General features: G+C 35.6%; 8 protein-coding genes and 1 pseudogene across 12 annotated transcripts; 4 read left to right on the top strand and 5 right to left on the bottom strand.

Moving 5' to 3' along the window:
* The first annotated feature begins 4,767 nt into the window (after positions 1–4,767).
* LOC125196595 (GTP-binding protein) lies at positions 4,768–11,062 on the top strand. Of its 4 annotated transcripts, none has more exons than XM_048095180.2 (10): positions 4,768–4,923; positions 6,011–6,276; positions 6,401–6,755; positions 6,904–7,128; positions 7,381–7,640; positions 8,525–8,745; positions 9,143–9,268; positions 10,041–10,214; positions 10,452–10,589; positions 10,664–11,062. In XM_048095180.2, the coding sequence occupies exons 2-10, from the start codon at positions 6,102–6,104 to the stop codon at positions 10,943–10,945; spliced, it is 1,956 nt and encodes a 651-aa protein (XP_047951137.1). In that variant the 5' UTR covers positions 4,768–4,923; positions 6,011–6,101; the 3' UTR covers positions 10,946–11,062. The 4 variants fall into 4 exon arrangements, with proteins under 4 accessions (XP_047951137.1, XP_047951138.1, XP_047951136.1 ...); XM_048095181.2 differs by having other exon boundaries at positions 6,003–6,276; positions 6,527–6,755; XM_048095179.2 differs by having other exon boundaries at positions 6,003–6,276.
* A 2,852-nt stretch (positions 11,063–13,914) lies between these two features.
* LOV1 (NAC domain containing protein 35) lies at positions 13,915–15,562 on the bottom strand. Its single transcript, XM_048091035.2, has 3 exons — positions 15,115–15,562; positions 14,725–14,993; positions 13,915–14,597 (listed from the first exon to the last, which is right to left on the bottom strand). The coding sequence occupies exons 1-3, from the start codon at positions 15,326–15,328 to the stop codon at positions 14,040–14,042; spliced, it is 1,041 nt and encodes a 346-aa protein (XP_047946992.2). The 5' UTR covers positions 15,329–15,562; the 3' UTR covers positions 13,915–14,039.
* An 11,586-nt stretch (positions 15,563–27,148) lies between these two features.
* LOC125196306 (yacP-like NYN domain protein) lies at positions 27,149–31,690 on the bottom strand. Of its 2 annotated transcripts, XM_048094762.2 has the most exons (10): positions 31,316–31,688; positions 31,129–31,200; positions 30,922–31,046; positions 30,672–30,832; positions 29,829–29,898; positions 29,478–29,532; positions 28,972–29,055; positions 28,333–28,371; positions 28,168–28,214; positions 27,149–27,422 (listed from the first exon to the last, which is right to left on the bottom strand). In XM_048094762.2, the coding sequence occupies exons 1-10, from the start codon at positions 31,433–31,435 to the stop codon at positions 27,314–27,316; spliced, it is 882 nt and encodes a 293-aa protein (XP_047950719.1). In that variant the 5' UTR covers positions 31,436–31,688; the 3' UTR covers positions 27,149–27,313. The 2 variants fall into 2 exon arrangements, with proteins under 2 accessions (XP_047950719.1, XP_047950720.1); XM_048094763.2 differs by lacking the exon at positions 28,972–29,055 and having other exon boundaries at positions 31,316–31,690.
* Positions 31,691–34,054: 2,364 nt separating this feature from the next.
* Positions 34,055–35,646, bottom strand: LOC125196580 (Polyketide cyclase/dehydrase and lipid transport superfamily protein). The gene is made up of 5 exons (XM_089069562.1): positions 35,217–35,646; positions 34,888–35,131; positions 34,652–34,810; positions 34,420–34,566; positions 34,055–34,302 (listed from the first exon to the last, which is right to left on the bottom strand). The coding sequence occupies exons 1-5, from the start codon at positions 35,258–35,260 to the stop codon at positions 34,177–34,179; spliced, it is 720 nt and encodes a 239-aa protein (XP_088925688.1). The 5' UTR covers positions 35,261–35,646; the 3' UTR covers positions 34,055–34,176.
* A 146-nt stretch (positions 35,647–35,792) lies between these two features.
* Positions 35,793–39,290, bottom strand: LOC125196579 (NAD(P)-binding Rossmann-fold superfamily protein). The gene is made up of 3 exons (XM_048095151.2): positions 38,626–39,290; positions 37,330–37,679; positions 35,793–36,071 (listed from the first exon to the last, which is right to left on the bottom strand). Exons 1-3 carry the CDS (start codon positions 39,103–39,105, stop codon positions 35,909–35,911), a joined length of 993 nt encoding a protein of 330 aa, XP_047951108.1. The 5' UTR covers positions 39,106–39,290; the 3' UTR covers positions 35,793–35,908.
* Positions 39,291–39,401: 111 nt separating this feature from the next.
* On the bottom strand, positions 39,402–42,977 carry GH9A1 (glycosyl hydrolase 9A1). The gene is made up of 6 exons (XM_048095150.2): positions 42,404–42,977; positions 41,650–41,960; positions 40,971–41,423; positions 40,507–40,642; positions 40,237–40,409; positions 39,402–40,146 (listed from the first exon to the last, which is right to left on the bottom strand). Exons 1-6 carry the CDS (start codon positions 42,771–42,773, stop codon positions 39,745–39,747), a joined length of 1,845 nt encoding a protein of 614 aa, XP_047951107.1. The 5' UTR covers positions 42,774–42,977; the 3' UTR covers positions 39,402–39,744.
* Positions 42,978–51,181: 8,204 nt separating this feature from the next.
* Positions 51,182–55,351, top strand: LOC125197146 (SNARE associated Golgi protein family). The gene is made up of 5 exons (XM_048095856.2): positions 51,182–51,388; positions 52,949–53,194; positions 54,042–54,278; positions 54,376–54,593; positions 54,874–55,351. Exons 2-5 carry the CDS (start codon positions 52,955–52,957, stop codon positions 55,139–55,141), a joined length of 963 nt encoding a protein of 320 aa, XP_047951813.1. The 5' UTR covers positions 51,182–51,388; positions 52,949–52,954; the 3' UTR covers positions 55,142–55,351.
* Positions 55,352–55,425: 74 nt separating this feature from the next.
* On the top strand, positions 55,426–57,237 carry LOC125197147 (nudix hydrolase 1-like). The gene is made up of 3 exons (XM_048095857.2): positions 55,426–55,548; positions 56,627–56,778; positions 56,843–57,237. The coding sequence occupies exons 2-3, from the start codon at positions 56,667–56,669 to the stop codon at positions 57,097–57,099; spliced, it is 369 nt and encodes a 122-aa protein (XP_047951814.1). The 5' UTR covers positions 55,426–55,548; positions 56,627–56,666; the 3' UTR covers positions 57,100–57,237.
* A 2,586-nt stretch (positions 57,238–59,823) lies between these two features.
* On the top strand, positions 59,824–60,951 carry LOC125192861 (protein MIZU-KUSSEI 1 pseudogene; annotated as a pseudogene).
* Positions 60,952–61,830: the final 879 nt, after the last annotated feature.

Below are 61,830 nucleotides of genomic sequence, written 5' to 3'. Positions count from 1 at the left end.
CGGAGTGGATTTAGCGTCTGAAGTTGGTTTTGGCGTGTGAAAGAAACAGTAGTGGATAGACTTGTTTTATTTCCTTTGTTTTCTATTTCCCTTCGTCTAGGTATGCAGATCTGTTAAGTTCTTCGTTATTTATGCATAGATTTGATTCCAAGTTAGTAGCCCTGTTTTTTATTTGCGTATGTGTTTTCTCCAGAAGTTTTTATGCGAATTTGGTTGTAGAAGACGATGTCACTGTCAGTTAGTACGAGAGTTAGTTATTCTGCCACTTTCCAGTCGTACTCTGTTTTGTTTCTTAGATGTGGTCCCACCGTAGATTTATCTCCTAGGTCTAGCTGTTAGGTTAAGTTTCTCTCTAATATTCCCAAGTCAAGTTAATTTTAATTTTCCTCAACTCAAGAAAATGCGTGGCAGCAGCCAACACCAAAAAATACTCCCAAATCCTTGATTACGAGTCTTACGCATCCTTCTCTGTGGGATCGATCCCTACTTCCCTATACTAGGTTTAGTAAAGTGGTTGAGGGTTTTTGAAGCGGGGAAGTACTTGTGTGTCCGACGACCGGGATTCCGCACAACCTACGAGTTCCTAGACCAAGTGATCTAGTGGACTTGCTGGATCTGGGGAACCTGCCTTATTTGAATATCGCAACACTGCACACACACCACACTTGTACTGTCACATCCCGACGTAGCTTCACTTTCCAAAAGCATGCATACATGGGAATTACGGTTCACTTTATGGACAATAGTTGGTCTTTGAACAAACGTTTAATTGCTTTTAGAGATTTTCCTACACCACACACTGCAAATTTAATTGCTTTTTTAATTATTCAAGTTTTGAATGAATATCAATTATGCAATAAGGTGTTTTCTATTGCTTTTGATAATGCAACTGCTAATACTGCAAGTATTAGCGACTTGATTGATGCGTGCTCTCCGATTATCGATGGTAAGTACTTTCATCAAAGATGTGTATGTCATATTTTGAACTTATGTGTACAAGATGCACTTTCTTTATGGCAAAAGCATGTTGATCCTATTAGAAATGCAGTTAGAGCGATCCATTTCAAGCTTGGCAAGGCTTGGAAAAAATATTGCCGTAACAGGAACATCAGGTATACAACTTTTATAATGGATGTGTCTACTAGATGGAACTCTACATATGATTGCCTCAATTCTACTTTGGAGCATAAAGATGCTTTGTGCGATTTTTTTAGAACTAATCCATATGGTGATATAGTTCTTACGCCTAATTGTTGGGACCAAAGCATGAGTTTATGTCAATTGTTCAAAGCTTTCAAATGTGCGACCGTTGAATTATCGAGTGTTTACTATTGCACATCTGTTCGTGTGTTAGAGCATTGCATGTATATAGCACTTGGTTTTAAAACATGCATGAAAAATGCTAGATCTCGTGAGTTAATGTGTGTTTTATTTTATATGATTGAAAAATGGTTGAAGTATTTTAGTGAAATTCCAACTGTGTTTTTAATTGCTAAGTGCTTGGATCCGAAATGGAAATTAGCTGGCACAACTAAGATCTTAGATTTCTATTATCAAAATTTGCGTTCTATTGATCTTAGTCCACTTCAAAATTTGCCTTATGATGACGATGAAACCTCGAGAGTTTTTGAACTAACCATTCCCGATAGATCACTTGTTCAAGCTCAATTTGAAAGTAGTTTGCGTACTCTCTTTGCCGAATATGAAGAAAAGTATAACCGTACCCACCAAATTCGTCCACGTACACAACTTGCTCCTCAACCGCAGCAATACGGCGGTTTTGGTTTTGCTTATGATGACCCCGATGCTCAATCACAATTAGCCGACTTATACGGCTACGGCACCGGCTCAAGTTCAAGGTCCACCTCAATGAGATCGGTAAGCGAGTTAGATTTTTATTTGGAAGCACGCCACCATACTTTTAGTGATGCAGGTCCTACACCCGCCCAAATCGATGTCCTAGAGTGGTGGGGAACACACGAGAAAGATTATCCAATACCTGCGTCAATGGCTAAGGAGATCTTTGCAGTCCCGGCTTCCACCGTAGCCGTCGAGTCCGCTTTCAGTGTTGGAGCATGTGTCTTGGACGTGAGAAGAAACAAACTCTCCGCGAGAAATATGGAAGCTGTGATGTTACTTGATGATTGGGGAAAAGCTGCAAAGAGAGCGCAAGAACCAGATTGGGATGCTCGTGAAGAGAGTGAGGAAACCTTCACCGACACCGAGGATGAAGGTGGAGAATGAAGGCCAACCGTCGTCAACCGCCAACCAACAAGGTAAGCAAGGTAAGAGAACTACGTGGACTTTGATTCCTCAATGCAATTGAGCATTAAGGATACGTAGGCACCTCAACTTAAATTTTAAATTTAAGTTGAGCTCAAGTCCTTTTCCTTTTTTTTTTTTTTTTTTCTAATTGTTTCAACTTTACTTTTAATATGTTTTTTGTAAATTGTAATTTTGTATTTAAATTTTAAATTCAAGTGTATAGTTGTATTGTTGTATTTTGTAACTTGTAATTGTAATATTGTATTGTAGAAATTTACATTCAAAGTTTGAAATCAATAAAATTGCAATTCTTTATCGTTTTCAATTCTCTTTGGATTTTACTATAGAATTGCAATAAAAGTTATAACTCTAAGATTTAAATAACTCTAAGATTTTTTTAAAAAAAGAGCCGGAACCAGCCTGGAATCGGTGAAAAACCGGCGGTTAGTAACCGGAACCGGATAACCGGTATCCGGGCCGGTTACGGTTCAAGATATCGACGAACCGGAACCGGCGATTTTCGAACCGTGGCCACCTCTACCCACAACACTAACATGTCTACTCGCTGCATCACAAATTTCATCTTGCCCAGATTATTGTTCAATATTCATCGAACAACTTTTTTTCCAGTTGCACCGATCACTGCGAAGGGAGTTTTTGTATGGAGTAATTTTTTCCTTCGTTTATGGCTCATCGCGGAGGCAATTCTCCACGAATCTCTTTTGATTCGTCTCCGATACTCCCAAAACTTCATCCCTGTGGGGTTTATAACTCCCGCGCCAAATTTTCTTTTCGATTTCAAGCTTTAGCGTCAGATCAACAAAAATTAAAACCCCCGATGCCGATGCCCAAAATCGAAAAAGGGGTCAATAGAAAAAAGAAATTTGTTTAAAATTTTTTGTATCACGCTCTGCAATTTTTTTCTGAAATTTGAGAAGGAAGAGAGTGGAAGGGGTTTTACATCTCACCCCCGCAATTTTGTGAAGAAATCAAGATGTGCTGTGAAATTTCAGTTTCGAGAAAAAATCATGAAGATGAAACTATTGGGTTATGCGTAATGTTGATGGAGAATTAGATTTGGAGAAAAAAATAGAAGAATCGAACGAAATTGTAAAGACAAGAAGAATTAGATCGGCAGAATGCAGATAGATGGTTTGTTGACCAGCGTGTATTTGGTAGAGATGAAAGTGCATCATATATTCATATTAGAGAGAATATTAGGTGCAATAAATTATAATAATAGAAAATTCATTATTCCACACTAGTGCCCCGTAATTAGTTGCTCACATATCGCCCACATAATGACGCCCAGGCAGGGGTGGGTCGATACGATATATCGTATCGAAAACGTTGTATCGTGTATCGTATCGAAAATATCGATATGAGAGAATTTCATATCGTTATCGTATCGAAAGTTTCGATATATCGAACTTTCGATATAAAAAAATTTCATATCGTTATCATATCGATATTTCGATATATCGTACCGAAATTCGATATATCGTTAAATATCGATATATATCGAAAATAAAATATCGATATATATCGAAAATATCGATATATCGAAAATTTTCGATATATATATATATCGTATTTTCGATATAAAACGATATATCGCGATATAAGGAAATTCATATCATTATCGTATCGAAAACTTACGATACGATATCGTATCGTATCAAAAATTACGATATATCGAAAATTCGATAATTTTTCGATATTTTTCAATACGATACAAGCGATATATCATTTTTTCGGTATTTTTCCCCAGCCCTACGCCCAGCCCAGGAGATCAAATCTCATGCACATATATTCAATACTACTCCTTCCGTCCATGAAAATTCGTCCCGGTTTGACCGGGCACGGGTTTTAAGAAATGTAATGGAAAGTGAGTTGAAAAAGTTAGTGGATTGTAGGTCCTACTTTTAAAGTATTAGTTTTATAATAAAATGTGAGTAGTAATGAGTTAGTGGAATATGAGGTCCACTACCAAAAATGGTAAAAGTGAAATCGGACAAATTTTGGAGGACGGACGGAAATGACAAAAACTGGGACAAATTTTTGTGGACGGATATTTTACACAAATTATACTAAATTCATAATTTTGTACTCCAAATTATTCATAATTTTTTTGCACAAATCACACTGTGCGAGTATATCACAACCTTATTTAATAAATTAATTATATTTATCAAATGTAGTATATATATGTTTATTAGTAGGAGTATTAAATATCACTGAAACTATTTAAAAATCTTATTATGTGTATGAGGTTATTTGTTGTAGTATATCTTATCATTACTACTACATTTACTATTTTAGATCTATACAATAATATTATTTTTTTTTAATTCAAAAAAATATTTCATAATTTAAAGGAAATAAACTCAGCAATGTATTGTTGAAATGATAGTAGAGATTGTGGGCCATTCACATTTCATATGGCTGGGCTTTTATAAGGAGGCCCATTTAAGCCATAATAATAGTACGGTACAAATCATTTTATTCTTCTCTCTCAGCACTCTTTTTTTCTTCTCCGTCCGTTCACGCCGCCGTTCGGACGTCTACGCTGCCCTCCTTCTTCCTCTCCCAATCCACCATAGTGTGGAATTTCAAGCTTGGTGCTTCAAAGGCTATGCTCAGAAATTTGTGAAATTGGTACACATTTTTTTTGTTCTTTAACCTTTAACGTTGTGGAGTTGAAATGGTAGTGAAAATGGGAGATCAGTGAAAGGGTCCCTTATATTGGCCTTTGTTGCTGAGAAGAAAAAATTAAGCATGTTTTTTCATGATAGATGCTTGTTAATTGGCCTTTGTTGTTGAGAAGAAAAACTTAAGCACGTATGATTAATAAAAATTGAAGCTTGAATGAGAATTTGTGGAAGTGTTCTTGGTATAAGCTAAACTGGTGAAATGGCTTTGAGATTAGTTGAACTCATATGTTTGAATTAGTTTGAGAAATGATGCGATGTAGTAGAATTTAGAGTTGAGAGAAATTAGAAGAGTTCTTGTTAATTCAGGAGTTGTGAGAGTTTATAGATATGTGAAATAATGATTGGAGTGTGTGATTTGAGAAATGTGGGAGTTCTTAATAGATGAAATTATGGTGAAAAAAGAAAAAATATTGGCAGATGTAAACCGATTTCTGCAGAAAACCTCGTGCATTAGCGATTAACTGTCAGCACTTTGGAACTGGTGGTTAACTGTCAATTTTTGGTTCCAAATATCTGGAACCGAAGCCAAAACCCAATAGGTAGAATGAGAATTATGTTTCCGATTCAGTCCTTGTGTCTCGTTTTCAGTTTGAAAACCAAAATTGTCAGTCCAATTTCAGGCTGAACCGGCGGTCTCTACTTAACCACACACTATTCGAACTTTGTCTATTTTGACCTTCTTATATTTACACAGTTATTAATGTGTGTTTAAGCTTGATTGGTGATTGGTGATTAAATATTTATAGAACTTGAATTATAGTATATATATATAAAGTGTTCGATGAACCACATTTTACATATGTTTACTGATGCTAGAATTTGAATCACAGGACATGTTACTAACTTTGTTGGAGTTATTAATAATCTTTTCGTGATTCATTAATTTTTATGAAACATAATATGTATTTGATTTTATTATATTTTTATTAAAACCATAATCTGAAATAACTGCAAAAGCTTCCATTTCCATTTCCATTTCCATTTCCATTTCCACATGCACCACCACTCACCAACAACGTGTAGGGGCAAAGCTGTGGAGCATGGAGCATCATAAAATGCCTGAGGTTATCTAGGTGCAGTGAGAGCATTGCTGCTAATATACACGGTGGTTTACCACTCGGAATGAGGGGATCATGGTTTCATGCCGTCTTGGGCCGAAAAAGCCGTCGAGCCTTTGACGGTCTATCCTCCAGAAACACCACCTTGCAGTATCTTGCGCGTAACCCAATTCCAACATTCTTGAGTAATGGAGAAAGGAAGCTCTTCAATGCTACCACTCAAGTAAAAATAAAGCGTGGTATATATTTTCCATACTAGTATGCTCAGTTATCTGCTTTGATATTATATTTTTTTGCTGTTGCTCTATGTTTGCTTTGATACTGGTTATTTTTATTTTGTTTTGACGTAATTATATTGCTTAGGGGGTTCTGTCATACACGGCATAGGAGTGTCACCTTGCAGATTTGTCAATGGGCTGTCTCTCTCTGCGCTTTCTTCTTTTTTAACTCACAATGCAGCAAATTTTTGTTCTTTGCCTGAAAATGAAGCCAGGATTGAGCCGATGGGTTCTGTTGTATTACCTTGCCCGGGTGATTTAAGCAGTGAAGTGAAAGAGGTTCGAGTTGCTGCTGATGATAGTGATTGTGATGAGCCAAGATCACAACCTAAAGCTATAACTCGAGAATCTATTGACTTCACAAAAATTCCAATTGAGAAGCTTCCGTCTGTCCTTATTATAGGACGTCCAAATGTTGGGAAGTCAGCATTGTTTAACCGGTCAGTTTTAATCATGCAGTCTTTGATGGCTTAGAGTTGATATGTATGGAATTTGGTATTCATATACAGTTTATATTTCGAAGCTATGATATCATTCATTCTTCCATTTATTGGCCTGCATATTTAAGTTAGCTTGTTGGAACTGTAGTTTGATTCGGAGGAGGGAGGCACTTGTTTACAACACCCCTAATGACCATGTTACACGTGATATAAGAGATGGAATTGCTAAACTGGGGGATTTACGTTTTCGCGTTCTAGATTCAGCTGGCTTGGAGGCAGAGGCTTCTTCAGGTTCTGTTCTTGGTAGAACTGCTGCTATGACCAGATATGTGTTGGCAAAAGCCCATTTGGCACTTTTCTTGATTGATGCAAGGTTAGACTTGTTTTCACTTCAAATGCCTGTGAAGTTTTCTATGCTTGTGACGTGTGTATGTTTAGGACTCCACTTTGTGGCATATGCCTTTCTTTATGATATGCATTATGCAATCAAAAAACCAAAAAGAGAAAGTGAGAGACCTGTGGCAATGTATTACATTTGCAATTGCCACTGTACTGGGTATTGCTATGTTATTCTCATTTGATGCTCAAATCATATTCTAATTTGGGTTGCATGTATCAAGTCCAGAGATGGATTGCAGCCGTTGGATTTGGATGTTGGAAAGTGGTTAAGAAAGCATGCCCCTGGTATGAAGACAATAGTGGTAATGAATAAAGCTGAGCTGCTTGATAACGTTTCTGGCTCTCTTGGTGCTGCTGCTGGTGAAGCTTATACATTAGGATTTGGTGATCCTATTGCTTTATCTGCGGAGACTGGATTTGGGTTGGCAGAGCTTTCTGAAGCTTTGAGGCCACTGCTTGAGGATTTTGTGCTACAGAATATTGACGGTAAATTCTCAAGGTTCTGAATGAGAAATCATCTTTCCTTTCCCCTTTTTGGTTCCATTTTCCAGCTTGGTTGGCTTTATCAATGTTGGTCTAAAGTTGTAGTGGTTTTCATCGAAATTCCTGGTTAGATGCATATGATTTCTCGTAAATTAATTTGTTAAGTTGATTTATTAACCGATGGTTGTCAATAATCACTTGGTTTGCACATGGTTTTAAGATGCATTCTTGACCATCATCTCTACATGAATTGCCTAGAAATGCGTCTGAGGTGCACACATTGCATTTAGAGCTTCCAAGTCCAAAAAATTATTGGGCTTTTAATGCTTTGAAATTGATGGGCTTAAATTTTTTAAGCTTTAATTTGAAGTGGCCTGTTTCTACACAACCCTATCTATGAAATTAAAAGGCAAAAGGTTATGTTTGGACTTCTTGGGCATCTGTTAAAGCTATTTGATCATTAGACTTCTATTCTTGTCACGACTGCACTTGCTAGGGATAGCAAGCTCGGTTGACCATGACCAGGGGATGATTAAAGAAATGAGGAAGAAGGGGAAAACAACAATTTGTGAACTCGGACATGTCTCAATAAAGAAATAACTTGAATAAAATCAAAGTATCACTTGGAAGCACGATAACTCGAAGTAGTAATATTCAAGAAAACATGAAGAAACATTGTTTCAGCAGAAGCATTCGAGCGAAGAACGATGCCATGTGTGAAGAAATGATTATTTGCTATGTTTTCATCATATTATTTTTGTATTATATTTGTTATGATTTTCACATGATTTATGCCTCAGACCGCCTTGAGGCTAACGCATTTTAAAACCTTGGGTCTGCACTGATAATTTTCGAAGTTCCTAATGGAATATGCTTTCTGTTTCCAGTTCTAGAAGAAGATACTTGCGATGATAGCTCCTACTTGGATGAGAATATTGACTCTAAGCTTCCATTGCAGTTGGCAATTGTTGGAAGACCAAACGTAGGGAAGTCTACTTTGCTGAATGCTCTCATACAAGAGGACCGAGTTTTAGTAGGACCAGAAGCTGGTTTAACTCGAGATTCAATCCGAGTTGAATTTCAGTACGAGGGGAGAGACGTTTATCTTGTAAGTAAGAGATTATCTTAGTGTGCTGGAGATGTTTGTGTTGAATCGATTGCATAAGATGATCAGTGAACAAGTGTGACTTTCTGTTTTAATGCACTGAGTTAAATAGTTTTATAGCAGTGTTTCTGACTCATATGAATTAGGCTATGAGTTTCTAAAATTGATGCTACCTTGTACTTCAAAGACATTGAGTTTTGGTGTAGAGTAATGCAGTAGCTTCACTATGTTGTCAAGCGATAGAATATTGCTTATTGATCTTAGTCTAAAGATTTCAACAAATTCATTCCCCATGGATAGTCCGTTCACCAATATAAATTTTCCCAAGAATAATATCTTGGACTGCATAACAAAACTACACCTAACATTGTTCACATTTTGATATTTTATTTTTTTCCAGGTTGATACCGCAGGTTGGTTGGAGAGAACAAAACAGGACAAAGGCCCATCATCCTTGAGCATTGTGCAATCAAGGAAAAACCTAATGAGGGCCCATGTGGTTGCACTAGTTCTGGATGCAGATGAGGTCTGCTTTGTTTTCCGTAAATGACATTTGCATTAATTGGTCTCTGAAGTGCTCTTCTTATTTCTCTATAATTCTATATATTTTTGTACTTGCTTTTAGTTTTACTAGTATTTTACTAATAGTCACAAGCTTGGTTACGTTTCCAGCATGACATCATTATTGGTAATTATAATTGAACCTTTTTTTCCCAACGATTCCAACTGAACATGCCTGTGGATGCTTATCAATCTTCTTTACTGCACTGAGGATAACTGAAGATTTCATGCAGGTGTGCCACTACTGTGTTCATTTCTCGAAGAAGCTTATGCTTTTTTGGGAATAAGATGATGCATATGCTCCATTATCTATTTTGGTTTTGAATCTTAAGTGTTTAATTGCTTATTCCCTGAAACCCTTACATCAACCTCTCATTCTTCTACACTTAATCCTAATCCATAGATACTACTGCCATTTTCATTTTTTAGATATTTATACTTTTGCATAATATTAAGCTTGTGTTTCTTTGCCAATATGCTGGGTTTAGAACATCCCAATAAAGATATTTACTCCTTTTACCCTTTGCCAATAAATGTGCAGTACAATGGCGTGCCCTTTATTGATGAGCTATGTAATACATTCACCGTTTGTTTCATTATCTGTGGTTCCGTTTCATATTTTGGGTGGGATACCTGTGAGGATTGATATAAATAGACCTACTCTTGGTTACATTTGGAATGTTCTAGTATCTATCCTGTTCTCAATATAACATGCTGTATTTAATTCCTTTATATAGATTGCAAAAGCTAAAAGGAGTATGAAACATGCTGAAGTAGTTATAGCAAGGCGAGCAGTAGAAGAAGGTCGAAGTTTGGTTATTGTGGTGAACAAGATGGATCTTTTGTCGGGTAAACAACATGAAAGGGTTGTCAATATCGTACCTGAAGAAATTCAGAGTGTAATTCCTCAGGTCAGTAATGAGAATCTAGTACTATTTCATCAATGATATATTCTGTATGGCTGTTTCCAACTTGATATTTGATGTAAAATTTACCAAAATCTTGTTGTATTGCTATTTTTTCCATATACGATCGGGAGGAGTTCTGTTTGTAAGTGGTCATGCTGAAATATTTATGCCTGTCTCCAAAGTGCGCCTATTAATACAATGTCTCATTTTATCTTGCATTTGATGAAAGTTTGTCACCAGGTGACAGGATTACCTGTGGTATTTGTTTCTGCACTTGAGGGCAAAGGAAGGATGGCTGTGATGCGCCAGGTTGTTGATACTTATGAAAAATGGTGCTGTAGACTGCCAACATCTCGTTTAAACCGCTGGCTACGCAAGGTTTGCTGAAATTGTCCGATCCCCCCAACACTCCTTGTGTAAACTAGTCGTTGATGGCTGTCGTATTTATACAGGTTATGAGCAGACATTCTTGGAAAGATCAGTCCGCCCAACCCAAGATCAAATACTTCACCCAGGTGAAGGCCCGGCCACCTACGTTTGTTGCGTTTGTGAGCGGGAAGGTTCAGCTATCGGACACAGACCTCAGGTTCTTAACGAAGTCACTCAAGGAAGACTTTGATCTGGGGGGGATTCCTCTGCGTATTATGCAGCGGACCGTTCCTAGACGTGGCGAGGGTGAACCCAAAAAGAACACACGACCTGCCGGAAAAACAACACAACGCATGGTTAACTAGCTCGAACCGAATAATGGTGCACTATAATTAGCTAGTGGAGTTTAAACATTAGTATAATTTCATAACTAAAGGTACACTTCAAAATTATGATAGTATAATTATAATTTCATGACTAAATTATGATCATTCAAACATTAGCATAATGTTTTGTATACAGTTTTGAAAACCACACAGTTTTGTATGTCATGACTAAATTATGATCATTCAAACATTAGTATAATTTCATAATTGAAGGCACACTTCAAACATGGTTAACTATTTCGAACCGAATAATGATGCACAATAATTAGCTAGTGGAGTTTAAACATAACAGCTTTAAACATCACCGATCAACTGAATTTAGTACGGGATGCTAAACAAATTCTCGTTTTCCATGGTAACATTTGAAGGAATTAATGAAGCTGATATGCTTATATACACTGTTTACAATTAATATATTTATAATATATCATGCTGGACAATTCTACAAGATTCAAATAAATTTAATTGCAACCAAATAAATACTACTATATAAAATAATGTTATTATGGAAAAAATATTTACGTAAATTACTGAATAAAGGATATCGACGAAATGAAATGTAAATATTACAACTCAATATATTTAGATTTAAAAGGATTAGTTAGGAAGGTTATGAATGAGTTTTATACAATACATTGGTAGATATAGGTATTAATCAAATCCTTCGTCCATCATTAAATATTTTATATTGCATTTTAGGACACCCACAATTAAATGTTCTGTTTCATCTGGACTATTTTTGATAAATGGACTTTATACTAAGACATTTAAATCCACATTTTATTAGTATAATATATTAAATTAATATAGTAAAAAATAGGTTTCACAATTATTTTCACTATTCTTTTTCATTCACTTTTTCTTTTACCTAATCCATGTCTAATCAAAGTGAGATAGTTATTTATAGATGAAAAAAGTGCAAATTTATAATAGTGATATAATCAGATTGCTTGAGATCCTGCAAACCAAACTTGTTATTGTGCGCATCTTCGCATCTCACTCTCATTTTGCTCTCTTTATTTTTCAGGCCATTTTATTATTTTAATAATGTATGCTCTAGTTATGCGTAGTTATGAACAATGTTAAGAAACAAGTAGGATATATAACAATTTTCTGTCATTTAATTTCACTTTAATTAATTAATAAAATGTGGTATTAGGGTCAATAAATTTAAAGGAAATAGAACTGAATTTGAAGCTCAAAAACCATTTGGTCAAATTCTGGTTTATCCCATGACTTTAAAAAATGGTCAATTAAATCATAACTTTGACAATTTTCTGAATTGTCCCATAGAACTGAATTTGGGGAGAAATGAGCATGGCGTGGAAGCTGGAATTGAGCATGCCTTTTGAGCTTTTGGAATAATATTGATGTATTATGTTCATGTCATGCTCAATTACGGTGTCCATGTCATACTCAATTCTCCCCAAATTTAATTCCATGAGACAATAATCATTGGCAATTTTGAAAGTTACGTCTAGACCATAATTTGACCAAATTTTGTGAATTTTTTTTCGCGGTTTGCCCTAAATTTAAAGTTAAGGTATAAATAAATTTAGCTTTAGGACTATGATTCATAATATTATAATGAAATATATTTTTATGAAAAAGATTATTATAGCAGTAAAACTGTAACACAATAAATCGTGTGCATGGAGCCCAACCCTAATCTGATAGTTGTTATTGATGTTTGGCGAGAATTAACGAGCTACACTATATCAAAATCACGTTTATGAAGTTTAATATAACGAAATTTAGTCGAATTTTACTAGCTATCCATCATTATTTTCCATTTAAGGATACATTTATTACACCTATGGGCTATGGTTCTTTATAAACCAATAGTCCAAAAATATTATACAGAGTTGTGTGGTTTTGCATGCACACTGTTACTCATTTATTAATGCATACTACTATTTGATTACAAAAATATGAAGAATTAGTTGTGTATAATTGGTGAGGAAAAATTTGGCATAGGCTTGTTTTTACTGGAGGAGATAATGGGTATAGTTAAGTCAGATTTTATGGGGATTAAATACAGTCTCAAAATTAATGAAGTTTCATCGCAAAAATAATTATTTATACCTGATATATTTGGATCTCAAAAATGCGGGGCTATGAAACAGCGGGGAATTCCGACAAGCAAACTTTGTCTTGTGAAGAAAATGGGGTCCAACAACACTTGTAAATATTGTCTCTGATCAGTCGTCTGCAAGTCATGATTTGGCTGTAACTAATCAATCATCACATTATTATTCTCCCCTCTCGTGCCTAACAGCTGCGCACCAGACACATTTTCATTCTCAACATTTTTACCTATCTCTATATGTTTCATTATTCAATTACTTATAGTAGTGTTTATTTACCCTTTATTTGAACATATACACACAACCGTGACAATGAATTGCAACTCAGTTGGTAAACCATTTTATGTCGTCACAAAAGTATATAAGATTTTTAATTAACAATCACCATAAATTATTAGCCACAAGAATAACACTTGGTGTTAAAACTTGGAGTCATGCCGGATGATTCCAAATCTAAATTACATACCATATAAGCTCGTTAGACATATAGTTCATAAATCATGATTTCACCCTATTTTGAAGATTTGACTTTACTTTTTAAAACAATAGCTATATTATGGGTAAGCACAATGATAAAATCCAGGTTTGTACAGTAATTTTTCAGTTTTATTGAAACTAGAAAATGGTAATTAATGTACTACTTATAACTTTAATTCAAAATTTGAAAAATGAGACAAAACACAGTGTGGTTATAGGAATTAAGAAACCTAAATCCACATAGAAAATTCTTTAGACAATACACATTATGTGTTTATAATGGGAGAAGATATATTAACCAGTAGTGGAAAGCCTATATATATAATTGGATTTCCAATAACTAAATACAAAAGCTGAAAACCCTAACTTAGAACAAAAACGAAATCATAAATATATATATTACCACTGCAAATAAGTAAGTAGGTTTCATGGAAACGAAGAACTCAATCCACATAAAATCAGCATCAGCAGTCATATTTATATGTGCATACTAATCATAACAGTTAAAGTTACTTGAACAGATTGCTCAAGTCCTTCCCCGCCTCCGATTCTGATTCCGATATCGCACCCCACTCCCACAACCGATCCGAATACGCCGCCGCCGCCGGAACCACGCCATGCGCCGCCGCCTGCGGCTGCAGAGCCGTGAAATCCGCGACCAGATTCGGCGCACTAGCCGGATTGTAGTGGCCGATCGACGATGAGTAATTATGAACGAGTTTGTGGAGATCGTCGATCGAGTTGGAGTTGGACGCCGCGGCGAAGATCTCCGTCGGGCAAGGCTGCTTCGATCGGCCGTCGACGGCGATCGGAGGCAACGGATGATTGATTGTGTAGTGCGAGAGCGCGAGCGAGGTGCCGATGTCCGTGCTGCTCGTAGGGCTCGTTTCCCCCAATTTTCCATCCGCGTTCGCTTGGAAGATGTACCTCGACGTCTCCGGCTGCTGCTTCCGCGATCCTCTCGACGACGAAGACGACGCCGCCGCCTTCGTAGGGAGGCATCGCGGCAGGGATGGGTGGTCTTCCACTCCCGCCCTTTTGTACACGCGGCAAAGCGAAATCTCCGCCTGCAAATATTTGAAATTAATTAATGAAATTGAAAAAACCGCGTCATGAAGATCTTGTGAGCATATTAATTGAGATGTGTCAGTTTTGGAGAGATGAATTGCATAAAATAGAATTGAAAATTCAAACCTTCTGTAGACGCTCGGTGTCGTGATGGGGAAGGCGGTATTCGTTCATGATCCAGCTTGTACGGATGCCTTTTGGGGCTTTCCCGGAGTAGAAAACGAGGGTTTTCTTGAGGCCGATGGATCGGAGATTCTCGCTTCGGATCATGCGATCTGCGCCGGTGGCCTTCCAGTAGCCAGATGTCGTCACGCGATTGGGCCGGTCTCCGTTCCTATACTTCCTATCCCTCGGCACATAGAAGTACCACTCTTTCTCCCCTATAGCCGCCAGCGCTGTCATTCCACACAATTTAATAGTTATTTCAAAGTCAAATTAAATAAATGGCCATAGCCAAATCTTGAATTACTGTACCTAAAAGAAATGAAATTTAGGAAAAAATGTGTATATACATACCGGGAAGTTCCCAAGGGTCGTAGCGGTAGAGGTCAAGAAAAGTGATGAGTTCGACGTTGAAGCGCTTGCCCTCCACCTTACGGCGGAGGTAGAACTCCACGAGCTCTTCCTCGGTCGGGTGGAAGCGGAAGCCCGGCATCACGACGTCGTTTTCGTGCTCATCTTGCTTGCTTCTATTGTCTTCTTGATTGTTCATGACTGCGCCAATGGCCATAAAACTATGCCCAAACCCTATGCATCTTTGCTCAATGATTATGATGTTTTTCTTGTTTTTGAGTGTATAATACAATCTTTACACACACAATTTGGATTGTGCAAAGTTGTCTTATTTAAGGTGTAGGTCTTTGAAAGGATTAAGAGAGTGAAAAATTGTAGGATTTCAAGAATAGGTATAATATCTTTCTTTTCTCTTTCTCTCTCTCTAAGGAAATGGAAATGGTGAAGAAGAAAATGGGGAGAGAGGAATGAATTAATAGAAAGATCTACATAACTATTGAGGGCCTACTTGGGAGAGATGATGAAATTAAGATGAGAAAGGGACATCACAAATAAGGACAGGGAGGCCAAGTGCGGTGAGTTTGGACCTCCCTTTATTCCACAATTAATTTTGTTACTTTTCCAAAATCATGCATTATATTTCAATATTTTAGCTCTTTGGTGAAATAATAAGTGATCCATGCTAGCTGCAACTACAACTAGCTAGTACTGCACCCCTTTCCGATTATTCTTTTCACTACAGGTTTTATTATTTTTAATTCCCTAGAATAAATGACATCACGCATTCGTGCCATTAATTTCAAACCATTTAAATAAATTTAAATGTTACATTTATTTTGTCCACTGTAGCTCTTAAAGTTGCTACGAGGCATGAATATTTTTGCAACTTCTACAATATTAATGAATTCGCGCTACTTACATGAAATGAATTCAAAATGTATAATTAAGTCATGATAGAAACCAATTCTAATTAATTAGAAATTTTACTAGTCAATTTGTTATAATTATTTTGATATACCTATAATTAATGTCATAATTACTAGCTTATCTTTTCCATGATAGTCGATAGAATAGTATTTCAATTGATTATATACATATACATTAAGGATTTTTGTGTGATAAGGAGTAAGATAAAATAGAAATGCATGCTACAAGCAAAAGATTATTATATTCCCAGAGAAGAATATCTCACAAGGGGATTGGCTACTCAACAAACCTAGGAATGATGCTCTTCACAACCTAATTATTAAGGTTTGATTTGTTTACTTCTTCAGAAATTTTTAAGTAAATGAGGGTGGGAAATGTACATCTTCTCCTTATCCACATACACTAGAAATACCCTTCTCAACTTTTTTGAAGATACTAAGTATGTTTTTGCTAATAATTTAATTTTCAATTATGTGCAATCAACTGTAGAGTCTAATTATACACTAGCTAGGTACTTAAGAGTTTATGCGTAATTGTGTTGTATAGGATGCTATATCTATGTATTTTGTTAGTTATGCAAAACGCCTTACAAAAATCACCGAACCGATAATATTTTAAGAAACCCTAGTCTCTTGAGAACAAAATTTATTACGTATAAAAATCATAAACTGATTGCAAAATAGTTTTTTGTACTCCTAATATGAGATCTAGAAACCCCAACAATTGAAAAGGAAATTATGAAAATTAAAATAAATTTTGAAAAATAGTAAAATGCCAATTTTACCCTTTAACCGATCTCCGATGGCCAAAATCCATCATGCATAAGCACTCCTCCAATGTAGTTCTGAGTTTGATTCATTAGCCCGTTTTACAAGTCATGCGCAAATTCTAAATCATTCTGAGATCGTGATTTTTTCAGCTTCGTCGGCTATAATTATATGTGAGTGAAAATGTTAATCACGTTACAATTATTTTCAAAATTAATTCTAACAGATGATGTATTTATATATGTATTAATATATCGGATTAATCCATATATGGCTTCAGTGTTAATTACTCTTACTCCGGGGAAGGGGGTTGTATGGTTGTGGAATTAGCTAACGATAAATTATGTGATAGTTTTGGAGAGAAATTATTGGGATTACTGTAATTTTGAATAATTACAGAGCTAATTGAGATAAATAATGTGGGATTAATGAGCATACATATAGGTATAGATTGTGCATTTACTGGCTAAGAATAGGGTTGGGGGTGGTGGAAAAAGGTAAACGAATTTCTCTAGCCCAAAAGCATGCATATAAATATATACATATATTGGGGGGTAGACTTTGGGGTCTACTGTATGAGTGGGGGTGGGGTTGGGGTAGGATGGGGTGGGGGTGGGGGGGAACTGCCTGGTCAAGAGAACCCCGTGAGTACTATCTCTCTCTCCCTCTCTATATATATATGATGACAAAAAACAACAGCATCTTCCACTTTTATTTTTATTGCATATGGAAATGATTTTAATTTAATTTGCACTAAAATTTAAACACCTTTTTATTACCATATGATATGACAATTGGACTATACTACTACTTTATTTACAACTTTTATTCACCGAGCAGTATGGACCGGCATACAGCGTTTGTAAAATGATGTGCGATTTTTTGTCACCTTATTCGCCGCCTCATTTATGGAATGCTTCATATAGTCAATGGCAAAATTCCGATTTTGATATTGGGACCTAAATTTATAATAATTTTCGATGTTGGCGAATGGCGTCATCTAAAATAAATGATGATAAAAACGAATTAGATAATGGATGAAAAAAACAAGAGATTTGTACAGGGATTGTTGTTAACAGTAATGTCGATATGAATATCGCCACTGATCGTAACTAAATAAACTACTTCTACTTAGTAGTAGTAATATTTTTTTTTCTATCTATAATTGCTACTAATGATTCGAACTCTTATAATATTATTTTGATAGATATCAAGGAAGTTTTAATATGAGAACTTCATAATAAAAGTCAATGCAAATGATGAAAAAATAAATACTCATTTTGTCCCTAAAAATTTCTCACTTATTTTTACGTTGGTTCGTCCCTAAAAATTTGTCACCTTTCACTCTTCCAATTTGTGGTAGTGGACCCCACATTCCACTAATTCATTCTCACTCACATTTTATTATAAAACTAATATATAAAAGTATGACTCGCATACATCCATTTTCTATTACATTTTTTAAAACTCATATTGAAAGAAATGGTAACAAATTATTAAAGACGGAGGGAATACATTTTTAATCATAGATAATACTTTCTAGAGTGAAATAAACAAAATATTCAGTAGCAAAATTTCAAGCATTTTTCGGTATTTTTGTTGTAATCGATCGAATATTTCAATCTGTCAAGAGCTTGCCTCATATCCTAGCAGGTACTCCCCTAATTAGCAAGATTGACTAGCAAATTTGAATTTCTTTATTCTACGTTATTTTATGGTCAATATGAGATATCTGCAATAAGATCATTGTTCAAGATTTCAAGCCCAATTGGAATTTTCAGAAAAAAATAATTTTTTGGTGCCTTGGAATTTGGATAAGAGGATGGTGCCTAAAGTTTCCATTCTCACCGGGACCGGGACATATAATGAAATATTTCAATGCTATCAGAATGTGGGCGGCGAGGGCAACGAACTCACGCAGAAGATGACCACATTATTGAGGGAATGTTTGCTTCTTCTCTTCATTCTTGCTTGATGTCATCTGCCTTAGTCTTGGGTGGCTCTTGGTTGATGTTCGTATTGTTAGCTGTGTGTTTTCTCTTGATTATTTTTTTTTTCTGCGATTTTTCTAGTTTGCTTTACGTTTGATGTGCTAGCATTTTTTTACCTTTTGCTTGAGATTTTTGGACCACTACCTCCACCCTTAAAAAAAATTATTTTTATTTTGGTCTGTCTCTTAAAAATATTAAAATTTTATTTTAAAAACTCCGATCACTCTAATAAGGTGTGACTATTTCTGCACTAATAATATTTTAATCATTTTTTTTCTATTTCTTTTTTACTTACTAATTGTGCATTAAAACTCACGTCGTTTCAAATATTTCTATTTTAAAAGACAAATATTGTATTAATTTTTTACAATTGTTACTTAGATGATAATCCTATATAATACCTTATTTACCATATACCTAAGTTTATATTACACATACTAAACATTTATTGAATATAATTTTGTCAATAATAAAAAAACTATTTCACGAAATACAGGAAATGTAACAAACTAACAATAGAACAAAAGTACATAAGACACACACAAAACATAAAAGAAATTAACTAAATCGTTTCACCAAACAAAAAATATATTGAAACACAAAAATTGAACTAACAAACCAGAGACCATAAATATTTGATCTCGAGACCAATTCACTCATCAACAAAACTTGCTAGAGCTTTCATCATATTTTTTTTCTATTTTAGTCCGTCCCACAAAAATAATCTTCTACATTTTTTTTAATAATTTTTTTCTTTTATGAGGCGTGGGTTTTACTACTTCTCTCCACTAACAATTCTCCAATCATTTCTTTTTTTTCCTTCTACAAAGTCCATATTTCTAAGAAACATAGGGAGTCTTTTTATTTTTGCTTTTTTGCTGTGTTTTTATCTTCTTATATGTGTACGTACCACGCCCATTTTTTTTATCCAGTAATAAGAGGTCGCGGTAAAATAAAAGAAAGAGAAAATAATACTTAAATAAAATTGGCACACTCATCATATGTATATGCATGTTGTTTTTTCATCAAACGACCCTGCAGTTGGTGTCCTACTTTCACCTGCGATTATCAAAGGCGTCTCGAATATTTCCTACAGAATGAGTAAATAAATGGATTAATGTCTCGGACTCTCGGTCAAGTTCAAAAATCAAAATTAATTAATTAATTAAAGTAAATCAAATATTTTTGACTATCCGTTTATGTGCACACTAAGTAGAATATGCCAGTGATTTTGAGATAGGTATAAATTCGTTTCCTTATTCACTAAAGCTATTTTCGAGTTCCCTCTATTTTGGGTGTGACATCAAGATTTTGTCACCATATTTTCAACATTATTGTGGTTGAATTTTATGCAAGACATTCGAGAATCATAGTAAATATATGAATTTTCAACTCGAAACACAAAAACACACGACGCTACTTTCAACTGATTCAGTTAAGGATTTCACTAGAAATGTTAATGTAATTATAAAGTCATTTTCAATTCTAAAATATATTTCTATAAAAAGTAAAAGTATTTTTATTTTGTTATGTCCCTTAAAATTATGCAATTCTAATTTAGGAATTTTGTGAATAACATATTACTCCTACATGAGTATTATTTTATTGATAACTTATATAATTGTAATTAATAATTTATGAATCTCACTGTCGACTAACAGTACCACTTAGATAAATACCACTAATAATATGGAACCTATAATTCAATTAGGGGTGTGCATTCGGGTTTCGGTTCCGTTTTTTGTCCAAACCGAACCGAACCGAAAAACCGAAAACTGAAAAACCGAAAACCGAACTTAAAAAACCGAACCAAACCGAAAAAACCGAAAAACCGAAAAAAATAGTATATTTTAATATATCTAATTTATTTTATTTTATATATACTAATAGAATATAAATATATATAATATAAAATTAATATAATATATATAATATTTATTATATAAAAATATATTAGAAGAATATATATTATATATATGATATAATATACTAAATTAATAAGATAAAAATATATAATAATATATTTAAAATATAATTCGGTTTTTCGGTTTTTTTTTCGCCCAAACCGAACCGAACCGAAAAACCGAAATTTTTGTATTTTTAAAACCGAACCGAACCGAAAAACCGAAAAAACCGAACCGAATTTCAAAATTTCGGTTTGGTTCGGTTCGGATATTCGGTTTTCGGTTATTTTGCTCACCCCTAAATTCAATAGTACTCCCTCCGTCGTAATTAAGTTGAGGCAAAACTTTTAGACATGAAAATTAAGAAATTGTGCTGAAAAGTAGAAAAGAGGAATAAAGTTGAAAAGATAAAGATGGGGTAAAATAGGTGATCATGTAATAAAGTAAGAGTAATTGGATGTTTTATTTTTTTAAAAAAAATAAAATGACTTAACTTAATTGTGACATCTCAAAAAGAATATAACTGGACTTAGTTGACATAAAGAGAGTACTATTATTTCTTTATATTATTAATTTTATTTATTAATTGTATCAAAATTTGTGCTGTTATAAAACTTGTTATTAATTTTTATGAGACGAGGATAGTAGAATATGAACGAAGTTTGTTGCGGAAGAATTGAGAAAACTACACAAGGATGAATGAGTGTAATGAATGCAAGACATCTTCAGACAAGCCGACCTTAACCAGACTTAACCGACTCTGCGTCATAACTAGACCGACCAATTCCCTTGTTAAGTTGTCATTATTACTTAGATATTTATTACGTCACATCAATCTATCTATATACATTAATTAAATATATTTAATTACATTAACATGGAATGTTAGCAACCATAGAAAGTAATAACGACGCATTTTTTTGTCTCCACACGAATTGTTGGCACTTTCATCATGCCTAGAGTAGTTGTACGTTTATGTATAAGCTAAATAGGAGGGATTTAATTTCGGATCATGTATTTGAAAAATGTCACTTTTCAAGAGTAGTTGTATTTAGGTTATACATCTTTATTCCAATTTAATTTTAGCCTCATATATGTTACAACTTACAAATACAAAATAATCAACTTGCAACTTTTGCTATTAATTAGACGGCAACCCCTAAATTGACCCTTACTTATTTTCCTATTTTAAAGATATTTCCGAAGCAAATTAATTGTTGGTTTTGGCCTCCTTTCTATTTGTCTGCGAACATTGTAAATTACTACGTGTTATAATTTCGACGCCAGAGGAAACAATGGTTGGAACGAAACATTTAATTTCACTTTCACTCTATAAGTTGTTTCTTCTTTATTTTATAATGGCATATACTTCACGAAATTGATCGTCTAATCCTTGTTGAAATGGCTCAAAATGTTTAGTCCATTTTTGAAATTTGAATGGTTTTAAAACTACTTTTACAATAAGTGTTTTTAATGTTCACGATGTATTTATGTGTGGAAATAGAAGTGAAGCAAGTAGAAATTTGAATTGCTAATTAATTTATACAGTATGTTGGAAACATGAACGGAACGGTATATATATTTTCGAACTGGATGATTCAACAATTCTAATATTATTGGAGTTAGAAAAGGACTACATTAAACCTTTATATTAATAGCATATATTTTTGTAAAGAGTCACTTTTCAATAATTGTCAAGAAATTAATGGATATAAAACCGACTATAGTTGTGGTTGTAAATTTGGAGCCTCACAATTGTAATACCAAACAAATTGCAACTTTTGATATTGATGAGTCGGCAAACCCTTGCATTGGATCCCCTTTATACCTAATCCATCGATATTTTCACCCGATAATTATTTTATAAGTGAACTGTAAAATTAGTATCTGAAAAATCTAAATTGCATATTTACAGTACGTATCTCATGAAAATAAATAATACTACCGGAAATATTTGGATAATACTTTATTTCGTTTGAAGTATTGTTTTCACTTTTTAACATATTTCTTCTCAAATATACAGTTTCAGCCTTAATTAAGAGAAAATCTGTCAATAAATATTAGTAAAGCAATTACTACTATAAAATTTGTACTCCAATTGTTAGTACGAGTAATCAACCCACAACTCTAGGTAATCATTTCGTCTTGAACTCCAAATATCTCATGTATCTCCTCTATACCAATGTTCCTTGTACTACTCGAGGTACAACTTCATATATTCCTTGTATTTTATTGATCTGAACCAAATATGTAAAACATTAATTTGTCACATAATTGCATAACATGTACTCCATGTAATTACATATAAATAGATACTCCCTCCGTCCGCCATTAGGAGTCACGATCACTTTTGCGCACTGATTTTATAAAAATGATAATAAATATGTAGTTAAAGTGGAGAAATAGTAAAGTCTTCTCAACATTATTTTGTCTCTTACTTTACTATTTATCCGCTTTAACTATTTATGGTCATTTTTATAAACGAGTACGCAATAGTAACCGGAACTCCTAATGGCGGACGGAGGGAATATTAAGCAGTTACATAAATTGTAATACAAAACTATGAAAATATGAGAGTGAAAAGAAAATGGTTCAAATATTGTTAATGAAAATTTAACAATCTCATTAGAAAGATAAACCTACTATAAATAGATAGGAACTAAATTTGTTTGATGGACCAAAATTGAAAAACGTGCTCCCTTTTCCCAAATATGTTGAGTTTCTTTTCTGGGATATCCTGACTAAGTTGAATCATTTCCTTTTTAGTACTAAAAAATAAAACATCTAATCATTCTTACTTTATTCGTTCTCATATTTTTCTCTCTTTTATCTCTTCTACTTAATTTGAAGTCCATATTTTACTCTCTTTTATCTCTTCTACTTAATTTGAAGTCCAAGAATAAGTACCTTGAGGTTATTACTTTCATAAGCTATTTACAAAATTAAATCTTTGTTTAGAGACCTCTGATGCTATTTACTTTCATAAGCTACAACAAATATGCATTCACTAGATACTAATTTTGTACTTTTAACTCATCATTTACTAGTACTGATGATCAGAGAGTATTATAAGTATCGAATTTGAGGACAAATTTGTTAATGTCATCTTAATCTTTTGCTTTTCTAAGACACTTTCGTTTATGTCCCTAAATTTTACTACAACTTCTTAAGCAAAAGTGTGTCCATAGAAACACAAATTAGCATTGTTAATTGAATAAAAAGTGCCCTTAAGTCGTTCTTTTTTTTGTAATGTATCTTTAATCGATCAACATACCCTATATTTCTTTGTATTTATTGAGCTATGCGATTTCTCGGACTCAATGAACACTCTCGACCCATATCATTCAAAATTCAAGTACTCCACAGTCAGTGGACAAATCAATGCTCATTTGAGTTATTAAGGATGAACCCTATCTTTTGAAACAAAATAGTGATAAATTGGTTATAGTAAAAGTTCACTCGATCTTTTGTTAAAGTGTACTCCTTTACACAAATCTCACTTCTTGAGAATAGTAGGAATGTAAATAGTAGTACTAATTTTCAAGTAGATGGTGCACTGTTATAGCTCAGAAGCAAGTAATAGTTAATTAGGGAGGTCCAAGCCTTGGCAAAATCCTAGGATAGGCTGCTCAATGTGGTTCATACACACTGGCTAGTGTCCTCGGCACCCTACTAGTACCACAAGCAGTGACGGATTCAGAACCCGAAAATGGGGTAGAAAAATCATTATTGGGTTTAAGTTTGTATCAGAACCAGCAGGAACTATATTATGAGAAGATCTTCTAGATAGGCTGATTATGACCCTCTCCTCTTCAAAACAAAATCAAAACGAGTTTTGTTTTTGCGCAGCTCTAATCAATTAGGGTTTTCTCTAATGAATATCGATCACCGATTGAGGCAAAATAATATCTTTGCAAACAATTGCAATCTTGATCTTGCATATGCTTAATTTGTATCTCTTTCATGATATTTCAACATGTTTTATCTTTGATAAATATATTCATTTCTAAACCACCAGAGCGAGTATGAACAGTGTGGCAATTCTGTGTTTATTTTGAAGCTAGGAAATGTTTTATACATGTGTATTACACCCATACAACTATTATTAACTATAGGAGATTATATTTTTCCAAAACAAAAATTCATTATGTTGAAAAATTGTATTGATTCGTGAATGGACATTAAATTACTATAAAATAAGTCATGTGAGTGGGAATCACTACTACATTCTCGATCATCCCATTTTTGTATATCAAAAATAGTTTAGAAACCTTCAAATATGTATAAAAAATGGAGGAATTCTGGTGAATTCAGTTCACACTGCTCACTGGTGTGATTTGTAAGCTTGCCAGTCTCATTCTTTCTTCGTATATCCGAATTTATTGCGACTTCAAATTACTTTCCAATAAGGGCACCTTATCCAAGTAACCAATCAATTAATTTTAGAGGTTTGATATTTTGGTGCATTTAATTTTTGGTCAAAGTTTGGTCAAAGTTATATTTTTTCATAAATTGCGTGGAGCCCGAATTATTTTTTATACATTCGATTTGATTGGTCTCAGTAGCTTATATCTTGACTGATTGTTAGATATCTAAATCACAAACAAATAAGTAACAGTAAAAACACGGCAGTTGCATTTAATTTCATTATGATTTATGAATGTCATACTTATGTATCGTTTAATGTAAGCATTTTAGTTCACATAAAAATAGTTACGATAACACAATCCTTCCAAATTCGGGTATAACTATTGTTATTTTGACATATTGCTATTTATATCCCACGTATAATTTTATTTGAATTAATGCTAATATTATTTGAACAATAATAACTAAAAGAGTTAAGACATCATGGATTCATGGGTAACAATTAATAGTAGGAGTAGCTAGTAATGGAAGGATGGGCACTAAGGTAAATGTCAATTCTGTGTACTATTTCTACAATGAACTCGAAAAAAGAAGGGCGTGCTCTAGAAATAGTTTTGATTGATCAATATATATGATTTTACAATAAAAGAAAGAACAAAAAAAGATAAAGAGAAAAAGAGTACTATTACTTATGTATGGGCCAATTTTACATGGTAACCCACCACATTTATTTGTACCAACACCACCGTTGATTTATTATTGTATTTATGCTAATTATTGGTGTATATATGTATGTCTTTTCTCATTAAAAGTAGTCAACATTAATGTCTTGACTCTTTGTCTTTGCGTTGAACCAAAAAACCGAATGGGGAAGAAAATGTTACAACTGAATTTATCATGTTTCATGATTTAAAAGAAGTATGCGATGGTGTGTCTATAAAATGAAATTACTAAGGTTAGACAGAAAAAGAAAAGAAGCCCGTTATTGGTATGGATGACAAGATACAGAATGAAAGTGAACTCAATTCTGAAGAATTAGGCCGAGGTTACTGTACTGTGCCATTGCTGCAAAAACTGAATTTAATGAAGTTTTTAAAAACAAGGAGTCAAGAAAAAGGTTCACGATGCCCATTATTTCACTGTATGCTACAATTACAAAATTCCATGTTATAGTGCATATGCTGCCATTGATGGTGCTAGTGGACAACTTCATGGGACAAGTAGTAGATTGGATAAAGAGGTTTGTGAAAGGGAATAAACGCTACCAATTCCACCGTTATGAGTTATTAAGCGTGTGGTAGTTAGTTTACATTAAACATCATTCATTCAATATCAACGTTGACCCTCTGACTGTCAGACATGAATTTAATCTGATTGTTCCTCAGCTTGTTACATATACTCCATATAGTCACGTCATGGCCACTACTATAAATTAACAATTATAATTAATATTCAAATATTATGTAATTGTTTTATTTAAAATTGGGCTAATTATTAAAAATTTATATCTTGAAATCTATAAAATAATATAAAAAGCCTGGGCAGCCATGCATGCTATGATTGTTGTTCGGATCACTGATATTAATATACAAATAAAAACGACGAACTTTCCAACCCCTTCTAGTCTAGAGTCGTCCCAATCTTGACTAGACAACAACTTCTCTGACTAATTAAGCAACAATATTTGTAATCTCAAATGAAATTGACAACAAAGTCTGTAAAATTATGAAATTAATTAAAAAAAAAAAAAAACGGGTGCAAAATAACGTCAACGTTTCATCTACAAAATTCGCAATTACTATAAGCACATTTCTAGGAATAGAGGCAAATCAGATTAATTCAACTATTTTTTCTCTTTCTTTTAAGGTTTTTTTATTTTTTTCATCAAACATTATACCACTAATGATATGAGTTCTATTATTTACTAACATTAATTTAACTACTTTTTTTTCTTTATTTTATACTCTGCAAATTTTGCATTAAAACTTTTTCATTCCCAAAATCTCTAATTTTTGTTAGGGTATGGGGAGTAGTAATATTCACCCATGAAACTAACATTTGGACAAATTCAACTGCACAGTTTAATGAGAGCAAAAAACAAGTCCATTTACAAATGCACCCATAACAATACTCAATGTTTGAAGAGATTAAAAAAATATAAAATGTTGGATGACCTAAGTAAGAGCTGCCTCTTAAGATTAGACAAATAGAAAAATTCATCCTTAAAGCACTATGAGAAATGAACTCAGCGAGACGATGCATTTTCAGACAGCTTATCTCTGAGATCTTTGAGAGCATCCACCACTTCTGAATCAAGATTGTGCTTCAACAATTTACCCTGCATCGATGTCGATCTGCACAAACAGAAACTGCATAACTGGCTTCCCACAAACATGACGGACCGAGAGCTTATAACATGTTTCAAAGACTTATAAATTGTCCAAGTATTTAAATCATTAAGCTTATAAATCTAGACAGATACATGTGAGTGAGAGATAATATCTTAGTTAGAGATGAAATTGGAAGAGTAAGAGTTTAGATACTCTGTATAACAAACCATAGTAGGGATATATTTGTAAACTGGTTGTTGCTTATAAGTGGTTTAGGAGCACTTCAAAAATAAAGTTTCTCAACATCTACCAAGATTATTGATGGTTTCTTTAATTTGTGCAAATTTGTTTGATTTTCATCCAATTGAAAGGGGAAGGTTGAAGGGATCCTTGTAATGAGGATAAAAATACTAAATACTATTATCAATCATGAAAACTGAACTCTTCATAGAGATGAGGTTATTTATCGGCAGCACATGGCTGGAAATTAACAGGGAGAAAAGATGCGCCATTTATTAGTTTAATTTTTACTCAATTTTATCCTTAGTTGCTTGTTATTATCTCCACTAGTCGCATGCCAGACACTCTTAAATAAAAACAATGTGTGGACTAGTGGTAGAGTGGTTAATACCCGAGGCCAAAGGTCTCGTGTTCGAGTCGACCATGACGAGGACTTCAGCAAGTTTTGTTTATTATTTATCCATTTAAAATAAACAAATAAACAATAGGAAAAAGCAAAGCAAAATAAGTTCAGAGGTCTAGAGCATACCTATGTTCTATCAGCATCTCCTCTAGTTCCTTGTGAGAAGCTTTGATCTGTATTGCTATCATAGCATCAGAAACTGGGAGGAAATATTGTACAAATGATAAAATAAAATAGGCAAGGCTTTGAAAGTATACAATTGGTAGCACTGTTTAGTTAAAAGCACTTTACCTCGGTGACCAATGCCTTCGAACTCCACACAAATGCACCCTGCAAGGAATGGTCGCAGAAGGAGAGTCTATTAATTATCTAGCAAAAATGTGCAGACCAATAATCCATAAAATGGTCCGCTATCAGATACATGCAGTGTTGTTAATTCTTTTCAATTGACAAAAGCAAGAATGCGACTGTTGGACTTAAATTTTTACTAAATGACATGAGCAAGAGCCTTCATCTAGTTGGACAACCATGCGCTGCAGATGGACTTATATTCAGATGAAGGCCGAAACACTTTGGTTATTATTGAAGAGAGATTGTACAAGCAACAATACTTCCTAAAAAAACATTGTTAAGGTTCTTTTTCCCTCTAAAAAGCATGCTCCAAAAGATAATAGAGTGTGGACCGAGTAGATTTACTTAAAAACAGTTAGGGATTGTCTAACACAAATGGAACATTAAAGAAGGATCTGGCAGTATGCAAGTTATAACAGCCGACGTGAGACATTAATCCTCAATTAACAGCAATGGCCTATTCGCTATTTGACTATAAAAACATAATGATGATGGTCTCATTCTTTTTAGCAATGATTATAAATCATTTATATACTTATTAGAAGTCAATGAAATTCAAAATATTAAAGGACTGCATACTGCTCCATGAGCTCCATTTTGGACACAATGATCAGAAGTTGCAACCCAAACTTTTGGACAGCCATCATCCCTTAAAGCTACAACCTGATCATAGGTATTTGTAAAAGGAAGAAAGAAGTAGGAAAATTAGAAGCTGTCAAACATAACACAATTACAAAACTTTTAGCACCAAATGAATATATCATACTTGAAGGCTTAAACAATCAAAGTTCAGTACAAATGGGGAAAATAAAACAGCCTCTGAGTGATTTTTCAAATGCAAAGCATAGCATTGGGTGAAAAACAAAATAGGTAAAGAAATTGGATTATAACATAATAAGGCAAGTTTACATTCAATAAACAGTTTTGAAAAAGATGAAGCAGCTGCAGTTACCGGCATCATCGAGAGATGTAACTTCTTTATTTCATTGATAATTAACTATTTTTACTTGTCTCAGGTTTCATAGTAATGCACTCACAATCCAGAAGTTAGAAGCTGAGTATAATACATCAACTACTTTACTGACCTCTTTCTCAATCCATATATCTGCGCAGGTTTCAGCAGAGAATACTATATCAATTCTGCAACAAACATTAAAATGAAATCAACAAAACAGTAAGAAAAATTATTAAGTGATGTCATCAAGAGACGGAATCGTATTTTATATTTAGAATTAAATCAGTCAAAGAACAGCCATAAGAAAGAAGGTTGTGTTTTCATTAAGGATAAAAATATTTCTACCGTGAACAAAGAATTCTCAGCGACTCAGTTGAAATCATCTACTAAGCAAATCACTAAACTAAGCAAGCAGACACGTGATGTTTATAGATGAATAAAATTATGATCTCATGAAAAATAGGGTCACAGAAAATAGTACCCAGCAAAATTTTCTCTATGTGTTGACTGGCCAGACATCATAGCATCAAACACAACCACCACTTTCACCTCTGTAGATGAAATAGTACATTACATAAGCATTCTTAAAATACTATAGCCTAATTTAAGATAACTAAAATAGTAGTAGTAGTTTATAATATGCTAAACCAGCGCATAAAACATGGCAAAATCTTTCATTAATCATTATTACTATCAAAACACCAGAGATACTGAATGTGCTACTATGACTTGCAAGTCACGGACATAGCTCCAAGTTAGCTAGATAAATAAAACTCCTTAGGCAGCAATAACTATCCAGAGATAGGATTGGGTCACAACAGCACTCCAGTTTGCTTTCACCGAATTTTACCATTAAACTATATTCTTCACCTCCCATCTAAAAGAGTACATGATATACTGTCTTGAAAAGAGAACATAGATTTCATGATCAGATAGAAGTGGAACAAGTACAAGGCAGACAAATTGCTCAGCTGCCCTATTATAAATAGCTCCATTGCAAATGATAACAAATGTAGATCAGCAAAATTTTATTACAAATTGGCCAATGTGGTGAGTGAATGGCAGAGAATAGAAATTGCTACAACAAGTAAATGTTATGCATCTACTCATCTAGTACAAGAGAAGAGCTGTTCAGGGCATTGGAAATTGTTCTTAGTTCAATTTTAACATAAGTTTTAATCATTCTCCAGATACAAGCACAATGCATGTAATTCCTTCAACAAACTCCTTCAACTTGGGCTTGTGTTATTTAAAAATTGGTAGAGTAATTAAGTCAGAGTTCAAACTAAACTACCATAGGCAAGAAATAATGTAAAGCACAAACCTCTCAACGAACTAAACGTTACCAGTTCATCTACAAGCTTTTGTCGAGCAATGTCAAGTCTACCATTCATGAAATGCTTTTTCAACTTGGCCCAATAGCCACATACATTATAACCATCAACGAGCAAGACCGGTATTGCAGTCTCTAGACCCTGATTTGTGCTGTTGAAGATATTAATAGCCCTATAAGTTTTGTTTTTAACTCAACTGGAATTCAGATACTAATAAAAACTTATGGTGCCGAGCATTACTAATATAAGCTCAAAGTAGGATCACGATAAAGCTCTGTATCTTCCGGCATTACATCCTTCTCGACTCTCTTCCTCCGGTAACTAGTCGCCGGCTTGGGAGTACTTGAACTTCTCTTTTGGAACTCCTAAAATCTTTGATCAAACAATTAATATCTAACAGTAGAGAATATATGCAAAACCCCCAAATTTTCAAGCCAAAATTTTAACCTTCCATAATTTTATGAACTGCAAATTCTGCTTCACATTGGATGTAATTCTTGGAGGGGTTGGCTCTGAACCCTATGAAAAGAAACAGAACCTTAACTCAATTATAAACCCAAATCTCTTCCACAATAAATCAAATTGACCTAAAAAGTAAAAATGAAATCAAGAGCTTGTGCATTAAAAATTATACCTGAGGGGAAGGTGTTTGTGATGCCTTACCCTTCTTGGCCACAATATTGGATGAATAACAGCGGAATCTATATAAAGGCAGAGATGTTGATGATGAAGTGGGTGGTGCTATAGGGTTCATGGGACTGCAGATATATTAGCAATACTCTTGTTTTTGTGTTCCATTTACGCAGAGTTATTCATCTCCATCATGATTGAGTGATCATGTCAGAAAAATACGAACTTTTCACTGCTTAGCGATTACACCTTCCGCTGCGGATGGAGTTGTGGATTGCTGAGGCTGAGGCTGAGGCCGTGGTGCACAATCCGCCACAAACATAAACAATACAAACTTATACTAACTGCGTACTCATGTTTCTGACTAAAACGCAAAGGGATAGGGAGTCGCTTTTTAGTACTCCTAGTTGCCCAAATCAATTTTCGGAATTAAATATATCCCCCAAAAAACTAGCGATCAAAATACCGACGTGAAAGGTAAAATTACACATTAATTATCCATGTGGACATTCAATGTCCCATAAAAGTTGAGATAAAACTTTTAGACATAAAAATTAAGAATTTATATTAAATAAATAGGAAAGATGAAAAAAGTAGAAAAGATAAAAGAGAGTAAAGTAATTGATGAAATAAAAAAAATATTAGATGTTTTGTTTTTGTTAAAAAATAAAATGACTCAACTTTTTTTTGGGACGGACTAAAAAGGAATACAACTCAACTTTTTTGGGACGGAGGAAGTAGTTAATTATCCATGCGGACATTCGATGTGTAATAATGTAGTTACTTAATTTTTACCACATAAGTTATGGCGTCTTACTCGATTTTATCACAATCGTTAATGTTATATGCAAATCAAAGCGAAATTCATGGCTACAAATGAATCCATTGACTGGTTTTTATAAGAGTAATATGCTTGAGTGTTACGATTCTGTATAAGTCCATTGCATAGTTGAAAGTACTCGCAAGTTTTAGCATATAGACGACGAAGCTTTGAGTCCATACTTTTTTTATTTGAACAGTTTAGTGTAGTACTAGTATTTTGCGTTATGCAAAGAAAAATCTCGATGGGTGAAAATATGAACGTTCTTTTTTATGAATCTGATGTGTAATTTGTTAAAGTGTATGCTTACTTGATTTTACGTCATTTTTTGAGACAAATATTCGTTTATGTCCCATCGTTTAGAATGTTTACATGGCTTTCTCATCATTAGTTAATGCATTATATTTTAAAGCAAGGCTCAGTTACAAGGAGAGATGTTCACGGTTCTGGAATCGGCGGTTACGATCGGAACTGCCGGTTCCAGTTTTGGAATTTGCCAAACCGGAACGAACCGCGGGGGTGTTTCGCAATTACGGTTCTGGTTCCAAACTGCCGGTTTCGGTTTTGGTTCCGAACCGGCGGTTTTGCAGCGATTTTTTACGGTTCTGAACCGCCGATTTTTTGCTGTTCCGACTTGGTTTCACGGTTTTCCGGCTGTTTTTCGTGGTTTCGGTTTGCAATCGTCCGAAACCAGAGGTTCCGACACGGTTTCGGTTCGAAAATTTTTGAACCTGAACTAAACTATGGTTTAAAAATCAACGGTTTTGGTTCGAGTAAATTCACACAGTTTCGGTTCAGAACCATAACCAGCGGTTGCGATTTCGATTTTAACCATCGGTTCGATAAATCTTGAGCAGGTCTAGTTACAAGAGACTAATAAATGTTACTCTCAAAACTCTTCTCCAAAATAATAAATAAATGTTATCAAAACTCTATAATGTCAATAATTTATTAGACACGACAACTTTTTTTTTACTCCCTCCGTATTCAAAAAATAGAATCATTTGAAACGACACGGATTTTAATACACAATTGGTAAAGCAAGTGAGAAAAATTGGTAAAGTAAGAGAAAGAAAAAGAAAAATGAGTAAAGTAAAAGAGAGGAAGTGAAAAAATTATGAAAGTAGAATTAGCGAAGTGTGGGGTCCATGTCCTAAAATAGAAAGATTTTAAAGTTTTCATTTTTAAGGAACAACCCAAAATGAAAATATTTGTTATTTTTAAAAAATCGAGGGAGTATGAAACTTCTTTTAATTTTAATTTTTTATGGTAAAAAATCGAGTAAACGTCCTAAACGATTGGACAAAATCGACAAAACGCATTAAATGGTGGTATAAAATCGAGTAAACACCTCAAATGATGAGGCAAAAATTAAATACACTCATACTTCTGCGTATTACACGTCGTATGTTTATTGTCGCATAGACAAGTAATGTGTAATTTCATCTAACATTTTAAATTATCTTTGAGATACCTGCAAAAGTAATTCATATATACATAGTACATTCAAAATTACTTCTGAATATAGGAAATGATATTTAAATTACTTGATATTTAATTGTAATTCACTTTTATTTGCATTGGAACATTTTTACAATTTGAATTTATGATCTTAGGTCATCGTTGATTACTTTTATGCATTATATATAAAAGTGTATATTTGTTTTTTTTTTTTGGGAGGTCATAGTTTATCATATTGACAACTTATTTGAACATACTATATAATTATTATTTCAATTTGTCATAATTCAATTTAAATAAAATAATCGACATGAATGTATATGTGTAGTCATATTTATTATGGTGGCTAAAAGTTTGTCATCGCATCTGGCATCATTTTGGAGTTAGAATATCCGAAAGTTATACTAAATAGTAGTAGTAGCTAAGCAAAAATCCAAGATAAAGAATAATAACAATGAGTAATGGAGATAATGATGAATATAGTAGGTTAATCATAACTTGGATTCATCAATATCTGAGTGTATGATAATTAAGATAATTAACTTTAATCTCTGTATTTGGATTGGTTTACATAAAAGTAATACTCATGTAGGCCCTCTCCCTCTAGTGGGACATGCCACCACCTGCTTTTTAAGGTTTTCAATTATCATCACCAATTTTGTATTTAATCTATTCACAAAGCATTTTGGCAGCCACCCTGCAGGATCCAACTGCACATCACACCAAACCCATATATTAATGTATGCAAAACAACAAATTTGAGCTTTAATTTTCATATAATTTGTAACATTATTGAAGTATTGAAAATAAATAAAAAAGAGTCTTACTTGAGCTATGTAAGTGACAATGCAAGAATCATTTTGTAGCTTCTCAACAACCCATCCAGACTGCAGCAACAGCCCTCTTATGGAGTTGTTTTGCTTTGGTTGTAGTCCAGCTGCTATCTCTTTAGGTAGAGACGCCACTGCGACAACCTGCAATTCCAATTCCAATTCCAAATTCATCTCCTTTTTCCATATAACTATCAACTTTAATTATTACTATGATTTCGAATTTTACCAGAGTGCCATCGTCCATGGTTTCGCGTCGCTCGTACACGATGAACTCTCGGTTTCTAAACAACGGCTTCGATCTCTCTCCATACCTCAACCACACAATGCTCAAGTTTTCTTCAAGGTCTTTAATGTACTTCCCTTGCACTAAATCCCCATCCCACTCCTGCCAAAAATCGAAACATTAATTAATCAGTCATGCAACGGAACGAGGAATGGAATGGATGTAGGAATGATTCAGACCTTGGCAGCATCGATTGCATTAGCGACCGTGATGAACTGCTGGGGCGAGACCGAGTGGATCACCCAGCGGCTGCGGAAGGTGTGGAGCGATCCCGATCTGCGCTTGGAGATCTCGACCCCGTTGCCATCCACTCCCACCACCTTCCACCCATCGTTCACCGAGTCAGAGGCCGAGAGCAGCTCCTGTATGCAGTTCTCGCTCGCGTGGAACACGTACCTCCGCAGCGAGTCCTCACTTATAGACCTTGCACCACACCAATCAACCAACAACTCAATCACAATGAATTAAATTCAAGCATTAAAGAAGCAGAAGATGCTTAATTAATTACCAGGATCTACTGCAAGTGGAAGAAGGACTGCTGCTACTATGCATTTTCCGATGTTTCCGGGGGAGTTGAGAGTGATATGTGGGCAACGAGATTGATTTAATATATACATGTCTTTAGAGAGAGAGGGGGATTGGTGTTAGGACATAAGTTAGTGAAAAATAATGTGAAGTGGGGTGAGAAGATAGAAGCACATGGAATGCCAGAGGCAGCTCCATGATTAAAACTGCACTAATAAAAGCCAACAGCAGTCCATGTGCTTCATCTTCCCTTCTTAATCATTTTTAACAATCTCTCCCTATTTGTTTTTAAGCATCAACTACAAGCCAGGCTCATAGATTTCAGACCACATTCATATTTTACCTAACCTTGCCTGGTTAGGGGTGACATCACCACAAACAAAATATTACTACTACTATTAAAGTACTTTTTTTTGCATCTAATTCAGCCCTACATTCTCTGTTCTAGTCATTCATTAATGTGGACAGTAACCTTGCATATTAAAATATGATTGCAGTGTGAATTGGATCAAGTTTGCCACAGTTTTGGATCTATACAATAAGGGAGACAGAGAGATAATGGAGATAAAGTCTAGTTATATTCTCCTTGATAAAGAAAATTGATTTATTGTGGTTCATAATCACACCAAATAAACAATGAAAAGGTGCTCAACTTTCACTAACTTCAACAATGACTCAAGATGATGGCTTTTCCTGCCCCAGCAAACCTTTTGCTTTAAGACTCAGCACTGTCTCCCTCACAGCATCTTCGACCGGACTAAAATTTAATCCTAAATCGATCAATTTCTTCGCAGCGTCCTTGCAAGCCACCAGCCCCGGTTGCGTTTCGCCCTCAAATCTGCACATTTATGCATTAAAAGGATCAATTAATTAGACAAAACAACAACTTAAAAAAGATACCTCCATATTTAAAATGTGAAACAGTGACAAAATCAAATAATAGTGCAAGGACTATATTGAGATTCCCAACATGATAAGATCCCTACCCCTTCTGGCCCCTTCCTATCTTGATCTCAATTGAGACATACAAATGATGGTTGCTATGTCTTTTCCTCTTGTGACTGAGCCCAAAATAAAACACGTCTCGGGAAAGAGGAAAATCATCGAAAAAAGCATATAGTGCACACCTTTATGTTACATTATTAGAGACCTTGATTGATCACCATATCATTACAAGAATAGCAATAATTCAAAACCAAACACAGATGATATTTGCACATTTTGAAGTTTGGCAAAGTAACTAAAAGGGTGGGAAAAAATTATTTAGGACTGCATAATTCGATAAAGTTCTCGAACTTTTTGAGATCAAAGTACAGATTCAAGAATCTTTTTTTAAAGTAAAGAGATCATTGGTTTCTTATAGTCTATAGGGGCTCTAATTCTTAGCTAGATTGAAGTTGCTTGCAGAAGGCTATAGTTCTAGCGATTCAGTTCGGACATTGGAAATTTAATTATTTCCTGTGAAATCGAAAAAGGAAGAAGATAGCACCTGTCCCAATGGGCTGGAAAGGCATATATATTTTGAAACTGCAGGTCCACAGAAAAAAGATTGTGACCCTACTGATGAACGTTTTCCGAAACAACAGAAGTTTTGAATGCCATGGCTATCATCGACTTAGTTAATCTTCTATTTTTTTCTACTTTTCAGCATTGATCATGGCTAACACAACAAAGTTCAGAAGCATTTCTTCAAATCTCCTGCCTTCTAGAATTAAATATGTACATCTAAAAGATCAAAAACTACAATTTTAAGAACTGGAAACAGTTGAATTGAGATTATTTTTTTTCCAACATGTTTTCATCTAAGCAGCAAATAATTATTCATTATAACAGATACTCTAATTACATGAGGGAAACCTCCTATTAAAGTATGCAGTTTGTATTCAAAGATTTTACTGTTTTTATCAAATCCGAGGCCATCAGCTTGGACCTCCGAGTAATTTGGGAAAAGTAAATTTTACACCATAAATCTGAAGTAGTAGTACTTACTTTCTATATCAACCAGCAACATACTCAAGCAAACACAGATACATATAGCAAGGAAATCTCTATGTGTAGATTGCAAAACTCGGGTTTAAAGGAATGAGTTTACAGACCTGTGAACTGGAAATTCAGGAAAGAGGCTTGCAACTTTCTCTGCAAAATCACCAAATTGATAAATGCCGTTGGTGCAAAGGTATCTACCCGAAGCAGTAGGAGTTTCAAACAGCAATAATTGTGCCTTAGCTACATCTTTGACATGCACAGCGCCCAACCAGTGATACTCCTGCGTATCTTTCGACCCCTGCAGTAGCTGCAACAAGACTGCACAGCTAGCATTCAGTCCCGGTTGCAAAAGTTGGCCAAGACATGTAGCGGGATTTATTGCTACAACATCCACACCATTTTCCTTTGCAAAATCCCATGCAGCTTTCTCGGCTAGAGTTTTTGATACCGGATACCATTTCTGTCAAGTACACAATAGAGCATTTTGTATTACAACTCAAATTTCACAACTAGATTTTAAAGTATTGCACATCAAATCAGTTATATTAGGATCATTTACTAGTTTATTTGCACTTGTATCTTGTATTAATAACATCTTTGTTCAGGAAAAAATTTCATTTATCTTCTTTAACTGTTATGTTAAATGACCCACGAGCTTACAGGTTTGCGTCAACATCACAGTTTCTCATCCTATGAAAAACGAGAACTAGGATATTATGGTTCGTTTGGCGGCATGGATAATCTTTCAAGCCACTGACTCAGCAGCACCTCTTTACGAACTGGTTGAGGACCACTATACGTATAGACTAGTCCTGCTTTATCCATTACTCAAACTACTTTTCCCATACCATACCTATCACTGATAACTAACTCCATGTTATACAAAGAACATATACCCCACTTGTATCATGTTTTAGCTGGAAACCAGGTAACTGAGGCATCCTGGTGTCGACAACTACTGTTGTCTGAAGACGAAAGTGAAATGGTCACTCACATACTTGTACAAGCCCCACTCCCATGAGTATGACTGCCACATACATCTAACTATATCTCTCATCTTTAAAGTAAAGTAAAGAATTCTCCATAAATATGACCATAGTTAGGAAAAAGAAGCTTTCAGGCACTTCTTTAATCTCAAAACCCAAACTTAAACCATTACATTTAAACTTCTCTTTGTTCAAAAGTTTGGCATACAAAAATAAAAAGCAATACATTCCCAAGCATGACTTTAGTGGACTGCTATTAAAATGCATTAGTGTATTAACAATAGAGAGTTTCACATAAAGTTGTGCCACTTTTTCAAGAAACCAGTTACTTAACAAAATTTAACACTAAATCAAACTTGAAGAACTCTCAATTAATCATAACACTTTGAAAATGATATTGTAAATGCAAAACTGAGAGACCTGGCGTTGGCGGCAATAGTCAAGATGAGTCCAGCAAGACTCATCAACGAGGGTGGCGGTGGGCCAGGCCGGGTTAGGCACCATGGCGGAGATGGAGGAGGTGAGGACCACGCGCCGCACCCGGAACTTGTTGGCGGCGGCGAGGACGTTGAGGGTGCCCTTGAGGGCGGGGTCGAGCAGCTCCGCCTGCGGGTCCACGGGGTCCTCCAGCGAGCAGGGCGACGCCACGTGGAAGACCCCGCCTCCCGCGCAGCCCTCCACGGCCTTGTCGACTGCGGCGGAGTCGAGGAGGTCGACCTCGTGCACGAGGAGAGTGGCGGCGGCGGCGCCCGGGAGGGAGAAGAGGTGGGAAGGGTCGGAGGCGGGGAAGATGGAGAGGTGGATGGTGGTGTAGCCGTGTTGGAGGAGGGTTTTGACCACCCATGAGCCGATGAAGCCGTTAGCTCCGGTGACGCACACCGGCTCCTTGGCGGCTGCCATTTTACTACGATTGGTTTCGACCCACAGATTGTTACATACTACTACTATATCTATTATCTATATGAGTATCATCATTTGATCCCTAACGTTTGATTTCCTAAATTGTTTGAATTCATTTGATGGCAAACAAAAAATAGATTCCGACACACAAGAAATCTTTACTGAGTCATCAAAAAATCCCTTCTTACCCGTGCACGTGTGCTGATGTCATATCCTATTCTAATTTCTCATTTTCTATTGGATAATTGCCAGTTGCCACCTCTATTTACGAGTACTTTAATAATTAGGAGTATAAATTGAAAAAAATATTGAAATCTGATTTTTTTTATATGCTGTAGATTACTATAACATGTTCATGTTCAAACTCTACTGTTCAAAGAATATATGTTGGTGTTCATACATACATATACATACACACTACATCAAATTTCCAAGTAAAATTGAGTTGGCAAGGATTCCTCTTTCCAGATTTGAACCGTTTTCACAAGAACCAGCACAACCCTCAGCTATCTTCCAACTCTCATCTTGAGCTACTTGTGTTCCTTACTTTTAATCTGAAGATCTTCCCAAAATTAGCATAAACACCAATGATCTGTTTAGTCCAGTCACACAGCAGAAAGAAAATGATGGAAGTAGGATCTATGGCTTCCACGGAGCTGGTGGTGGTGGCGGCGTTGGAAACATGGGCGGCACAGCTGAGAATATCGTATTCTTATCGATCCCCACAGATTTCTCTCCGGATAGAGCAACAAGGGCTGCAACTAAGCCGGCATTGCCTGCAAGTGTTGGCTCTGTGTAGTTGTAGTTTGAGCGAACATCACGGAAACCGTCGTGTTTGTCAGGACCAGCAACCATAGCTCCAACAAGAACATTAGGGTTCGGCTTCTTACTGTCCCTCCATTTCCATCCCCCCTTGCAGTTATACTTAACCTTGTTCTTCGGAATGGAGGCGCCTCTGTGGTGCACATGCTTTGGGTAGTGATTGCCGAAGCCCACAACATAGCTCATCTTTCTGGGATTCTTACCAAGGATGTAATTTATCTGGAAGCAGAGATATATACTGGTTGTCAAACAATCACCAATATTTTAGTCGAAACAGCATTCATCATATATATGTGAAGTGTATCATACCTGGGTTTCTGCAAATTCACGGAGGACTTTTGTTGAGAAGAAACGAGGTCCACAATACCAGCCAGGTGTATCGGCAGCTTCCATGTAGTCACTGAACAATGTAGTGAGGAAAGCTGCATTAACTGCGTATTGAAGAGGCTGAGGGTTTCCGTGATTCAACTGGATCAGGCCACCTGTTTATATATGATCATCAGAACAATAACTAAAACATCCAACAGGGATAAACCATGTAATTTGCACAAGATGCTTTATAGCAAAGTAGATTATTACCTCTCGTTCTGTTAAATGACGTGTAATATGGCAGGAACGAGCACATGAATATGCTGGTCTGGTTGTGGAATGTTTTCAAGATCTCTTCATATGGATAGCCAGGGCTAAGGAATAACCTTAGACGACTGAGAAGCACCTGCGAGGAAATCAAAAGATGGTTGTGCATTGATTAGTAAGAATCCCACGCACAACAAGTAGAACCAGACAGCAGGCATTGCAGAATAGGTACAATCCTTTCCAAGATGATGGTTGATCAGATTATTTTTGCAAATCATAACCCCAAAATATAAACCAAAAAGAAAGAGAGAAAAAAACAAGAAGAAACGAAAAGTGAATTTGGCATTTTAGAAGTGCTTTTTTTGGATCAATCAGTCTGAGTTATAGTAATAAACTAGGAAACAATAATCTGAAGTTGTAACCAAATCCCAAGTCAGAGAAAACAAGAAAACACTTATATTGCTTACTTGGGCACCGGCAAGTTTGTTGTCCCAATTGAGCACACCATAGTAGGGGCCTCCCCAAAACGCACCAGCATGCTTGGCAATACCAGGAGTTGTAGCGAGCTGAAGATACGAATTGTTACCCGTGGCATAGTACAGCCAAGCAGCTCCCCACACATACTCATCATAGTAACCCGTAGAGTTATAGAACATTTCTGCCTCGTTACCATTGCTATATCTACCACGCTGATCCCTGGAAAACTTAAAAAGAGTCTTGGCGCCATGGACAAGCTTCTGCGAGTATGCCTTGTTGTCCTTGAAAACTATAGACGCAGAAGCCAAAGAAGCAGCCATCTCTGCAGCCAGATCTGAGCAACTGTGACATTCGGTAACAGGTCTCTCATAATCAATGTCCTCTGGCCGCATCCAACAATAATGATCATTCTCCGTTCCTCCTGTTGTATCTCCTTGGCCAACCTGCAAATAAGAAACTGTAGATGCTCAATACTTTTCTTAAGCCCCCAAAAAATCAATGTGTCTGGTGAAATAAACATATCTATCAAAGAGAGGCAATATCCAAGCAAAAGAACAACTCGTGTGCCTTTCCGCACATAGCTAATGAGAGCCAATAAAAAATTCTGAACATGGTACCACTACACAAGTGAAGTTTCATGGGATAGGTTTTCTATAGCCAGAGTTATACCTGTGACACGATTCTGTCTATAGTATCCGCAGTGTGATTAAAAGTCTTGAGAAAATAATCAGTTCCCCACTTGATTATATCTTTGACATGGTTAAGCTCTCCGGCTGCTTCGAATTTTCCCTTGTACTCGATCACACTCCAACTCAGCATTGTCATGGCAAAAGCTTGCGGGAAGTTGAACTTAATTGCATCTCCAGCATCATAATAGCCACCAGACAGATCTTTAAACAAAGTTGAAGAATCAGACTTGCCGTCATTCACACAAGAGTTGCCCCTCCACGATACGTTATTGTGCTTTGGTAGTTTTCCAGCTGTATAGGGGCATCAAGAATTAGACTTTGCATAAGTTGATCAATCATATACTACACATAATAAACTAAAAATCAGAGATTCAACTGTATAAGCTTAAAGATTTCATTTATCAGTTTTCTATTACCAAAGCTGCATAATAGTATCAAGATAGAGCCTTCTTTCAGATTAAAGGTCAAATTATAAAAAATTCTCCAATTCATCCATCACAATCCAATAGATGAAAACTACAATATAATAATAACCTTCACAAATTAATCAAATCACAGTAATTGAGTAATTCAAAGTTTAACAAAGAAAAGAAACCGTCGAATCCACCCATCCATATTTAAATATATCAAATGCATCAGAGAAATCACCCCCAATTCCCATCAAATAAATTCATCGGATCCAGAAAAATAAACACTAAATCAAAGCAGCAATTAAGATAAACATGTATACTCACAACGCTGAGCATTGAAGAACATGAGTGCCTTGTTGAGCGCGAGCGTGTAATTATCCGGCGGCGGCGGTTTGTGGTGGTGGCGCGGCACCGTCTTAACGATCAAGGTGATGAATCCAGCCAGTAATCCAGCTGCCAAAATAGTCCCCACAGTCCACACGAAGATCTTCCTACTAACGATAATGCAGCCGAGATCCACATACTTCTTCTTCTTCTGCTCGCCGGGGCCCAGCAGCCAGCTCTGCTGCGTCTCGTCGAGCGGCCGCGACAGCGCCGCCCTGTCGTAATCCTGCAAGTTCCGGCTGCGGTCGTCGTCGGTGGCGGAATCCGCCGCTATCTCCAGCGGCCCTCCCCATGGATCCCTGCCGTACATGCTCAAAATCAAATTAAGAGCTCAAGATATGTAGGGTTTGGATCTTGGAAATCAATTGATCACGGATCGGGTAATGTAAAAGAGAAAATGTAGGTGAAGTAAAGTAAAGAGGTGTGGAAATGGGCGTGTGGCTCTCTCCCTCTCTCTCTCTGCTGTGAACGAAGGAGAGATAATAAAGGAAGTAGTGGTTTGCCTTGCTCTCTCTCAAGTTGCTGTATTTTTGTATGTCTAAATATATTATTATTAATATAATTATTGCACCGGATAGTTATGGAATTTTTTTTTATGAAAGCTACAGTCTGTCTAATTCTCAAAAATACTCAATTCATTAATGTTACTGCTAAACATAATAACTTCTTCTACAACTACCTAACTACATTGTGATCTCCATTTCCTTTTTCATGTGAGCTATGGATGAAAAATGAACTATACCAAATGACTCATTTAGATTGATAGTATTGCATAAGTGGATGAAATTTATGTAATAAATGAATGGGATTTAGGCTGATAACGCAATTAATATGTTTTAATTTGCAAAAATGACTTAAAAATCCATTTGCCAAAATCAATTTCGGTTGTGGCTTTTATGGAAGGTGACATGTCAACATTATTATACGTTATATGGTGAAATATTGTAGGTGAAATATTGTTATTTTAAGGTGGAGTGTAGAAAAATAGAAATTGATGCTTTGCTTACATTCCACTACAATTTTTACCTAACCTATGTGATTGAACTAAGTAACAAGTAATGAATTATAAATTTTAAATTTTAAATGATTAATTAAAAGGTGGCGGAAGAAAACATTCTTCTATTGTACACCGACAAAAATTTCCCACACCTAAAGTCTGATTTGTCATTGCATAAACAAGAAATTGGGCCCCACAAAATAGAACTATTTTGACTGATTAGTCCATCGTTCCACCGACTCCAAGTAATTATACTTTCTGATTAAGAGTTTTTCTTTGTAATTAGAGAAAGATTCTTATGAGGCTGCATTGATCATTTATTTAATTGAATAATTGTGGAAATTAAATAAGTACTACTCTACTAATAACTATTCGAGCTAAAAATAACACTTAATTCATCCACAGAAAACTAATGATGCAGCGATTGCCACGTCACGAGGCATTTATATAAGTGATATGCATATACTAGTTTGTTATTTGCGCATTTCCAATCCTCATACATTAAAAATGACATCATGCATCTTTAATGACAATCACGATGAAATTGATGTTTACTAGATAAATTAAGCATGAGGGTCTCTACTTTTATTTATTTTTTATTTTATAGAATTATTTTATATAAATAGAGATATTTGTGATGGCACGATAATTAATGCATAATTGATAAAGAATGAGAGAAAGACGAGAAATATAGTTAACATAGTGGAGTACTACTATTATTGGATAATGAACTCATATTATTATAATAAGTGTTTAATTGTGGACTCTAGTGGTATACGTAGTGGCGGATCCAGACCCCTAAAGTAGCGGGAGCGAAATTTATATTTAAATATTAAATATTTATTTTATTATTATTTTTAATAATAAAATAAATAATATTATATTAATATTTAAATAGCATCAGCTTCGTTAATAAAATATAAGCACACTTTAGCATGTAAATATGTTTTATTCATTTAAAAATATAAAATTATTGTAAATATATATATATATATATATATATATTCAAAATTATCGTATAAATTATATACAAAAATGATATAAGTAGAGCACTAAATATTTAGATTTTAAATATATTTAAAATGTTTATTTTGTTACATAGAGAATACTCCCTCCGTCCCAGTTTTATAGTCACATTTTGCCATAAAAGTCCGTCTCACATTTATAATCACATTTAGAATTTTCCATATTTGGACATAAAATTTTACCTCATTATTAACTAAAATTACACCCAAATGTCATTATCAACATAAAAATAAACCAAAACAAGAAATTAAAAACCAAAAAGTCAACAAGGGACCCACCTTCAACTAACTCACTTAATTTATTACACATTCCTTCATCTCACTTCATTTATTACACACTCCACAATCTCACTCTTCCATCTCACTTCATTAATTACACACTCCACCAATTCCTTAAAACCCGTGCCCTAACTAAATGTGACTATAAATATGGGACAGAGGGAGTAATTAAGATGCATGGATCAAATTATAAGTACTTTATGAAAAAAAACATTAACACAAGATTCAAAATGATTTAAACTAAAGAATAAATATAACAATATAGTATATGTAACTTAGTAAAAGTTTAGATTTCATAAAGTATTTAAAGGTATTATTTTGATAATATGAACTGATAAAATAAAAAAGTAAAAAATTAAAAAAAAATATGTTCTTGTTGAGGGTTAAACCCTAGACCTCTTTGTTAAAAACCCAACATCCAAACCATTGGACTACTACATTTTACATTTACTGAAAATAAATATATTTCTACACTCTCGGACGGGGCGAATATGCTATTTTCGGCTCGATTCAAGAGATAGTTTAGGCTCTCCGGACGGCCAGGGAGGGGCGACCGACCCCTCCTGCCCCCTGGATCCGCCAGTGGTATTACATTGTAAATAAATTGATGTATATGAGTAATGTGTTTATGAGAACTTTTCATAAATGGTAATGGGCTACTTTTATGGGACTGACGGAAAAAGAAAGTGTTTTTATTTTTATGGGATAGATAGAGTAAGTAATATTGAGCATTCAGTGATGATCTTTTTGAATTGTCAATATGTGTGAGTTTTTTGCAACTCAATACTATATCATATTCTTCTGTCCTATAAGAATATGCATTTTTTGTTAGGTACGAGTTTTAATGCACAATTGGTGAAGTAATAGAAAAGTATAAATAAAAAAATAATTAAAGTATTATTAGTGGAGAATTAGTCTCACCCAGGGACGGAGCCAGAAAATTATAGTAGAGGGGGCAAAAATATAAACATTCAAATTTTTCTTCAGAGAAGTTCTAATTTTTGTTCGTCGACAGCTATAAATGCTTAGGTTTTTTCTGCATGTTCTATTCTCTAAGGAAAAGGAAAATATTTTATCCATCTTTTCTATTATTTTGGATTCTGACTGCATTTTATCTTATTAGATGGGGCAATATACTTTTTTATTATAACATATGGAGGGGCAATTTAGTGCTTAGTTAACAAATTAATATAATTTGCTATATAAATGTACATGTGTGTGGAAAATTGAGGTGGGGCATTTGCCCCTTCTCACTATGAATTGGATCTGTCCCTGGTCTCATCTCATTAGAGAGAAAGAAGTTTCCAAATTTCAAAAGTGCATATTCTTGTGGAATGGAGGAAGTATTGGGTAGTGACAAACTCATATTTTAGGCTTGTTTTATGGGTGATTAAAGAGTGCTTTTGATGGTTTAAGATGTTAAATACAAGTTTTTTCACCGCATATACACTAATTAGGTGAGTTGATGGGTTTGTCGTAGTTTTGTGATGAAAACAGGTTGAAACGAGCCGAAGCTGAAATTCGAGGAGTTCTCCAGGAGGAAAACCCGACCGGGTGTTTTCCATCTCTCGGAACACCCGGTCGGGTGTTTTGAAGTAGCCTTGTGGACTCCAGGAGGAAAACCCGACCGGGTGTTTTCCATTTCTCGGAAAACCCGGTCGGGTGTTTTGCAAAATAGCGGGCTTCGGGGAAGAAAACCCGGTCGGGTGTTTTATCACCTACAAATCACCCGACCGGGTGTTTGCTAATTTGTCCTGATTTTCACTCCGAGTATAAAAAGGGTTCTAACTCAATTTAGAACCCTAACTTCCCCCACTGCAAATTGAGAGAAAAATCGAGAGATTCAAGAAGATTGAAGGCAAGGAGGCTTCCATCTTCAAGTGATTGAAGAAGAAAGATCCTCCCCAACATCAAGTCTACCTTAGGGAGTTCTATTATCTTTTCTTACTATGTTTTCCTTTGATGTTTTTGTATTTTCCTTTGTCCTAGTTTCTATTATGAGTAGCTAAGTTCTTATTAGGGATATTGGTGAAGTTTGTATGGAATCCATGGGTTAAACCTCGAATTATGCTTATCTATATCTTTTGTGGTGGTTTTGTTGGTTATTGTGTTTGTTTCATTGTCTAATTGATTAGCTACCAATTGGATATGTTTTGTTCTAATTATTGCCATTGAGAGATGCTTGATTAGATTGATAAATAACCAACAACTCCGTGCGTTGTATGTGCTCGAGAGAGGCATAGCTAGAGAGAGGGCTTGGGTCCGTAGGTTTTAGGAGTCGGTTTCGAAGTGTAGGGAGGAGACTCCGACATTAGAGGCCGATCAACGCGTTAGGTGCACCCGAGAGGGGGTCTAGCCAATTAACCCGACCTTCCTAGCCACACATAAGACCATTTAGATGAGCATGATCCCTAGGTGAACACCCGTGATCCATACCAACGGATCCATATCCCTACCTTCCCAATTTGAGGGAAAACTACCCTTATTTGCTTTATTTTCCTAATTTGCTATTTGTTTACTTGTTCTGTGATCTTAGTTAAGAAAAAAACCCAAAAACCCCTTCTATTAGTCTAGATAGTGTTCAAAGTTGCATCGTAGTACTCAAGCCGGCATTTAGTCTTCGAGGATCGATAATTTCAACTTGCCACGTGCTACATACCCCATACACTTGTGGGTGATATATTTATTGCAAATTTAGCATGAGTAGCGCCAATCAGCATATTAAAATTACTAAGTATTTTAGTTTATAAATTTGTTTATGGAATTTGCCAAAGTAATTAATACTATTACTTTAATATTATAAGGAAGGTTAAATTCTTTTTTAACAAAATGAGATTGAATTGAGCATTTAAGCAATTGTAACTATATGCATATACTATTAATCTAAAATATTTTATACACTCCTTTAAGGAGGTAAGAGCATGATTAACGCGGGGGGCTGGGCCGCAGTTCCGACCTGTCCCCCGTCCCCCGTCTCGCCGCGATGGAACACGCCTCTTTTCGGCCTGGGCCGGTCCGCCGAACGCAGTTGCGGACTGGGAACGCTCCCGGGGTCCGTCCCGGCCCAGCGTTAACCATGCCCGTGCCCCACTTCGTGCGTCCCGGCCCGGCGTTGGATGGTTTCCGGGCTGGGCCACAAGGCCCCACCATTGTTTTTTTATTTTTTTGTTTTATTGCCTATATATATTCCATTTGTGCATAATTTTTCCACACCTTCTCAATTTCAATCCTCGTGTATTCCAATATATCTGGCTTCTATGGTTTGGTTTAACAGCGACCAACGAGAGATGGACGAATTCGTCAATGCAAGCAACTAGCACGTGCCGTCGTCGCCCGATGTAACGCCTAGTCCGGGGTTGCCTACCAACATGGAAGTTACATCGCCAGTTAGCATTGATGAGTACGAAATCAGTGATATGGAGCCCACTGAAGGGAGGGGCAAGGGCAAGGTTGTGGATGATGAGGGGCCGAAGAAGTATAGTCCGCATGAGACAATGTGGCTGGCCAAGAATTTCATCGATGTCTCCGAGGATCCTATCATCGGCAACCAGCAGAGCACCAAAGTGTTCTGGACGCGGGTTGCGGATAAGTACAACTCTGGTCGTCCTAAAGGGTCGGGTCCAGAAGGAGATGAACAAGTGGAACGACAAGTGGACGAACGTAGTCCGGATGTGGCTGAGTGGCCATAGCGAGATGGACCTCGTGGAGAAGGCCAAGGCGGACTTCTTCTCTGACGGGAAGAAGCATTTCAAGTACTTCGACGTTTGGAATCTTGTCGAGAAGAGCCCAAAGTACACCGGTGGAGCTGAAACGGCGGCAAGGGGGGCGCCGAAGAGAAACAAAGTTTCTGCCGCCGGACACTACTCGTCGAGCGAAGGAGGTCCGCCAATCGACCTCAACGTGATAGACGACGACTCTTCCTCTCATCACCTGGTACTGAAAGTCGTCCGATGGGCAAAAAGGCGGCAAAGAGGAAAGCGAAGGGGAAGACATCTGCGAGCTACTCTGCTATGCCGACACCGCCGCCCAATCCTTCTCTGGATAAGATATCCGACTGTATGTCGGATATGAGTATTACCTGGCGGATGAGCCTACTGACGGGGTTGACATCGAGGGATACCTCGACAATGTTGGAGTTCGATCTCGAGTTGCACCATGAGATGATCGCCTACTTTCGTGCACAAATGAAGAAGACGTAGTTTTTTCATTTTTTTATGACTTGTAATTTTCTTTTTCTAGGATTTTTAAATTTCTTCTTCTAGGATTTTTAATTTTCTTTTTTTAGGATTTGTAATTTTCTTTTTTCCGACTGAACAATGAATTATTTCAGTTTGAATTGTTCAACGTTTTCAATTTTTACAAGTAAAATAGGTTGAAGTGGTGAATAGTGCAATTTAATAGTCACGGGTTAGGGCCTACAGGGTTAGAAGAGTTTTGGGCTGAGACTCAAATTTAGGAAAATGATGACATGGAAGGGACTTGGGACCTGAGTCCGGACCAGGGTTAATGATGCTCTAACAAGAATAATATTTTAAAAATTATTCTATGATGTAGTACTCCATAATTAGTTATTTAATATTGTTGCTCTAGTAAGATAATAATAGTATTGTTCATGTGAGAATAGCTTGTGTTAAGCGTCACTTCCAAATTTTAATTGACCCTCTTCTTTCTCTTTCTCTTTCTCTTTCTACGTACCAGTATCTCTATTGATACTAGCACTTTCTTCCATTTCCACCCTATGCAACAATATTGATACTGCATCTGGCACCGGTCAAGCCTCCGCTAAAGCGAGGACTTGACCCTTACTAATTCTGTTGTTGATGGAGGGAGTATAATTGTCTAACTAATAAGAAGAATAAGAAAGAATAAAAAGAAGTAGAGAGAAAAGATTTTTAGTACTAATAAATTGAAATTGCATAAAATATATTAAGTGAGTAACTTAATACAAATTCATGTGCCCCTCAAATGTAATTCACTGATAAACTATTTTGATTTATACTATTTTTTTATAAAATATATATCAAATTAAAGTAATTTTATAAGGATTCTAACAATATCCTAATTACGTATATTTTGATGATAAAATGTGATAATTTATTTTGAATTTTTAATATTTTCAACAGGCAGATTCATGTCAACAAACATATAATGTTAATCATATACATGTCCAATGTCAACAAATTTAGTATTTTGAATTATCAATAGGCAGATTCATGTCAACAACAGTACATATAATGTTAATCATACGCATGTCCAATGTCAACAAATTTAGTCGATTCAAGGCATTGAGTTAATATTATAACTATACTATGTTGATATCGTGATAATCACAAAAAATGTCAAAGAAGTATAAAAAATAATGAAAATACCCTTTTTAAATTAGTTAATTATAAAATAAAGTTTTACGTGTCAATAGATAACAAATCTAAATTAAGGGGAGTGTTATATTGTTAACTCATAACTTAATTGCTAACTACAACTAAATAATAGCCATTAGATATTCAAATTAAAGGCTTAGATCATCAATCCCTAAATGTCAATACGATAAACGAAAAACGTCAAAGGCCATATGATTAATTCCAAAAAATATCAATAGGGGTATTAATGTCAATTAACTACATGTTTAGCTATAACTAACTTTTAAGAGAAATACCAAAACTTTAAATTCATATAACATATATCAAATTAAAGATAATTTCATAAGGATTCCAACGATATCCTACATGCATATGTTCCGACGTCAAAATTTGAAAAAAAATTCGAAATTTTTTAATTTTTTCGTACAGTAGAAATGTCATTATACTATATAAAATATGTCAATATAATACATGTAAAATGTCAATATAAGCAATGAGTTAACATTCTTAAAGCATTGTGTTGACATTCTCAAAGCATAGTGTTGATATTTTCGAAACACTATATTGACATTTTCATCCAAAACCCTAATTTGGAGTTTTTTTTTATTTTATTAATGAAACGAAAATTACACGTGACAAATTGTAGATCACACGTTTTCTAAAATCCTATAACCTTAAATTAGTCGTAGTTAGTAATTAAATGATGAGTTAACAATTGATAACTTCCCTCTGAATCAATTAGTAAATAATTATCAATTATCACATCCCATTATACTTATATCTCTATATTCTAGTCAATCTATCGATAATTAAACATACTCATAAAATTGTTCTCCTCAGTCAATCTATCACGGAGTAATTAAACATATAAAATTCTCTATACATAGATTTGTATGCTAGCATCTGTTATACGAGAATGGCTACCTGCTTTGCAACTTTAATTTAGTTATGCGGTTAATGGTAATATGGAGTAATTTTTATATTATTTTTATTGATTTATCAAAATTAAAATTCACAAAAACTCGAGAAATAAAAAGTAGTGCTCTCCACCTACGACTAAATTCACTTCCTTTTCCTTTTTCTGATTTTCGCCATAACCCAATCAATCCACATAATGGGATTATTCTTTTATACGCTTCTGTCATCTCAATTTCTGCAAATTTATACGTGAAAAATTCATAATCCCCCAGCATTTTCACCTGAAATCGAGAAAGAGTGGAAGGGGGAAACAATCGCCGCTCGCCAAGCAACACTCCTCTTTTTCCAAGTAAGTATTGAGCGTCAAGTTCAATTTTTTAGCCTTCTTTTTTGTCAATTAACTTCTTTTTTATTAAGGGCGATTCTTTTTGGGGCACTCTGTTGAATTTTCGCTTTCTTTTTCTCTATTTGTTTATGTGTACTCAATATCAGCATGCCTTTGTGAATTGGCATTTTTTTTGCTATTCCAGTAAAGAATTGAAGAACCGAAACAATTTTTGTAATTATAGGGTTCGAAGGGAAGATGGTGTCTTTTGTACATTTTGGCATTACCTTTTAGCTCAAAACTGGAAATGACATATGTAGATGCTTTTGGTTTTTTACTTTGTTAAGAACAGAGCAATGAGGCCACTGGTTTAGGGCTTGGATTATGTGTTGGCCACATAGTTTTTCTTTATGCCTTTAATTATTGGGTTAATCTGTTATATGTGTTGTGGCTAGGATTATCGTTGCCTTTGATTGCTGGGTTATGTGTCGTGGCTAGGATGATCGTTGCCTTGAAATGGAATTTGTACCAATTATCGCAAGCTTAAACTTAATATCTACGTAGGCTTTGAACTTAGCAAGCTTGAAGTTTTGAACTTTGATTCCCCTTGGAATTCAATTTTGGTACTAATTCCTGTTTAATTATCTAAGTGGTCATTATTTACATACACGGCCAGTAGAATGGGTCTATTTTCCGTGTCTTCAGCGTGTTAATTTGATTCTACAATCTAGAATGAACCATATGATACCACAATCCTATATCTCAAAAGGTAATAGATTGTTAAATCTTGGTAGCAGTCTTGTCTAGTCGTGGTGTGGTATGCATACTTGATATATAGTGCATTGGTTTCTGAAGAAACAGTTTTGTTCCCATGCCAGTGAATTGCTAATTCAAGGAAAATAGTGTTTATGGCATTTAGGTAGACTGAAACCTCCTCTATGATGGTTGAATGTAGAAAGTAAATGACTGCAAAACCTTTTTGTTATCATAATAATATTATCATTAACGTTTAAACCTAATGTTTCAATGACTACTGGGAGAAAACATTATTCCAGCCCATGTGTTTAAAGCCGACACCAAAAATTATCTGGAAAAAATTATTATTAATACCTCTAGATCAAGATTTTCCAGCCCATGTGTTTAAAGCCGACACCAAAAACCGAAAGCCACTCTCTTGGAACGAATCTATGGACTCTATTTAACAGATGAATGATTTGATAACATAGGACCTTCAAACACGTCTCACATATTGATCCATCTTTTAACTTTTAATCCTTAATAAATTTATCAATTTAGAAAATAAAAGATAACTACGGAAATGAAATAAGTAGACATAGACAATCCCCGCAGGAACCAATCTGTTACATTCTGCATACAATTTTAATATCCAGTCACTCATACCTAAGTTTCTGTTAACAATGCAAAGTGGAATGTGGATGCTGGAAAGTTTATGTAAATATGTGCTGCATATTTATCAGTTAATTGTATCTAGTATAGGTGAACGCCACTTCCTCATTTCTCCTTTATCATACTGAAAGTTATGATTCATCCTTTTCTTTCTCTGGCTGTGATTTGGTATATCAGCTGGAGATGTCAAAGTTGAGTGATGAGGTGATGGAAACCCATGCCAAAGGAAGAGAAGACAGTGAGTATGTGAGATTGGTCAAACCAAGTGAAGTAAGGAAACCTGAACCAGAGATTTTGGAATCTCAAAGGCAGGAGACAAATGGATCTCGAATGTGGTGGGTGAAGACCATAATATGGTGCTTGATCACTGTACTTCTTCTTCTCATATTAGCAAAGTGGGGATTGCCCTTTTTTGTAAAGAAGGTATTTACAAGTCCTTTTGCTTTTAAAAATTACATACCAACTTCCTTGATATTTTTCCGCTAAACTCCAAAGAGCTATGGTTTGCAACTGTTCATGTTAACTAAGGGAGGAACTGAGATTTGAGGTCTCAGAGAATGAACTTGAAACACCGAACAATTAATCTTAAAAAACTTTTTTTCTTCGTCTTACATGCTAGATGTTTGCTCCAGTTATGTGAAATAACAGAGCCCAATTGAGAAATGCTTGTAAATGATGATTTCTTCGTTTCTCCCATTGTTCAATCATTACTACACCATTCATATTTGAGTAAGGGTATTGTGGCTTTAACATGTTTTGGGATTATAGATTAGATTCAGGTCACAGTTTGTGTGCTCAGAGTTGTGTTTAAAATGACTCAATCGTATAAAGTCCAAGCAAAGCCAGATTTACATAGTTCGTTTTTGGAAGTAAGTTGATAAGTATTTGCTTTCTTTCCTCTCACGTTATATCACTCTTTTTAGCTTACTTTACCAATTACGGAACTGCAAGATCAGATTTAAGTCTTGCATTTTGCAAATGTTATGGTTTTGCCAAGGTATATTGGCTCAACACCCAAGTAGTTAAAACTGCATTTGTATTTTGTAGCGACTTTATTTTGCTTGAGGCTACAGTCCAGCAACAACTAGTTTCAAACATAGCTTTGAATTTTTGGTAGAGAAGCTCCATGACTGCAATCAATGTAGTATATTTTAGGAGTAAAATTAAGCTTGTTATATTATGAGGTGTGCTTGCTAGTTTTATTGCATTTGGGAAATCCTATTGTTTGTGCTTCTTAAGAATGTGACACAATGTGTGCTATCTTACATAGGTTCTTTTTCCAACCTTGGAATGGGAAGCCACTGCATTTGGCCGTCCAATGCTCGCACTTGTACTTGTAGGTTCGTTGGCACTGTTCCCTGTTTTTTTAATTCCTTCAGGCCCTTCCATGTGGCTGGCTGGGATGATTTTTGGTTACGGTCTCGGGTTTGTCATAATCATGGTTGGAACAACAATTGGAATGGTCCTTCCCTTCTCGGTTGGTTTACTCTTTCGTGACCGAATTCATGTAAGGAAATGAACTTATAGGGAGCCTTTACAGTGTTGACTTCCATGCCTTGTTTTTCGACTCTATACTTTGTTTTATTTTCTTTTTGTGCTGACAGCAATGGTTGAAGAGATGGCCTGAAAAAATTGCTGTGATTAGATTAGCAGCAGAAGGAAGTTGGTTCCATCAGTTTCAAGTAGTTGCTCTTTTTAGAGTATCACCTTTTCCTTACACAATCTTCAACTATGCCATAGTTGTAACAAATATGAGATTCTGGCCCTATGTATGTGGATCAGTTGCAGGAATGATTCCAGAATCCTTCATTTATATCTACAGGTCACCCTCTCCATCGCAAACTCTGTCTTTTGTGCATATCAGAAATCTGTTGTTCATCATTCCATCTCGATAACTGTATTTTCAAATAGCACACACATCCATTGGTTCTGCAAGTTCTCATTCTTTCATTTAGTCATGTATTGCAAATGACACTATTAGGTGTTCGTTTTCCACTAAATAGACACGTAGATTTTTGTAACCTGCTCGAGATGCTGCCATCATTATCTAATGTTTTGATAAACATCCTTTGGTACTAAGGTCTGGTGTTGTTTCTATGCAGTGGTAAGCTAATAAGGACATTAGCCAACGTCCAGTATGGGAACCATCACCTCACTACAGTAGAGATCATTTACAATGTAATCTCATTCGTTATTGCAATAATCTCCACGATTGTATTCACTGTTTATGCCAAGAGGAAGTTGAAGGAACTGGAGACTGAAGAAGCCGGTGAAGAAGGCACAGCCGTTGGCACTAGCAGTTTTGAGTTACATAAATTTCCTAGTAAAGAACCTGATAGTTATACACTGTCTTTGCCTGTAAGTAGCTGAAGACGGGAGAGGCTTACTCTTACCTAGTATGTGCCGTAGGAAAATAATTTACTTGTAGGCTGGTACTCAATGATATCTGTGAGTGGATCTGCCACATCCGTTTCAGGTGAGTCCAGATTAAATTTACTGTATCGTTGAATATCCTCGATGTAAATGCCAGACAGATCATTGTTTTATCTTCAAATTCCATTGGAAAATGTATTTGTCTTCTACAGCATCTTAGAATGCCATTAAAGGAACATTACATTATGATCTCATTCCAGCAATGTCGAGAAACTGAAAGATGGAAACTAACGTCGATTTCTGAGTGCTTTGTTTCAAGAAAACGACATAGGTGTGAAGGAGGCAGTTTGATATCAGATGCTCTGCTCCACCTATCAAGAACCGGTTGTTGGGAAAGGCAAATAGTAAGTTTATTCATAATCATATTCACTCCAGAATTTCTCCATCCCCTCAAAAGCTCTTGTATAAAGTCACTGAAAACCGCTTCCTTGGACTTGCTCCCTGTCTGCGTTTAGAATCATATTTTGGTGAAAGACTATTGGGAATGGTTGTTGACTTGTATAGCATGAAAAAAGTCTGTGTTGGTTTACCTGCATATAAAGGTAAAGTGGTGTAACTGCAGAGATGTAGTCACATCACACTGTGAATTGAAGACCAAGTTTGTTAGAGTTTAGTTTATCACTGGATAGTGAAATGGCCAGATAGTGAACCTTGGAATGATGTAATCAAACCCCCCCATGATGCAAGGATTGAATCCATATGTGGTCTGCACAGGTAAGCAAAGGGGTTCTAAATTTATGAATCCTAAAAAGATCAGTCTTTAGATACTGGAGTAGTATTAAAATATTTATTTTATCAACAATATATTTCCAGATTGAAAATGCCAAAGCAGCTCATGGAAAAATTGAATAAGAAATCATTGATACAGATTCTTCAATCCCTAAAATGAACCAAATCATAGAAATTCACACCAACTATATACAAATAGAACTAAAAATATCAATCGATGGGAGAAGTTCTTGGTCACTATGAATTTTCAAGCTAGGGCCCAAGTTATCCTTTCAGTTCTTCCCCAATTTCAGTTCACTCTACTCCATTATTGAAATTCTTCCGTACCAATGTCCAATCAATCTATTGAGTATCGTACATAATTCAAGAAAAATGGAACTTGGGTGCTTATGATAATCTCAACTAAGAGTGAATTTGGGAATTATTAAAACACATGTTTTTTAGTGTCAGATTGATTATCAAACTGTAGGTTCTTTGTAAAATCAGTTGTTTATTTCTAACTTCACATATTATGAGTAATTTATTTGGAGTTGTGATAATGTATAAATATTCAAAACAATGGAATGTTTCTATTACTTGCTTAAGCCCAAAGATTCCACAATGACGGCGAGGGTTAAGTTAAATATACATTAATCTATTAATTTTATTTTTAAATAAGTTGAGCTAATAAACTGTAACATTTCAATTAAAAAGGATTTTGAAGACGAATCCAAAGGTCGCAACGGAGAAGCCAATGGAGGCGAGGCCTAAAGTGGCGGTGGTGGTATTTTTGCTTAGAGACAAAAAGGTGCTTTTAGGGCGGCGCCGCGACACCTTCGCTCTTCCCGGCGGCCACCTCGAGTTCGGTTAGTTTCTTAATCATAGTATCGAAAATCCTAAATTTTGAAAAATGAATTAATTGATTTATAGGGGAGAGCTTCGAGGAATGTGCGGCGAGAGAGGTGAAGGAGGAGACGGGGCTACACATACAAAATATCGAATTCCTGACTGCGACCAGCAACGTCGCGATAATGATGCGTGCGGTTCTGGCCGATCCGGATCAGATCCCGCAGAATCTGGAGCCGGAGAAGTGCGAGGGCTGGGATTGGTACGATTGGAACGATCTGCCGCGGCCGCTGGAAGCCATGGCTAGCGCCGGATTTGATCCCTTTTCCCGCCTTTTTTAGCTCATTGGAATTGGAATTCAATATTTTCTTTACTGTGCTCAATCAAGGTCCATTTGCCGGACTCCAATTTCCAATTTATTAGTAGTACCAATCTTTTGCTGCGTTATTCTTGCTAACAAGGCTGATCACTGGAAAGGAAAGATTTGAGAAGTGGAGTAATTAAGCTAAATAAATTGTGACAAAAATTTAGATGGACAAACAATGCTAAATTGGTATTCAAGTACAGAATCATTGATGCATTTGGTGCGATGTTTTTGACACCCATTCCATGAGGATAATATAGGTAATTAAGACTTAATTCAGGATAGGCACGTCATTTCATGTTAATAGGCGATGCGTCTATAAGAGCATCTCTAACCATTTATACTAAACTCGAACCTATTTTAGTGTAAATGTCATATCAAATACTATGATTTTACTTTAATCATTACCTTGAACTCAAACATAAAGAATATTCTCTATATTATGTTCATTTTACTCATAAGCGGGGACAGAGTCAGAAAATTATAGTCGAGGGGACAAAATTATGAACATACAAATGTTTGTCCTAGGAAAGCTCTATTTTTTGTTTGTCGGCGGCTCTAAAACCTTTTTTTTAGCTTGTTTTATTCTCTAAGGAAAGGCAAAAAAATTTCAATCTAAAATAGCGAACGTCCGCGTGTCGCCACAATGGCGGACGTCCGCCCGCCCTTCCCGCGACGGCCGCGCCCTTCCCGTGTCCTCACGGGACGTCCGCGTCCTCCTCTCCGAGCCACAGTGGCGCCCTTCCCCGACGGACTTCCCGGAAGCCTCTCCGAAGGGCAACGGGAAGTCCGCCATTAGAGATGTTCTAAGACAGTAAGACTTATTGGAGGATAGGCACGTCATTCAATGTCAATAGCATTTTCCTCCCAATTATGCATCTAGGAGAGCATCTCTAACCATTTACCCATTTTAGTGTGAATGTCACATCAAATATGATTTTACCGTAATCATTACGCTAAACTCAAAAAACAAAGAATATTCTCTATATCATGCTATTTTACTCGTAGAATTTAAAAAAGTTTTTGATTTAAGTTTAATGTAAACCTAAAGATCAATATTTTTCACTCAAAAATCTAAAAATGGGACTTGTTTCGGAATACTATTAGAATTTGGAGCTTATATCTATTTCATTTCAGGATTTAGTATACATTGAAAATGGTCTAATACCCAGAAAGTCCAATTTACTTCCAGTATCCATTGATGTTTACATTTCCACAGCCTCCAATCAAACGAGCCCCTTGTTCAGAAGAGGATGTGGACATGTGGTGAATGCATTTTCTTAATTAGATTGGGCCAATATGATCATATGGGCCTTACCATCCTTTTCTTGATCTCTAAATTATATTTTCCCCTTTTTATGTATGAGTTTGAAAAGAATTACTTATAATTTAGAAACATTAGTGAAACGTAGATCTCTTTTATATTTTAATTTAATAATAAATTATAAGTAAAATTAGTGAATAAAGTATTAGATATATTTATCATTTTATAATAGGAATGAGATTTTTATTAGTGGATGGACCGAAATGACAGAAAGAAACTCCTATTACCGAATGCATGTGGTAATTATACCAATCTAAATCATCCCAAAAAAAAATACTCCACAATTCAGATCCATTTTCATAATTCATATTCATTTATTCTGCTACTACAGATTGAACAATACGTCTATTTATTTTTATTCAAAAAAATTGATCGAGTTTCAGCTCTAGCCGTTGGCAGCAGATCATGATTAGTTGGTCCATAAAATTTTGAACCCACAAAACACAACTGACTAAAATCAACGTTCATGACAATTAGACAGTAGAAAATGTAGAGAAAGTTGAACATTGTTTGACAATGTTAACACAAAAGGCACTCTCATTTTTAAACGGTAGAGCCAAATCTCACTTACTTCTTTACTTCATATCTATCTCTCGTTTCAATTCAACAACTAAAACCTTAAAAAGTCATTGTGTTAGCTTATTTATTCAATACTTCACCTTACTAGTAGATACGGAGTATGATACATTCATACATATGTTATCTTTGTTGGAGCTTCTTAATTAAGGCCCAGTAATTAGACTACTACTGCAACATTTTGAATCGATTAATGCCACTAGAAACTTGGACCAAAAGATGGCCTTCGCATTCCAAAATGCAGCGGTGGCGGTGGTGGTTAACTGGTGATGGTAGAGATGAATAAGCGTGCAGTTGATAGTGGAACAACATGAAGAAATGCAGTGGTCCAATGCGGATACACTTGGAATTGGATTGTGCCTATCCTGTTTCCAATGAAATCCTCCTCCATTACTTTCCTGTCTATCTGCACTCAGCCCCCACCATCCATTCAAACTACCAAATTCAATTATACTACTTAGTATAATACTAAACAGATCAAAGATTTATAAGTCCTTGTCCATTTTTTGTCATTATTTTTATTAACGTTATGTTAACTACTCCATATTTTCTCTTTCTCAGTTATGTATCAATTTCACATTATTAAAGTGTATGGAGTACATTTTTAGGTGATGAAAGAGTAGTGTAATACTATCTCTCATATTCCCACTATTACTTTTTGATCCCTTTATTTGGGACGTTTTAACCTTGGTCCACTCCACTGTGTGTAGTGTGTTTTGTTGTGTGAATACATTCTAATGTTTTGGTGATTCAGTTTGGTGGGGCTGATCACCTTCTTTTTGTCAGAATTCTCCCTGTCACACTCCCTCACCCACTATCAAATTCAATTCCAACACCCAATATATATAACCGGAAATAATTAGAGCAATCAATCCCAAAACAACTCCTTTATCATTTTCACATTGTTTCTACTCTCTTTCAATTTTCAAAACAAAAAGAATCCCTCTTTTCCCTTTAAGTTATTCCTTTGTTTTCTCACTTTAATCCCTTTCCCCCTCTCTCACTCCAGATGAAGACAATCATGGCCAAAACCCCCCAAGACTCCTCCTTCTCCTTCTCCCGCAGATACTTCCACTGGAAAAACAAAGACGACGACGAAATGCAAGAAATCCTCAACTTCACCCCCAAATCGGAAGACCTCAAGACCTTCCCAATGCAGCAGCAATCCGCCCGGGCCCGGAAAAGGGTATCCGTCCTGGCCATCTCCAAGCTGCTGGGCCGGGCCCGGTCTCCGTTCTCGTCGGGCCGGGTCGTGGGGACCCTCTTCGGGCAGCGGCGCGGCCACGTCCGCTTCGCGTTCCAGGAGGATTTCAAGGCGGCGCCGGCCTTCCTGGTGGAGCTGGCCACGCCGACGAGCGCGCTCGTGAAGGAGATGGCGTCCGGGCTCGTCAGGATCGCGCTGGAGTGCGAGAAGCGGGCCGAGAAGAAGGGCGCGAAGCTTCTGGAAGAGCCCGTCTGGCGCACCTACTGCAACGGGAAGAAGTGCGGCTACGCGATGCGGCGCGAGTGCGGCGCGGAGGAGTGGAAGGTGCTGAATTCCGTGGGCCCCATCTCGATGGGCGCCGGCGTCATCCCCGGCGGCGGCGAGATGATGTATATGAGGGCGAAATTCGAGAGGGTGGTGGGGTCCAAGGATTCGGAGGCTTTCTACATGATGAATCCGGATGGAAATGGAGGGCCGGAGCTGAGCATTTACTTGCTCAGAGTTTGAACATCGAATTGGGGGAAATTGCAGTTTTTTCTTAATTTGTTGTATTAGGGTTTAATTGGAGTGGGTGGTGGAGGAGGTATAATTATTAGGTAAAGATAGTAGCGGTGGGAATGGTATAGTTTGTTAATATGTTGGGGTTTTACTGCTTATTTAAGATTATGATTTGCAGTAATTTGTGATTTTAGTTGAGTAATTTTATCGAACGTCTTGTGTGCTTACCTCTATTTGGATTAAGGAACGACAGAAGACAAAACATGAGTAAGGAAAGAAATAAGAAATGGCAATGATTTGGTTTAAGTAATGGGCAAACATGTTTTTCCAGTTCTAATCTTTAATTATCATACAAAAGCACAAGCACAGAATCAAGTTCATCACTGTTCCACTTTGCAACGACTATCTACTCGAAATTATATTAAATCCTTATGTTCAAATCAATAAAAGTCTAAAATCTTGAAAACTCATTACATACTAAACGGTCAATACAAGTTATACAGCCTATGTAATGATTTGAATGGTAAATTAAACTTTGGGAAATTAAAATGAAATAGCACTGAATCTGATGATTGGATGATCATGATCATAGGAACCACTTATATGGGTTTTGGGAAATTTTTCCTAGTCTAAGAGATGGCAAAATGAATGGACAGCCGTCGTTACTTTAGCTTATAATTATCTCTTTAAAAGAAGAGCAATCAACAGGGAGTTGTAGTGTTTTATTTACTTCAGTACCTTACTTTTGTAAGCTACTACTATTAAATATAATTAGCTAAATGGTCAAACGACTTATGAAATATGTTTAAATTTTTGTTAATATCCCTCGTATGAACATGTATCACCCTAAAGAAGTGAACAAACGTAGTTATAAGTATAACACTTTCATATGTTTAAAAATGATTGTCATATCATTGCATATTTTATTGAAAATGAGGTGAACAAGACAACTGTAAATATTTCATCTTTCGTGATTTTATTTTTCAAATTTCAAAAAAATTGTAGCACATACCAAAATTGGTCTAAACTTAATTGGCAATGTATCCATTAAAATTTTATAGTAATAAGGTAAGAGCATCTCCAAGGGAGAAAAGTAAATTGAGAAA

This window comes from Salvia hispanica, chromosome 4 (genome assembly GCF_029641045.1).
Source record: "Salvia hispanica isolate PSC_SH4W2 chromosome 4, Shi_PSC_v1, whole genome shotgun sequence".
NCBI lineage: Eukaryota > Viridiplantae > Streptophyta > Magnoliopsida > Lamiales > Lamiaceae > Salvia > Salvia hispanica.
This window is presented reverse-complemented; position numbering and strand designations above follow the sequence as displayed.

Excerpts from the sequence above, each read along its gene's own strand:
- LOC125196306 (XM_048094762.2), bottom strand. The coding sequence starts at position 31,435 with ATGAACCCTATAGCACCACCCACTTCATCATCAACATCTCTGCCTTTA. Across the intron at positions 29,533-29,828 it reads CATAGAGAAAATTTTGCTGG|AATTGATATAGTATTCTCTG; the intron begins GTACTATTTTCT and ends TGTTTGTTGCAG. Across the intron at positions 29,056-29,477 it reads ATATATGGATTGAGAAAGAG|GTTGTAGCTTTAAGGGATGA; the intron begins GTCAGTAAAGTA and ends ACCTATGATCAG.
- GH9A1 (XM_048095150.2), bottom strand. The coding sequence starts at position 42,773 with ATGTACGGCAGGGATCCATGGGGAGGGCCGCTGGAGATAGCGGCGGAT. Across the intron at positions 41,961-42,403 it reads GTTCTTCAATGCTCAGCGTT|CTGGAAAACTACCAAAGCAC; the intron begins GTGAGTATACAT and ends GCCCCTATACAG. Across the intron at positions 40,147-40,236 it reads GTGAATTTGCAGAAACCCAG|ATAAATTACATCCTTGGTAA; the intron begins GTATGATACACT and ends CTCTGCTTCCAG.
- LOV1 (XM_048091035.2), bottom strand. The coding sequence starts at position 15,328 with ATGGCCATTGGCGCAGTCATGAACAATCAAGAAGACAATAGAAGCAAG. Across the intron at positions 14,994-15,114 it reads CGACCCTTGGGAACTTCCCG|CGCTGGCGGCTATAGGGGAG; the intron begins GTATGTATATAC and ends GTGGAATGACAG. Across the intron at positions 14,598-14,724 it reads ACACCGAGCGTCTACAGAAG|GCGGAGATTTCGCTTTGCCG; the intron begins GTTTGAATTTTC and ends AAATATTTGCAG.
- LOC125196595 (XM_048095180.2), top strand. The coding sequence starts at position 6,102 with ATGAGGGGATCATGGTTTCATGCCGTCTTGGGCCGAAAAAGCCGTCGA. Across the intron at positions 6,277-6,400 it reads TCAAGTAAAAATAAAGCGTG|GGGGTTCTGTCATACACGGC; the intron begins GTATATATTTTC and ends TATATTGCTTAG. Across the intron at positions 10,590-10,663 it reads TAAACCGCTGGCTACGCAAG|GTTATGAGCAGACATTCTTG; the intron begins GTTTGCTGAAAT and ends GTATTTATACAG.
- LOC125196580 (XM_089069562.1), bottom strand. The coding sequence starts at position 35,260 with ATGCATAGTAGCAGCAGTCCTTCTTCCACTTGCAGTAGATCCTG. Across the intron at positions 34,811-34,887 it reads ATGCAATCGATGCTGCCAAG|GAGTGGGATGGGGATTTAGT; the intron begins GTCTGAATCATT and ends GATTTTTGGCAG. Across the intron at positions 34,567-34,651 it reads CCATGGACGATGGCACTCTG|GTTGTCGCAGTGGCGTCTCT; the intron begins GTAAAATTCGAA and ends TTGGAATTGCAG.
- LOC125197147 (XM_048095857.2), top strand. The coding sequence starts at position 56,667 with ATGGAGGCGAGGCCTAAAGTGGCGGTGGTGGTATTTTTGCTTAGAGAC. Across the intron at positions 56,779-56,842 it reads CGGCGGCCACCTCGAGTTCG|GGGAGAGCTTCGAGGAATGT; the intron begins GTTAGTTTCTTA and ends ATTGATTTATAG.
- LOC125197146 (XM_048095856.2), top strand. The coding sequence starts at position 52,955 with ATGTCAAAGTTGAGTGATGAGGTGATGGAAACCCATGCCAAAGGAAGA. Across the intron at positions 53,195-54,041 it reads TGCCCTTTTTTGTAAAGAAG|GTTCTTTTTCCAACCTTGGA; the intron begins GTATTTACAAGT and ends TATCTTACATAG. Across the intron at positions 54,594-54,873 it reads TCCTTCATTTATATCTACAG|TGGTAAGCTAATAAGGACAT; the intron begins GTCACCCTCTCC and ends GTTTCTATGCAG.
- LOC125196579 (XM_048095151.2), bottom strand. The coding sequence starts at position 39,105 with ATGGCAGCCGCCAAGGAGCCGGTGTGCGTCACCGGAGCTAACGGCTTC. Across the intron at positions 37,680-38,625 it reads ACTATTGCCGCCAACGCCAG|AAATGGTATCCGGTATCAAA; the intron begins GTCTCTCAGTTT and ends TGTACTTGACAG. Across the intron at positions 36,072-37,329 it reads CCTGAATTTCCAGTTCACAG|ATTTGAGGGCGAAACGCAAC; the intron begins GTCTGTAAACTC and ends ATAAATGTGCAG.